This window comes from Grammomys surdaster, unplaced genomic scaffold (assembly GCF_004785775.1).
Source record: "Grammomys surdaster isolate TR1022 unplaced genomic scaffold, NIH_TR_1.0 61, whole genome shotgun sequence".
Taxonomy (NCBI): domain Eukaryota; kingdom Metazoa; phylum Chordata; class Mammalia; order Rodentia; family Muridae; genus Grammomys; species Grammomys surdaster.
Window position 1 is genome coordinate 16,837,789 of NW_021604563.1, and position 70,007 is coordinate 16,907,795.

At 38.9% G+C, this 70,007-nt stretch overlaps 4 pseudogenes; 1 reads left to right on the forward strand and 3 right to left on the reverse strand.

The window, feature by feature from the left end:
* Nucleotides 1-4,538, reverse strand: part of LOC114628398 — an 11,410-nt pseudogene extending 6,872 nt beyond the window's left edge.
* Nucleotides 4,539-20,502: 15,964 nt separating this feature from the next.
* LOC114628520 lies at nucleotides 20,503-21,913 on the forward strand (annotated as a pseudogene).
* An 18,143-nt stretch (nucleotides 21,914-40,056) lies between these two features.
* LOC114638400 lies at nucleotides 40,057-41,614 on the reverse strand (annotated as a pseudogene).
* A 1,520-nt stretch (nucleotides 41,615-43,134) lies between these two features.
* Nucleotides 43,135-44,396, reverse strand: LOC114637642 (annotated as a pseudogene).
* Between the last annotated feature and the right edge of the window lie 25,611 nt (nucleotides 44,397-70,007).

A 70,007-nucleotide genomic window follows, 5' to 3' on the forward strand; every position in this document is an offset into this window, starting at 1 on the left:
CTGGATCCTTCGCCTTACTTTGAGAGACAACCATTTTTCGAGTAGCCAGACCAGAGCTTATAAGCCACTTTAGTAAACTCACCCTTCAATATAGGTTTATTCTATCAGTTCTAATTCAGTGCAGTTGTTGTTGCTGTTTTTAAAATGAGTGTATAACCAAAGGGAATTATGTGTGAGCCATAGGAAGTGAATCAAGAAGCTTTGCTCAAAAAAAAGTAAAGTGTGGAATCAATTTGAATAGATCAAAGAGATCCAACTGGTTTCTAAAGCCAATCTGATTATAAATTGATGATATCAGTACAAGAAATTTGCTAAGCAGATAGCTTTAAAATAAGTGTGTTAAAGTTGGTTACAATTTTAACATTCAAAATGAAAACTGATATGTTTATCTGCACAGCAGCTATTTTTTTAAAAAAATTATTGGCTATTTTATTTATTTACATTTCAAATGTTATTCCCCTTCCTGGTTTCCCCTCCAAACCCCACTCCTCCCCCTGCGTCTATGAGGGTGCTCCCCGACCCACCCACTAGCTCCTACCTCCCCACTCTAGCATTCCTCTACACTGGTGCCTTAAGCCTTCACAAGACCAAGGACTTCTCCTAATGATGCCAGATAAGACCATCCTCTGCTTCATATGTAGCTGGACAAATGGGTCCCTCCATGTGTACTCTTTGGTTGGTGGTTTAGTCCCTGGGAGCTCTGGATGTCCAGTTGGTTGATATTGTTGTTGTTCCTATGGGGTTGCAAACTCCTTCAGCTCTTTCAGTCCTTCCCCTAACTCCTCCTTTGGGGTCCCTGTGCTCAGTCCTGTGGTTGGCTGCAAGCATCTGCATCTGTATTGGTAAGGCTCTGGCAGAGCCTCTCAGAAGACATCCATATCAGGCTCCTGTCAGCAAGCACTTCTTAGCATCAGCAATAGTGACTGTGTTTGGTGGCTGCATATAGGATGGATCCCCAGGTGAGGTAGTCTCTGGATGGCCTTTCCTTCAGTCTGTGTTCCACTCTTTGTCCCTGTATTTCCTTTAGATAAGAGCAATTCTAGGTTAATATTTTTGAGACAGATATGTGGCCCCCATCCCACAACCAGAAACCCGGTCTAACCTCTGGATATGGTCTCTATATGTTCTCTCTCCCCTTTGTTGGGTATTTCAGCTAATGTCATCCCCTTTGAGTCCTGGAAACCTTTTGCTTTCCTGGCCTCTGGGACATTCTGTTGACTACCCACGTTCCCCATCCCCTATTGCTACACACCTATGTTCAATTTCCTGACCCTCTGTACATCTCCCTGTCTCTTCCCACACGTGATACTGGCCCTCCTTTTTTTCCCTCTACCCTTCCTTTCCTCTTCCCAAGTCCCTCCCACCCTCTACTCCCCTCAATTATTTTCTTCCCTTTCTATGTAGAACTGAAGCATCTACTCCTTGGTCTTCTTTCTTCTTGAGCTTCATATGGTCTGTAAGTTATATCATGGGTATTCCAAGCTTTTTTCCTAATATCTACTTTTCAGAGAGTACATGCAATGTGTGTTCTTCTGTGACTGGGTTACCTCACTTAGGATGATATTTTCTAATTTCATCCATTTGTCTGAGAATTTTATGAAGTCATTGATTTAGTGGCTGAGTAATACTCTATAGTATAAATGTACCACATTTTCTGTATCCATTCCTCTGTTGAGGGACATCTGGGTTGTTTCCAGCTTCTGGCTATTATAAATAAGGCTGCTATGAACATAGTGGAGCATGTGTCCTTGTTACATGTTGGAGCATCTTTTGGGTATATTCCCAGGAGTGGTATAGCTGAGAGTTCCCAGGAGTGGTATAGCTGAGGCCTCAGGTAGAACTATTTCTAAGTTTCTGAAGAACCTCCCGACTGATTTCCACAATGGTTGTATCAGTTTACAATCCCACCAACAATGGAGGAGTGTTCCTCTTTTTCCATATCCTTGCCAGCATCTGCTGTCATCCGAGGTTTTGATCTTAGCCATTCTGACTGCTTTGAGGTGGAATCTCAGGGTTGTTTTGATTTGCACTTCCCTGATGACTAAGGATGTTAAACATTTCATTAGGTGCTTCTCCACTATTTGAGATTCCTCAGTTGAGAATTCTTTGTTTAGCTCTGTACCGCATTTTTAATAAGGTTATTTGGTTGTCTGGTGTGGTGAAAATTTAAAAAAGGCCGCCACAGCGGCGCAAGCCCGACGCCGTGGCGGGTCCCCACATCAGGGAGGGAGATCCTACGGTTCCAGCAGCCTGAGTGCCTTGGCGGCGGCAGGCCCCAGTAACACGAGGAAGTCCTTGGTTCCAAAAAGGTTTATTGACATGACGGATAATAGATGGATCTAGGTGTATCCCCCAAAAACTCAGGGCCGTCCCGAGTTATATAGGGAGGGAGAAAGGGGGAGGATTAGGGGAGGATCTGGGGGAGGAATGTTTAATTTGCTCTGCCCTCTGGCCTTCATTAGTATGTAAATCTCTAAGGCCTGAGGCCTATCGCCTGGGTGACTCTATGGAGATCTGTGACTGTTTTTCAGGATCTTAGGTGATGGGAGGGACCGAACTCCTGCCGGTTCTCATGAGGAATTCCACAGAGAATCTCGGGGTTCTAAGTACCTGCTCAACCATGACCCAGGATACCCTTATGCAGTCCCACAGTCTGGATTCTCACTTCTTGAATTCTATGTATCTATTGGATATTAGCCCTCTATCAGATGTAGGATTGGTAAAGATCTTTTCCCAATCCGTAGGTTGCTCTTTTGTCCTATTGACAGTGTCCTTTGCCTTATAGAAGCTTTTCAATTATATGAGGTCCCATTTGTCCATAGTTGATCTTAGAGCCTGAGCCATGGTGTTTTCTTCAGGAAGTTTTCCTCTGTGCTGATGTTTTTTTAAGGAGATCATATATTTGCTAAAGAAAGTAAAAGCTAAAAGAGAAATGTCAATGTTAAGCATTAAGAACAATATACTTAAGACCATACTTTTGTATGAATATTGGAAAGAAACACTTAACCCACTTGAGATATGGTAAAGGAGTAGTACCAAGGATCTGAACACATGAGATATGTGTACTAGATCTTAAAGAAGAGTTAGAGTCAGTCAGGTCACTCAACATAAAGGATAGGAAAGGAGTAGTTGGACAGATTCTTGGCAGAGTTCAAAAATAACAGAAATTGTATGGAATTATGCTTGGGTCAGTGTTACTGGAGTAAAAAGTGGAAGAATGAATAGACAGACAAGCAGAGTCTAGATAATGAAACCTTGAAGGCCCCACTATGAAGCTTAGTGTATTCACATTACAATTTTCTGAGACATAATGTGCCAAGATGCAAAACAAACATAGTGCATCTTTGACAATTTGAACTTCATGGTGTATATAATTTAAGACAATTTATATATTAAAATAAGCACATATTATTCAGGCTTCAAAACTCACAGTGGACAATTTTAAAGCATAAGGCTTCAAAGGAGTTTCAAACTTCTAGTCCTTATGACCATCCTGAATATTTTATTTTTAGAGGATTTTTGTGAAGAAGTTTTGCTTTCTTGTGTTAGAGGCCAAGAACAATGTTATAGAGACACAGCTTTAGAGTATGGGTAGCCACTGATGCAGTTAAAGTAGCATAATAAGGTAATGTTTGCATTTTGTATTTAAGCTATATAAAAAGTGGATTTTTGTAGGAGGACAAAGTGAGGCAAGACAATCAGTTAAGAAGCTATTATAGCAAAGGTAAGGGTTAATCCTGGGGTGAGATGTATGGAGGAAAGGGAATCGAGAGAATGGTTTGGTAGATAACATTGGCAAAATTAAATAATTAACTAGGAGAAATGAAAAAGGACAAATTTGGAAAATGCTTCCAAGTCTTTATTGGATACTTGGCAAGATAAAATATGTGGGCTGAGGTAGTGGATTTTTAAAAAAAGATATAATCACTTCAAGTTTGACATGTATGTGAGACAACTCATAAGATAATTAGGTCAACACTTTGTCTGACATAAATGTTTTATAGACAGAGGCTGGACCCCTTAACTTTTTCTGAGGCAGCTAGAATCTGCAGTTTATCAGGGTGACGCCTGCGTGTACATAGCTTAATCCCCCAACTTTAAAGTGCTGTATATCTACGTCTGGTTCACATATGTGTCACATCATGAAATTAGGGAAACATTAGTCTCGGTGATAGTGTCAACTAGGTCATTATCTACATACATAGTACATACATATAGGTCATTATAGTAGGCCATTATACATACATAGGTCAGTACAAGCTTTTTTTAAAAAAATGAAGTTAGTGAAGGAAATATGGTTTCATCTTTCTGTATATAGGACCTACTCAATACAGTGATTCTGCTCACTAGCTTCCACAGGAGGTAAAAAGAAACAAAGACTTTGATCCAGTAGATAAAACTAATTGTCTAACATATGGTGTTAACTGGAAATACTGAATTTACAGTCAACTTTGTGTGTTGACAAAGAAAAATACCAGTGTGTGCAGTTTGCATTTACTTCTTCACATGTGTCAATCACCCTTTTTCTTACCTGCCATTGTCCCCAATAGAGCAGAAAGCAAATAGCCAAGGTCAAAGAAAGATAAACCACAGAAAGATAGATACTTGCAATGTCTTCACTGGTGAGGTTTGAGGTAGTTTTCCTTTAACACTGCAAAAGAATCCTTTACCATCTCTATTACACATTCTTAAATAAAAATAACTTTCAGAAGTCAAATATCAAGCAAAGACAAAGATATCAAGAGTAGAGGTATAAGTTTATGAAGACAATTTTAAAATATGTTGAATATGATTTTGTATTTTACATAAATATTGACAGCTAGCAACCTTGCACTCCACCGTAATGCCCTCATCTCCACAACCTGGATAACAGTAGGTGTCTAATGAAAATTATTTATAAATATAAGTGTATAGGACAAAATACTTAAATCACGCTAGACAGTAAAAGCAAATATACGCAAAGAGTCTTTGCAAGTCTGTTTGCCCACATGTAACGGTATTCTTAGAGCTTGGCTTTGAAAATCTAAATCACCTTACTGGCAAGCATGCATTGTTGAGTTCTTGGAATAATTCAGAGCAAAAGGTTCAAGGTGTATTTAATCTTATTATTTCCTTTAGGTGCTATGTGGTCAGGCCTGGAAAAAGTTCTTATTGTTACCTATATGATATCATCATACCAGTGTGTATTATTTTTATACAGGTTTTAGTTAATGGCGTGATCCTGTATTAAAAGTATTATGTAATGAAGATTCCAATTTTCGTGTTTCCTTAAATTCAGGCCTGCCTTATACTGCCACCTCCTGGAAATGCTTGGTCTTGAAAAATGTCTGATTTATTTAGGCTACCTTATTGTCCTATAGCTGCCAGAAATGAATGTCTAAATGTGATTTCTACCTTTACAAATGCACCTTATTTTAGAATCATCATGAGTAATTATTATGCAATAAGCATGTAGATTTTCTAGTGTGTCTTGTGACTTCAGTCTTGGGCAATGCAGTTAAAGAGATGTTACAAAAGAACATAGCTAATACTTTGTGTATTAGCAATTTTGTCTTATAACAGGCTTGAGTAAAATAAGCACAATTTTATATATTATCAAACCTAACATACCAGACGAATTCCATGGATCACAGGAAAGAAACTTGTTTTTTATTACTGCACAAAATGTGTTTTATTATGCTTTGTATACATACAGATCATTGTATTTTGCTCATAGTCACCCATTGTCACCAGTTTTTGTCATACAAGTCTCTTATCTGCTTGGTTAGAGTTATTCAAATATATTTTCTATTATTTGAGACTTTTGTGAAAGGTGCTGTTTCCCTGATTTCTTTCTCAGTCAGTTTGTCATTTCTATATAGTAGGGCTACTGATTTTGGTGAGTTAATTTGACATCCAGGATCTGCTTAGTTCCCTGAGGATGGAGGCAGAAAGTGAGGAGAAACTGCACAAGTAGTCTGCTACAGAGCTGAGTATGAGACTAGGGAAAAGGGAGCAGAGGGAAAGTAAAGATCTGGCCAACTTGCTTGCTTCTCTGATGGGCTTGATTGATAGGTTCCCAGAGAAATCCTGCTTCAGTTAGGGTCTAGGATAACATTATGTGTGGGGAGGTGGGTTGGAGGAGATCTGCTTGCAGGGATTGGAGGAGGAGGCTGCAACATGTGGACTGCTACAGAGCTGGGCAAGAGACTAGGGAGTTGGATTGATTTTGGGAAGAGTAGGAATAAATGAAGATCAGCAATTGGGCTCCCTTCTTCCCCAGGCCTGAGTGGCCTGCAGGTTCACAGGGAGTACTTACAAGAGTTGGCGGCTGGGATAAAGTAATGAGTAAGGGGAAGAACATTTGGAAGGGAAGATCTGTGTTATCTACTGGAGATGGGGATGAGGGACAAAGGAAAACTCGGCAAGTGATATAGTGGTTTGAATAGATTTAGGCTCCAAAGTGTTTGAGTATCTTTGGGCCAGGGAGTGGCACTATTAGGAGGTGTGGCTTTGTTGGAGTAGGTGTGGGCTTGGTGGAGGAAGTATGTCACTGTGGGATAGTCTTTGAGACCCTCCTCCTAGCTGCCTGTGAGTCATTATTGTGCCTTGCTGACTTCAGATCAAGATAAGCTCCTTCTTCAGCACCATGTCTGCCTGGATGCTGCCGTGCTCCAATTAAATGCTGCCTTTTATAAGAATTGCCTTTTTCATGGAATCTCTTCATAGCAATGTAAACCTTAAATAAAGCAGGTGGTTTGCTATGGAGCTGAGGATAAGCTTCGGGGATTGGATTTGAAGGAACACAGAGAGAGGTGAAGATCTGCAGTTATCCTACCTGCTTCACTGGCCAATGCAAATTCTTATAAAACAAAGAATCACATTCCTGAGTATAATGCCACCCACAGTGGGCTAGACATCAATCATTAATAAAGAAAATGCCCATAAAAAAAAATCTGTTCCAGGCAACTCTTCAGCTGAGGTTTGGGATCCCAGGTTATGTCATGTTGTCGATAAAAATTAACAGGAGAATCACTGATATATTTGTGCAGAAATCTTTGAAATAGTTCCCTATTCGTGAATATATAGAATAGTTTTCTATTCGTGAATTATATCATGAATGAATAACCATAAGCAGCAGAAAAAAATTCCCCAACATAAAATCTTAACATGACAAGAACTGCTAGAAAGAATGACTCAATTATGCCACTGTTTTTTTCTCCTATATAGCCTTATCCTGTTCCAGGAAATGCTGTCATTAACCTTCAACCTCACAAGTCAGTATTTCCTACTTTTGTAGCAATGTGCTTAGGTTGACTATTTGTGATAGAAGGTTTTTTTTTTTAAATCTCATTTTCTCCAATTTTTCTGATTGAGAAATTTTAAAGTCACTGAGGCACATGGAAGACAAAAACTCTGCATGGAAACACCATTTGGGAAGAATTATTTAGTATTCTGTGAGAATGATATTTCAGCAAAAGGAACAGATAGGTCAAAGGTGTTGAAATGAGAGTCTAGATAGGTTGTTCAGACAGTGGAAAGGAAGTGGGGTAAGTAAGGGAGAATGTGGTTAAGAGAAGGTTTCAAAGATATGATAACATAATGCAGCAGGTCACTAGGAACTTCCTTGTACATAGAAAGTAAGGAAAAGGATAAGAAGAAAGACAGAAGGGAGTAATGGAGGGAGAGTGGATAGACATAACAAGAGTTGAGGATGGGAATGGAGGAAAATAAAGAGGGAAAGAAATGGAGGGAGGGAGAGTGAGAGAGAGAGAGAGAGAGAGAGAGAGCCAGAGAGAGAGAGTGCCAGAGAGAGAGAGAGTGCCAGAGAGAAAGAGAGAGAGAAAGAGAGAGAGAGAGAGAGAGAGAGAGAGAGAGAGCCAGAGAGAGAGAGGGAGAGAGAGAGAGAGAGAGAGAGAGAGAGAGAGAGAGAAAGAGATACAGAGAGAAGACAGAATGTGATTTGAAGAGTAAGAAAAAGTAGGTAAGAATAATACTGAAAGACTTCCGGTTTGGGCCCGAGCATAGAGTAGGTCACAGGCGGCAGCTCCGTACCCAACCCCAGAAAACCGAGAGAAACAGGGACTCCCAGGAGCTTGAACTCACGCAGCATCCCAGGTAAGGTAAAAGCAACACTCACCCCAAACAAGGAGCAACCAGGACACACTGGGACCCAGGAATTCGCTCCTGGCCCGGGGCGGGCTCCATCCGGTCTGGGCCCGAGCACTTGCGAATCCCGGGGGGCAACTCTGCACCCAATCTCGCAGAATCCAGAGGAAGCGGGACTCGCAGGACCTCTGTGCCAAGCAGGGTCTTGGGCTAGGAGGTGGCAGTGCTTGCCCCCAAACAGGGAGTGGCTAGGACCCACTGGGACCCAGGAGTTCACTTCAGGCCCTGAGCGTGGGTTCCTTCCGGTCTGTGCCGGAGCAGATCCCGAGAGTCAGCTCTGCACCCAATATCGCAGAATCCAGAGGAAGCGGGGCTCGCAGGACCTCTGTGCCAAGCAATTTCTTAGGCTAGGAGGTGGCAGTGCTCGCCCCCAATCAGGGAGCAACTGGGACCCACTGGAACTCACTGAGACCCAGGAATCCGCTCCTGACCCGGAGCCCCGGCCCCTTCCGGTTTCCACCTGAACACCTAGCACATCTTGGGCCTCAGCTCTAACTCAAGCAGCAAAACCCATCCCAAACAGTTCTGACACAACCTAGATAATAGGAAAGACAGGCCCCAGTCAGAGACAGCTCTGATAGCACAAAGGTGATCCAGATGGCGAAAGGCAAGCACAAGAACACAAGCACCAGCAACCCAAGGTACTTGCCATCATCAGAACCTAGTTCTCCCACATTAGAAAGTCCTGAACTCCCCATATCACCAGGAAAACAAGAACCAGATCTAAAATCACTTCTAATGATGATGCTAGAGGACTACAAGAAGGAAGTAAATAACACTATCAAAAAACTTGAGGAGAACACAGGAAAACAGGATGAAGTCCTTAAAGAAACACAAAAATCCTTTAAAGAATTACAAGAAAACACAAACAGATGAAGGAATTGAACAAAACCATTCAGGACATAAAAATGGAAGTAGAAACAATAAAGAAATCACAAAGGGAGACTACCCTGGAGATAGAAAACCTAAGAAAGAAATCAGGAGTCATAGACACAAGCATCACCAACAGAATACAAGAGATAGAAGAAAGAATCTCAGGTGCAGAAGATACCTTAGAAAATATTGACACAACTATCAAAGAAAATACAAAATGCAAAAAGTTCTTAACACAAAACATCCAGGAAATCCAGGACGCAATGAGAAGACCAAACCTAAGGATAATAGGTATAGATGAGAGTGAAGATTCCCAACTTAAAGGGCCAGTAAATATCTTCAACAAAATCATTGAGGAAAACTTCCCTAACCTAAGGAATGAGATGCCCATAATCACACAAGAAGCCTACAGAACGCCAAACAGACTAGATCAAAAAAGAAACACCTCCCGTCACATAATAATCAAGACGCAAAATGTACAAAACAAAGAAAGAATTTTAAAAGCAGTTAGGGAAAAAGGCCAAATAACATATAAAGGCAAACCTATCAGAATTACACCTGACTTCTCACCAGATACTATAAAAGCCAGAAGATCCTGGACAAATATCATACAAACCCTAAGAGAACATAAATGCCAGCCCAAGCTACTTTACCCAGCAAAACTCTCAATTACCATAGATGGAGAAACTAAGATATTCCATGACAAAACTGAATTTACACAGTATCTTCCCACAAATCCAGCTTTACAAAGGATAATAGCAGGAAAGCTCCAATACAAGGAGGGCAATCATACCCTAGAAAGAGCAAGAAAATAATCCTTTTCCATCAAACCCAAAAGAAGATAACCACACAAACGATGTCTCCACTATTAGCAAAAATGACAGGAAGCAACAACACCCTCTCCTTAATATCTCTTAACATCAATGGACTCAATTCCCCAATAAAAAGGCATAGGCTAACGGACTGGATACGCAAACAGGACCCAGCTTTTTGCTGCTTACAGGAAACCCACCTCAGTGACAAAGACAGACACTACCTTAGAGTAAAAGGTTGGAAAACAATTTTTCAAGCAAATGGTCCTAAGAAAGAAGCGGGAGTAGCCATTCTAATATCGAATAAAATCGACTTTCAACTTAAAACTATCAAAAAGGATAAGGAAGGGCATTTCATACTTGTCAAAGGAAAAGTCAACCAACATGAACTCTCAATTCTGAATATCTATGCGCCAAATACAAGAGTGTCGACTTTCATAAAAGAAACCTTACTAAAGCTCAAAATACACATTGCACCTCACATAATAATAGTGGGAGACTTCAACACCCCACTCTAAGCAATGGATAAACCATGGAAACAGAAACTAAATAGAGATACAGTAAAACTAACAGAAGTTATGAACCTAATGGACTTAACAGATATCTATAGAACATTCCACCCTAAAGCAAAAGAATATACCTTTTTCTCAGCACCTCATGGTACCTTCTCCAAAATAGACCATATAATTGGGCACAAGACAGGCCTCAACAGATATAAGAAAATTGAAATAATTCCCTGCATCCTATCAGATCACCATGGTCTAAGGCTGGTCTTCAAAAATGACAAAGAGAATGGAAAGCCCACATTCACATGGAAACTGAACAACACCCTACTCCTTGATAATCAGGTAAGGGAAGAAAGAAAGAAAGAAATTAAAAACTTTTTAGAATTTAATGAAAATGATGACACATCATACCAAAATCTATGGGATACAATGAAAGCAGTGCTAAGAGGAAAATTCATAGCTCTTAGTGCCTACAAAAAGAAACTGGAGGGAGCATACACTAGCAGCTTGACAGAGCACCTGAAAGACATAGAACAAAAAGAAGCTAATACACCCAAGAGGAGTAGACGGCAGGAAATAATCAAACTCAGGGCTGAAATCAACCAAATAGAAACAAAAAGAACTATCCAAAGAATCAATAAAACTAGGAGCTGGCTCTTTGAGAAAATCAACAAGATAGATAAACCCTTAGCTAGATTAATCAGAGGGCAGAGAGACAGTATCCAAATTAATAAAATCAGAACTGAAAAGGGTGACATAACAACAGAAACTGAGGAAATTAAAAAAATCATCAGATCCTACTACAAAAGCCTATATTCAACAAAATTGGAAAATTTGGATGAAATGGACAATTTCCTAGACAAATACCAGTTACCAATGTTAAATCAGGACCAGATAAACCATCTAAACAGTCCCATAACCCCCAAAGAAATAGAAGCAGCCATTAAAAGTCTCCCTACATAGAAAAGCCCGGGACCAGACGGTTTTAGTGCAGAATTCTATCAGACCTTCAAGGAAGACCTAATTCCAATTCTTTTCAAACTATTCCACAAAATAGAAACAGAAGGGACATTACCCAACTCATTCTTTGAAGTCACAATTACACTCATACCTAAACCACACAAAGACCCAACAAAGAAAGAGAACTTCAGGCCGATCTCTCTTATGAACACTGATGCAAAATTACTCAATAAAATTCTAGCGAACCGAATCCAAGAACACATCAAAACAATTATCCATCACGATCAAGTTGGCTTCATCCCAGGAATGCAGGGTTGGTTCAATATTCGGAAATCCATCAGTGTGATCCATTATATAAACAAACTCAAAGAAAAAAACCACATGATCATCTCACTAGATGCTGAGAAAGCATTTGACAAAATTCAACACCCCTTCATGATAAAAGTCTTGGAAAGGTCAGGAATTCAAGGTCCATACCTAAACATAGTAAAAGCAATTTACAGCAAACCAGTAGCCAGCATTAAACTAAATGGAGAGAAACTTGAAGCAATCCCACTAAGATCAGGGACTAGGCAAGGCTGCCCACTCTCCCCCTACTTATTTAATATAGTATTGGAAGTCCTACCCAGAGCAATGAGGCAACACAAGGAGGTCAAAGGGATACAAATTAGAAAGGAAGAAGTCAAAATCTCACTATTTGCAGATGATATGATAGTGTACTTAAGTGACCCCAAAACTTCCACCAGAGAACTCCTAAACCTGATAAACAACTTTAGCAAAGTGGCTGGATATAAAATTAACTCAAGCAAATCAGTAGCCTTCCTCTACTCAAAAGATAAACTGGCTGAGAAAGAAATTATGGAAATGACACCCTTCAGAATAGTCACAGATAATATAAAATACCTTGGTGTGAACCTAACCAAGCAAGTAAAAGACCTGTATGACAAGAACTTCATTCCCCTGAAGAAAGAAATCGAAGCAGATCTCAGAAGATGGAAAGATCTCCCATGCTCATGGATTGGAAGGATTAATATAGTAAAAATGGCTATTTTGCCAAAAGCCATCTACAGATTTAATGCAATCCCCATCAAAATTCCCACTCAATTCTTCTCAGAGATAGAAAGAGCAATCTTAAAATTTATTTGGAATAACAAAAAACCCAGGATTGCGAAAACTACTCTCAGCAATAAAAGAACTTCTGGAGGAATCACCATCCCTGACTTCAAGCTGTACTACAAAGCAATAGTGATAAAAACTGCATGGTATTGGAACAGAGACAGGCAGGAGGATCAGTGGAATAGAATAGAAGACCCAGAAATGAACCCCCATACCTATGGTCACTTGATCTTTGACAAAGGGGCTAAAACCATCGAATGGAAAAAAGATAGCATTTTCAACAAATGGTGCTGGTCCAACTGGTTGTCAGCATGTAGAAAAAAGCAAATTGATCCATACTTATCTCCTTGTACAAAGCTCAATTCCAAGTGGATTAAAGACCTCCACCTAAAACCAGCCACACTGAAACTAATAGAAGAGAAACTTGGAAAAAGCCTGGAATACATAGGCACAGGGAAAAAGTTCCTGAACAGAACACCAATGGCCTGTGCTCTAAGACCAAAAATTGACAAATGGGACCTCATAAAGCTGCAAAGCTTCTGTAAAGCAAAGGACACAGTCAATAGGACAGAGCGGCAACCAACAGATTGGGAAAAGATCTTCACCAACCCTACATCTGATAAAGGGCTAATATCCAAGGTATACAAAGAACTGAAGAAATTAGACTCTAGACAATCAAAGAACCCTATTAAAAAATGGAGCACAGAGCTGAACAAAGAATTCTCAACTGAGGAAGTTCGAATGGTTGAGAAGCACCTAAAGAAGTGTTCAGGATCACTAGTCATCAGGGAAATGCAAATGAAAACAACACTGAGATTCCACCTCACACCAGTCAGAATGGCTAAGATCAAAAACACAGGTGACAGCACATGTTGGCGAGGATGTGGAGAAAGAGGAACACTCCTCCACTGTTGGTGGGATTGTAAACTGGTACAACCACTATGGAAGGCAGTCTGGCGGTATCTCAGAAAATTGAACATAGTGTTACCTGGAGACCCAGCTATACCACTCCTGGGCATATACCCGAAAGAAGTTTCACCATACAACAGGGACACATGCTCCACCATGTTCATAGCAGCCTTATTTATAATAGCCAGAAGTTGGAAAGAACCCAGATGCCCTTCAACAGAAGAATGGATGCAGAAAATGTGGTACATTTATACAATGGAGTACTACTCAGCTATTAAGAACAATCAGTTCACAAAATTCCTAGGCAAATGGATGGAGTTGGAAAATATCATCTTGAGTGAGATGACCCAATCTCAAAAGAACATACTTGGTATGCACTCACTGATAAGTGGATATTAGACCAAAAGCTCACAATGTCTAAGAATCTACATATAGACCACATAAAACTCACATAGAAGAAGGAAGACCAAAGTATGAATGCGTTGGTCCTTTCTAGAAGGAGTATCAAAAGTTTCAACCAGAACTCCCAAAGTCTAAACCAGAGAGCACAAAGGGAGGGACTCATGCACCTGTATAGGGAATTGAGGGTGACCTTGTTAGACTTCAGTGAAAGTGGAGGGCCAAGGTCCCCGAAAATTTGGATCCCCTACTGTGTGGGAATTCTAGAGCAGGGAGATGGGACTGGGAGGATGTTTGGAGCACACCATCACAAAAATTAGGAGGAGTGGGTATGGGATAAGGGATCTTGGGAGAGAATGAGAAAGGAGATAACATTGAAAGGTAAACACGTATAATTTCCAATAAAAAACCCACACAGATAAAGGATTTTTTTTAAAAAGGGGGAGTTTACTTATCTTAAATTAATTTCAAAAGTTTCTAGGAGTTGCAAATTGGCTAAGATCCTATTTTAAGCTCTCCACAAAAAAACTTAAATCTCTGTTCAATATTCTCAAGAGAGAGGTAAACCCTAACTTCCTCAACAGTTAATTGACAGAAGAGAGGTAATCTCACAAAAAGTAGAAAAAGCTATTTCCAATCGATATATCATATAGTCTGATTAATTGTCAGTGGTGCTATAAAAGTCCTTTGACAAAAGATTATTAATATAGATTTATATATCCTTAAATAAGGTCTTCATTGACTCTCTGAGTGTAGAAGGAGCAACTGTTGGCGCTTCTGCCCTGATTTTACAAGAACTCTGAAAAATTGGCTTTAAAAACAAAAGAGGGGGAACGGTACCCCCTCAGAAGGAGCCCCCCTGAAATACTCTCCATCATGACTTGTTCACTTTTCTCTCTCTAAAGCTGAAAGCTCATGGCAAATCTCTTGCTGACCATGTTGTTGACCTCGGGCACCACCAAGACCAACAAAACTTTGCCACAGATATGGGGAAGGACCCTCATACCCGTAAAGGGAATGCCCCAGACCCAGTTCCCTTATGGAGCCGAGGACTGATATGCCTGTCCAATACCACAGAAGGCACAGCTAACCGGCTACCACAAATATTAATGAAAAAAATAGATACTCTCACAAAGTCAGGCCCAACCATAAATACGATGAATAACAATTTACATCCAGGGAAGAGAAATCTCCCTGAGAATCCCCTTCTTTTTTCTTTCCAGGTAAAAATGAATCACCCGTGATGCCTGCTATTAGAAGTTCTAATCCAGATGGGCCAGAAGCCAGGATCCTCGCCCTTACCCTCACCCCCTACCTTTTCCCACCTGCACAAGGTTCCCTGAAGCTTGGCAACTGCAAGATCCTGCTTGGCAACTGCAGATAGACTCAAAGCAGTATACCATAGCATCTGAAGAATAGCAAGGAGACCATAACTCAAGCAGTGTACCATATCTTCTGAAGAATAGCAGGTTGCAGTCCTCCTCGCCCCCACGAATAACTAGGGCCTGCCGGTTGGGTCAAGTGGCACCCAGACGTGGGGCTCGAGACACGGACCCCTCTGGACGGACCCTCATTGAGAGGATGTGCGCAGGGCATCAAGATTGAGCGAGACAGAGATCGTCGCCAGCAAACCTGTCATCCACGGAACCAGGTTGATGCTGCCATCAAGAAGATGGTTGAAGTTCATTACCATCAGCCGAAAATTGAAGAGGATCCAGAAGTGACTCCACAGGAGACTGACACAGCTACCAGCTCCCCTGCCTCCCCCTAGGGTCGACCACTAGACTTCCACGCCCTCCAGAAGGGTTCCTGGTATGCCTGGCTTTGCCCCCGTTTCTCTCACTAGAGAGCTTGGCCTCTTGATCACCACAACAAAAATTGGCCTTTTCCTAAACCAAGGCCGCCCTTGATATGGCCGCTAACATTGGGGAGCCTTCCTTTATGACAATATTACACCCCAAACTGACAAATGGTTGGTAAATTGAACATTTACAAGGGACTAGGAGGGCTGTGAGTTAGCCCAATGACGGGATTATTGTAGGTCCACTTCCCAGGGGCCCACCCAATGCAGCCGAAAAGGAGTGCGTGGTGCTGTGAGTGGGTGCAGCCTACATGGCCTAAGACAGGGCTCTCACCCTCCTTTCACCCACATCGGAGTCCCTTGACGTTGCCCATCGTCGACAGCCTAAAACATTCGACCATCGATGTGACTTGTCTCACATCAGTGTTTTGGGGTTGTGAACTTGTCTAAGACCCCCCATAATTAGACATCCAAATTCAAAACTCACATAGTTGGGATTGAACATAAGACGCCTTCTCTAACTAAACAGAGAAGGGCGAGATGCCAGAAGCCAGGACCCTCGCCCTTACCCTCACCCCCTACCTTTCCCCACCTGCACAATGTCCTCTGAAGCTTGGCAACTGCAAGATCCTGCTTAGCAACTGCAGATAGACTCAAAGCAGTGTACCATATCATCTTAAGAATAGCAGGGAGACCACAACTCAAGCAGTGTACCATATCTTCTGAAGAACAGCAGGTAGATCATAATTCAAGGCAGTGTACCGTATAGACCATGACATGTTTCAAGGCACAGGCCAAGAAGATTTTGTACTTTTCCACCACCTGGCCCCTCTTACCCCCTCCCCTTGTAAAACATGCTATAAAAAAGCATTTCATGTTCAAAAAATAAATAAATAAATAAATTAAAAAAAAAGAATAATACTGAAATTTTTAGTCTGCAATAAAAGTAAGAGAATCACCAGGCTGGTGAGAGGGCTCAGAGGGTAAAACACCTGCTATGAGGTCTGAGGACCAGAGCCTTATTCCAGAACTTGTATGATGGGAAGAGAATCAACCTCTGTAAATTACTCCCTTGCTTCCTGTAGTAGAACAATTTAATCTTATCCCTGACTAGCTGACAAATAAATGAGACTCAGACTATGGCTATTTTATTTAGCTTTGACAATTACTGGAGGCTAACTTATCTACTAATCTACTTTTCTAACTGCCGGCCTGGCTACCTCCCCAGTGGTGTACCCCAGATACTTGCTGTTTCTCCTGGACACATACTCATGGTCCATCTCCCCTCATAGCAGCTTCTTCCTCTACTCTCATTCTTCCTCCTTTTCCTCATACTCTCTCCTCACTCCTCTCCCTTATCCACACACAACTAGGCAACTCAAAACCTACCTACCTCTAATCCCTTCAGTAATCAGCTTTAATCAATTTTATTTAACCAATAGTTTTAAATCAATGAACAATGTTTGCACAACACAAGCTTGCATATTTTGGTACAGAATTTAGCATTACAATACATAGCAACAGACCAAACCTCAAAACCTCCACATATATGCAATCTCACCTTGTCTCTACACACACAAATAAATGTGTTTAAAAAGAGAACATAATTGTCATGATCAAGTTACATTGTATGAAAATTTTAAATAAAAAATAATAGAGGCTGGAGTGATGCCTCAGAGTTTAAGAGCACTGACAGCTCTTCCAAAGGTCCTGAGTTCAATTTCCAGCCACATGGTGGATCACAACCATCTGTAATGAGATCTGATGCCCTCTTCTGACTTGCAGGCATGCATACATGAAGGCAGAACACTGTATAATAAATAAATAAATAAATAAATAAATAAATAAATAAATCTTAAAAACTATTGTGGAAGAAGCAGGAACTTAAGGCTTTATAAAACAAGCAGAGGTTTTAGAGTTACTTAAGACGTTATTTTAAAGATATAAATTATAGATATCAAAATGAAGATATTAAAATTTAAACAACATTTAAAATTTAGAAATCAGAGAAGAGTATGCATGAGGTATTAATTTGAGGCTCACAAGAGGACATTATTTTTAATGCCCCCAAACTAGTTGAAATTTACAATACAACAAATATAGACAGAAAAGAAGTGTCCAGGGACCATTTCTTAGTATTTTGCAAAATTCAGGAATCATGTTACAAACAGATGCTAGAAAAACAAGGAAAAACACAGTGGTAGGGACTACCTAGAAATCACAGGAAGGAAGGCTTCTTTTTCCCAAGGAGGGATTTAACTCATACATTAAAGGCTGCCAATTTGTCAGGAGATTTGAGAACTGAAAATTCATAATTAGGCCTAGCAATATGGTAGTTTTTGATAAGAGCTGTTTTGTGGATGGATAAGGGCAAAAGCTTCATTAAAGAAGGTTTTGAGAAATATTTGCATAAAATAAAGGGAAACAGTAAGGATAGATGATCTATTCAAAGAGATATACTATAAAAGGAAGCAGAGAAACGGAAGTAATTCCCTTATAATTTGACATGCACTCCAGAACTAAAACACTGGAAGAATTCAGCTGTTTAAACTCTGTTCTTTGATCTGGTCTGTAAGACCTCACTGGAGAAACCCATCCTTGTTTATTGATATTATCATATATCTGTATCCTTTAATTTTAGCTGGGCTTCAAAGGCCTCAAGGGATTATATTTTTATCTTAACAGCTCATTCTCCTATCATGAAATTTTGATTTCTCTCTCTCAAAATTTTCTAATCCATATTAATCATTCTCACTGAATCTTCATAGTAAACAGATACCAAATATCAAATGAAACACTATAGTTCATTTTTACCTCCTTAATATTTGAGTTCACTCCAATTTTTCTTCTGCATTCTAACAATAGCCTACCTATTTTCAGCCTGTTTCTTCTGTATCTGCCCCACTGCTGCTAGAGTGACTTTTCAAAACATACATGTCATCATGTCACTAAGTTTGCAGTAACTCAGTGGCCTTTCATTATCAATACCATTTCAAACTCTAGTTCAACATGCCTTTATGTTTTGATACAGACTGCTCATTAACTTGTTCATTTAAAAATATTTCCTAGGGGCCTATTTTGTTTGAGGATGTTTTAACTTTGGAGATCTCTGCATCACTCAGTAATAGTCACTCTTCATTCTGTCCAGTGGGAATGCACTGCTTTGGGATCTTGAAATATCATACATTTTCAAAGCCCTTAGCTTCTTTCATCAAGATACCGTTTTTTTTCTGTTTTTTTTAAGATCTTAGTTTTCCCTTTTAAAATTGAACTTACGTTTTCAATAATACCCCAAGTTGATTGCCTTTTCTCTTTCTATGATTCTATTTTGTTAAGTGTCCATTATACTGTTCTGAAAAAAATCTTTTATCTGCTTTAAATCTGTAAGCTGTGAGAAAGAAATCAAGGAAACAACATATTTTACAATAGCTTCATATAATATAAAAGTACTTTGGCATAACTCTAACCGAGTAAGTGAAATACTCGTATAATACAAATTTGAAGACATTGAAGAAATATATTGATTAAGACATCAGAAAATGAAAAGATCTTCTATCATATTGGTTTTGTAGAATTAATATACTAAAAATGGTAACTCTACCAAAAGCAATCTGAAGATTCCATGCAACTTGAATCAAAATATCAACACAATTATTCATAGAATTCAAAGGATAGTTTTCAGATTTTTATGGAAACACACACACATGCATACACACACACACACACACACACACAGAGAGAGAGAGAGAGAGAGAGAGAGAGAGAGAGAGAGAGAGAGAGAGAGAGAGAGAATAGAAAAAAACACTCCTGAATGATACAAGAATTGCTGGAAGTATTATTATTCCCCATTTAAATTGTACTACAGAGCTATAGTATTAAAAACAGCATGGTACTGGCACAATAACAGACACACTGATTAATTGAACAGAAGTGAAGACTCAGAAATAAATCTGCACTCCTATGAACACCTTATTTTTAACAAAGAAGCCAGAAATGTACACTGGAAGAAAGACAACATCTTCAACAAATGGTGCTAGTCAAACTGGACCCAGCTATACCAGTCTTGGGTACATCATACTACAGACAGACACATTCACCTACGTTCTCTATAGTAGTCAGAGATTGAAAACAACTGTGATACTCATCAATGAATGAATGGATTTAATAAGAAAAGAGTGGATCTTTTACCCAATGGCGAGATAGTGTTACCTAGAACGTGGAAATATAATAGTTATGGATGGAATGGGGTGGAGACTAGGAGGGAGGATCAAACAGGGAAGAACAGCTAAAACTAAGGGCCATTTGAAGGATCATATGGAAACATAGTAAAAGCTTTCTATAATATATACAAATATAAAGAAAATATAAATGAAATTGCCTACTAGCAAGGGAGACAGACCCCCAAGTTGAAATCTCTCATTACCAAATGAAGCTTCCAATACTTGAAATGGGTTATATGTAGTTGAGTTCTTGGCCAAAGTGGTTCCATGGAAACTCCAAAATAATCCAGAAAATGGTCAATGCTCTTGGTAGTGCTCCACAAAGTGATGGTAAAGCCCTATGATTGAAGATAACACCCACGTAACTCACTGAACACAGAAAAGTCATGTTGCTGGCTATCCAGAACCTTTAGCCTAACAGACTATTAATGGTAATGGAAGGTACTCTACATATTACCAAAAGAGAAGGGTAAATATTAGCCCAGTTACAAATCTTTAAGTTTATTAGAGTAACCTGCTCGTTAGATACCCTGGCAGAATAGAGGCACAAAGTTTGTGGGAGTAACCAACCAATATCTCATTTGATTTAAGGCCTACTTCAGGAGATAGATCCCATACTCAGTGTTGCTTGGGTGGTAAAGAACTTGAGACAAGGTTTTGGAGCCTAGAGCCACTTGGAGTCACCGCTTATCCCTGCTAGGATCTAGAGATTTTTAATGTGTTCAGATCAGGCTCATTTTCCCTGAAAACCAGTCACAATGAGAGGCACCCCACCCACATTCTTTCAGTGAGCAAGACACAGTCTACTGAAGGAGGAAGCTTTAGTCATTTCTGCTCTGGAGGAACTGCCTATTCACCTATTTTCAAAAATGTTCAAGGGAGCCTTCACAGACAGGCATACAAAGGTCCTGACTGCCGTGGTGTCTGTCTGGCCATTCCTATGCCTTTCTATAGGAGCCCTGATAGAGGACCCTGACCTGTAGACTTTGAAATCGCTGCTTGATGGGTTGAATGTCCTGTTAACACAGAAGGTTCATTCCAGTAGGTGCAAACTCAGAATGCTTGATTTGAGGAGGAATGTGAACCATAACTTCAGGAGCATACAGGTTGGATACCAGGAAGATAACTGCTCACTACAAACGTGTCCTGACCCTGGGAGGAAGATATATTTTAAGGTGGTAACTGATTTTGAACTCACAGAGGTCAGTTTAGATGAATGGACTATATATTTGTTGCAATGGGTTGAGCAGAGAAAATCTTCCATTCATCTATGCTGTAGGAAACTGCACAGTTGTGCCTTACCAGTCTCTACTGTCAGAAAGGTCTTTAAATTGGTCGATTTGAACTGTATCCTGGAGCTATGGCTGAGTCAATGGTTGCTTGAATTCCTGGTAGATCTTGTTCCTTATCTGGAGCAGATGAGCAATCTTCACACCCTCATGCTAGAGGGAATTAAGGAGCCCTTCAGTGCTACTACTTGTGAAAACCAGGAAGATGAGTGGCATAGCACGTTGCTTTCTATGCTCCCCAACTTTGTCTGTCTCCAGAATCTGTTTGAATGATATCTACCTTCTAGAAGACTCCCTTGACAAGTGGCTCAGCTGCCTGACGACCCCTTTGGAGACATTGTCAATTATTGACTGCCATCGGCTCTTACAGTCGGACTTCGAGTACTTGCCCTATTGTCTGAATATTCGTAAGCTCAAGCATCTGAACCTGAAGGGTGTCTTTCTATGTAATATACTCCCTAAGCTTCCGGGGCTCATCCTTGAGAAAGTCTCAAGTACCCTACAAATTCTGGAACTGGAGCAGTGTGGAATGACGGACTCTTATTTCAAAGCCCTCTTGCCTGCCCTGAGTAAATGCTCCCAGCTCCTCAAAGTCAACTTCTATAAGAATGATATCTCTCTGCTTGTCCTGAAGGACCTTCTTTGTCACACAGCCAAGCTGAGCCAGCTGACCCAGGAGCTGTACCCTGCCTCTCTGGAATGCTATGAGGGTAACAAGATACTTAAAGACAGATTTAAGCAATTTTGTCCAGAGCTGCTGGACCTACTTAGGGCCCAAAGGAAGCCCAAGAAAGTCTCCTTTGCTACAAGAGCCTGCTGGGAGTGTTCACATTCCTGTTATTATTCTAACCTGGGGGCCACAGATTGCCTTTGTCAGTAAGTAGAATAAGGTTGCTTCTGGTCCCAAGAATGGAACACTGTGTATTGTATGTCCTTGTTTGCATATAATAAAGCTTTATTTAGGGATGCTAGTGCATCTCCATCAGAGCACACAGAAAAAAAAAAAAAGAACTTGAGACAAGATAGACCAGAGACCTAGAGAAAAATCAAATGCTATTTCTCTGCTAAAGGAACATAACAATTAACAGATTCCTAATGACATCCTGCTATACTCATAGACTAGTGCCTTGCTTAGCAATCATGAAAGAAGCTTCCTCTTGCAGCTGATGAGAACAAATAAAGACCAACAGCTAGACAATATGCAATGACTGAGAGACACTGGAATACTCAGCCTTAAATGGGATGCATCCCTCAGATCTCTCCCATTATGGCTCAGGGAAGTCTATATATATATAAAAAAAAGGCAGAGTGTGAGGATCAAAATGGATGAGGAACACCAAGGAATCAAGGCCTTCTGAACAAAACAAGACTGGCACACATATGAACTCACAGACTGAGGCAACATGTACAGGTCAAATATGAATCAAGAATCTATCTCCAATTGATAACCACTTGCAAATGAAAACTTAGTTTTCTCCAAGGGAGTCTCACGGGGGAAACAAATCACTCTTAAGTGTAGGCCACATGCACAGTAGTAGATAGGTGGGCAGGACAAAATGATCTCAACAGCATCTTCGGAAGTTCTTTGTCTCATAATGTTAAATCAGGGCTCTTTTTTTCTTAGCTGTCCTATGTATATATGGCTTCTGGTTTGGGGGTTTTATGGGATTCCTATGTGTGCAGATGTGTGTGTCTGTGCATATATATGTGTTTTTTTGTGGTTTTTCCTTGTCTCTTTTTCTTGTTTAGATTGTCTTGTCATATTATAATTTGTTTCTTTTTCTCTTATTATTATTCCTTAGATCCCTATTCATTTTCTAAGGAGAGACAGACAAGCTGTTGATCTGGATGAGAGGGGAAATGGGAAGAAACCAGGAGGAGTAGGAGGAAACAAAATTCTAATCAGAATGTATTGTATGAAAACAAATCATTTTACAAGGAAAAAAAAGTCTGTGAGCAGTAACATTTTCCATTTTTTTTCTTTACCACCAACCTTACCATCTAACATAGAATAGATATTTCACAAATATTAGAAAGCATTCATAAATAAGAAATTTTAAAATATTTTGCTTAATCCCATGAAAGAAATATTAGTCCTCTCACTTGACAGTCTTTTGAATCTTTATATTTTTATTCTAAATTTTAACTTTTTATTTGATTAAAATAAAGTAAGGACAGCAACCCACACACAAAACCTTCACCACATAATGTGTTCTGCCTACAAGATGTGCACCGACAAAAATGGAGCAGAGAATGGCCAACCAATGATTGCCCAAAACTAAGACCCACCCCATGGGCAAGAATCAATCCCTGACACTATTAATGACACTGTCATGCTTGCAGATAGGAGCCTAATATAACTGTCCTCTGAGCGGCTCCATCCAGCAGCTGACTGAAACAGATGCAGCAACCCATACTCAAACATTAGAAGGAGCTCTGGATAGTCTTGTGGAAGAGTTGGGGGAAGGATTGAGGGAACTAAGGGAGATAGAGACTTCACAAAATGACCAACATAGTCAACTAACTTGAAACCATGGGGGCTCCCAGAGAGTGAATCACCAACTAAAGAAAGAGCATGGATTGGACCTAACCCCCCCCCTGCACATATGTAACAGATGTATATCTTGGTCTTAATGCTGCTCCCACAACAGCTGGGGCAGGAGTTGTCTCTGAATCTGTTACCCTGCCTGTCGATCCCATTCCTCTAACTGGAGGGTCTTTTCTAGCCTCACTGAGAAAGGATATGCCTAGTCCTGCAGTGACTTGGTGTGCCAGGGCCTCTCCCTTCTAAAAGAAGAGGAGGGGGAATGGGGTAAGGGGCTGTGTGTTGGGGGGGACTAGGAGGAAATGGAGGCTGCTATCTGTATGTAAAGTGAATGAATAATGAAAACAAAACAAAATAAATAAAATTACATTATCCCTGCCTCCTCCTCTCTGTTTTCGTTTTAAACCCTGTGTAAGTCTGATTTGAGATTTTTGTTACATTAGCTTATAAGGATATGGCCTTAATTAAATATGATATTGTCTTTCTAAGAAATTGAAATGGTAGCAGGTGTGGGCTTTATCAAGTAAAGCGTACTGTATAATACAATGGGGATGCTATTTGGAGGCCAGGGAGATAGGAGAAAGTACTCAGGAAAATCCACTCTGCTAGCACCTCGACTTTGGCCACTCAGCCTCCACAACTGTCAGAAATAAATTTCTGTCCTTTAAGCTTTCAAGTGTGTGGACTATATAACTGAATTGCTTTCTGTAGTAAAATTAGTGAAGATGATGCTTGTGGGGAGTGGTGTTGGCTGGAGGGATCTGGCAAACTTAGAAGTTGAAATAGAAAAGGAAAGGCTTGAACCTGAGAATTCCAGGACCATGCTGGATCCTATGGGAAAAGGTTATCAGTGAGAAATTCCTCATAACATGAGTCAAAAAACTTGTTAGAAAAATGTGTGTTAACTATTTACTTCTAAAGTGCTTCCTTTATATCGATTTACAATCTCTCTGTTTCCAAATTGCAAGCAAAGTGTTTGAATTTCTTATACAAGGACTTTGGAATTAAATAGAGGGAAAGGAAGAGAGTAATTTGGCTGAATACATGTCAAACACAAATACAGAGCAACAGTGAGATTAGTGAAACAGAGGCTTACAGCCAGCTGTGTTGATGGGACCATATTATCCTGAAGATTCACAAATTACAAAGAGAACATTGAATTTCTCCATAACAAATGCTAGAGAACATGTAACAGACCTATGTAATTCTCAAAGTGTAGTGTAGTATCAGCTGACTGCTGGGTACCATATACATATTGCCCAGAATGTCCAATATATGTTCAGAAACTAATGTTTATATTTACTGGTCATGTACTGGCAAAAATGGATACATTTCAAAATAAAATGCATATTTTAGCATGGTTTTTTTAATCTTCAGCTTAACCTTTGTTGAGACTCAAATACTCTATTGTGTAGAAAGAAAACAGAATATTAAACATAAAACAATAAGGTGCAGAAAAAGGCCTGGAAAGAGCAGAGTGTAACCTGAATAGAAAACCTTCTGCAGAGCTTAAGGCACAAGGCAGGTGAGTAATGCCCTTCTTCCTGGCTTGACAATTTAGGAGTATCTTAAAGACTGAAATAAATATTTGCCCCTGGAAATGTCTCCAGACTATCTTTATTTTCAATAGCACAATTCCACACCACAGGAGAACCAACAGGAATGTGCCTTTTCTTGATTTGTCAAAACTTGAAGTACATCCAAATATTAATTTAAATTAGTCATTACCAGCAGACTCTTTGAAGTTTAGCAGACCAGGAAAGCATCACAATTTTACAGACTGAATGTTTATAACAGATTTCAGAATTTTTCTAACTATCTGTAGAATTCTTTCTACCAAGAAGGCATTTGTATTGTCTCCCATAAAGAATGACAGTCTAGGATTTCGGGCATGGTTTTGCTAACATAAACTTGGAGAATCATAGGCAGCATGCCCAGACCCTAAGTACATGCCAGTACAGGTAATGAACTCCTCTACATGAGCCTAAGTTTTTTTGGACAGTCACATGGATGGCACTCAACACCTTTACAATTTCTAAGGCTCTGTCTTCTCCCCACCCCCATTGCAACAGAGGTGGAAATCCTTCTAGCTATTCCAAACTCAAGTTTTATTACACAGTAGAAAATTATGATGAGCACCTCCAACATAACCACTGATGAGAGAGATGCTTCTTAACTGAGTCTTTCCCCCTGAAGGGGTGAAGCAAATTCTATTTCTTTATGCTTACTTTTGAAAATTACTTCAGGACTGCTGAAGGCAGCAGAAAGACCACTTGCACTTGGGGAGCTCATACTTCCCCAATACTTAGATTTTTCATTTGACCAAAATCAACTCTCTAGTGGACCTCTAGTTAAGTAGCATAATTGGCTGATTGCAGATATTGTAGCTGACACAAGTTTCCATAGGCATTAGGGACAGACTTTCACATTAAAACATTGTATGAGAAAAGTCCATTCAAAATAAATCTTTATAACAGTAAGTTTTAAAGATGTTTAGAATTTTACAATGAAAATATGTTCAAGATATAAATGAAAAAAGAACATAGAAAAATATATTCTATTCTGTAAAAATAAATGTCTATTTATATTTAAGTGTATAACAAAGCATACAAGTATACAAAAGGGCTCTTGATTGATGGCTTTCTTTTTACTTATTCATTGCTTGTATGTTCTCTATTTTCACTAATGAACATGGACTATAATGGACTATAAATGAAAGAAAATAATATTAATGCTATCAAGAAAAACAGAGACACTCATCCATTCAAATTAATTGCAAACATGAAATATTTCTCCATACATTACAAGACTGCCTTTAAAATGAATGCTTCTGCTCAGTAGGAGAGGATTGTACACCAAATAACTTGATTTCTATTGGCCCCATCTCTAGATTAAAGTTTTGAATAATGTTTTGAAGTAAAAATAAATCATTGACTATGCAGGATGAAACCATCTCTCTGAATGATAATAGTAACGTGGTAGGAATTTGGTATGCTTTATTTTATGTAATCCATATAGTTATGCTTTTCCTTGATACCATTTAGTCTTGTTCTCCAGGTTAGGCATTGTTAAGTGAGATCTAAGCAACAATTTTAAAGTTATAAAACTAACAATTGGTCAAAACTATAACTCCAAATCAGGACTACCTTGGTCTCATTTCTATGTTACATTATTTAACAAAAGTGTGCCTAGAGAAGGTTATATACTTTGAGAGTACAAAAATAAAATAAACTGATTATAGTGGTTTGAGTAAGAAAGGTCCTCCTAAGCTTATGTTTGAATACATGGTCCCCAGTTGATAGAACTTTTGGGGAAGTGTTGCGAGTTATGGCCTTGTTGGAAGAGTTGTGTCACTAGGGTCAGGCTTTGTGGTTTCAAACCTCTATACCACTCCCAGTTAGCTCTCTCTGCCTTGTGCTTGTGTCTCAAAGTCTATGCTGTTGCTGTAAATTCATGCTTGCTTCCCTATTCCCATACTTCCTGCCATGATAGTTATGGACTATAACCTTCTGAAACTGTAAGCCCCAAACAAACTCTTTGTTCTATAACTTGCCTTTATCATGATATACTATAGTATGAAACTAGTCATTATATACATTACATATATCATTAAATTTATCCTTTCCATAAACCTATAAGAATATGGTGGCTCATGCTTACCACCTAAGCAGTCAGAATATTGATAGAGAAATATTGCTATGAGTTTGAGGCCAATATATGCTACATAGTGAGTTAGACAAGAAAAAAAAGTTGAAAAGAGAGACTCTACAGTATTATCTCATCAGTCCTTCCCCCCCCCTCTCTCTCTCTCTCAAACACACACATACATCAGCTGATTTCACACATCAGCTGATTACATGATGATAAAATGGCTTTATTAGTCTGTTTCTTCTACAAAACATATGCACCTGAATTGTTGCATGTGTATATACTGCTATGGCCTTCCAAAGTTCATACATCTTTAGTCTTTCCCCCAGAATATTACAAGCAATCAAGAAACCGTTTAAAGTATATCAGAATGTATGTATAGGTTTTCACAAATACTCATGTTTACATAAGGACTTTGAGCACCAGCAGAATTCAGTATCCATGGAGAAGGTGTCTCGGAATCCAATACATCATGAGTATCAAGGGATAGCTGAATAAATAAAGTACTGTGATAAATTACTTACACGTTTTATTGAACCCTTACAATAACAATCAAATGAGGCACTTTTATTATTTCCATTTTACAGTTGGGGAAATTGGGGTTTAAGAATATCAAGTAGCATGTCAGAAGTTATATTCTGGTTTGCTTTCTGTTGCTAGGTTAAACATCATGATCAAAAACAACTTGGGAAGATGTGACAGATTAAATAAAAATGTCATTTATAGGCTCATATATTTGAATGCTTACTCACCAGAGAGTGGCACTATTTGAAAGGATTACAAGGATTAAGGGTGTGGCCTCAAGGGAGGAAGGGAAGCCACTGGAGAGTGGGCTTTGAGGTTGCAAACACCTGTGCTAGAAATAATCTCTCTCTTTCTCTGCTTACAGATCAGGATGTAGCTCTCAGCTACTGCTCCAGTGCCTACCTACATGCCACCATGTTCTCTGTCTTTAAAAACTATAAGCAAGCCTGCAATGCTTTCTTTCATAAAGACTGCCTTGGTCATGGTGTCTCTTCGCAGCAATTAAACATTGACAAAGGCAGGAAGACAAGATTCATTTGGGCTTACAGGTTGTAGTCCACCATTGAGTGAAATTAGGGCTGGAACTCAGACAGGAACGTAAAGCAGAAACCACAGTGAACCACTGCTTACTGGCTTGCTTTTTATGTTTGTTCATTTGACCAGCTGGCTTTTGTATAAAACCCAGGCCAGCCTTCATAGAATTGTACTGTCTATAGTGATCTGGGCCATCCTACATCAATTAACAATCAAGAAAACACTCCATGGACATTTCCATAAGTCAATCTGATGGAACCATTTCTTCACATGAAATTACTTCTTCTGAGATGTGTCAAACTGAAACCAAAGATTAGCAATCACAAATTATAACACCAGTTAAGTGGTACAGTCAGAAATAAATCTCTATAATTTTTATTGCAAAATCATGAATAAAATTATAAGCAGTATGAATCATAACCAATTAAATAAAGTCAGAATGAGCTAAATTTTTTTCTCTGTACTTAATGGCTGTGTGATGCTTGGAAATTTGTTTACTATCTCTGGGCATAGATTATTTTCTATGAAATTAAGATGATGGTGGATTTTAACAAGTTGTCATAAGTAAAGGTCTGAGAACAATGGCTGACAATAGTAAGAGCCACATGATAGTACACTGTGATGATATGTGGTAAGCTGGGCACAAAGAGACATCCCACGTATTCTCACTCATATATGGAAGCCAAAAAAATGTTGATTTCATAGAAAAAGTATGATAGCTGTCACTAGCTAGTTAGAAAAGAGTAAGAGGGGTGAGAGTAAGTACTAAAGTTGTATATAAGGATAAATTAGAATATTCTACAATTCAATAGGTTTATTTCAGTTTACACCAGTTACTATATATCACCAATGTGACTGCCCAAACATAAGCTGAACAAGGGATATAGACATGTCAAAGTAAATGAGAAAAGCCTATGATCTTAATCCCACAAAGAATTACAGGTAATTAAGGAATGCTGAGATCAGGAGAAACAGTCTTCCCCAGGAAAAAGCACACCAATTGGTTATCTAATACCAAATGGTAAGCCCTGAAAACATACATACAAGTAATTCTGAATGCACTGAACAAGATATTGTTATATTTAGGAATATATATATGTGTATACATATCTCCATGCAATAAAAACGAAAGGTGAGGCCATGAGTTTTAAGGAGAAGAGGAAGTAGCATATGGAAGACTTTGGAGTGAGGAAATAAAGAGTACATGTGGCTCCTAGGGTATCAAACTGGTAAACTTCAGGTTCAGAAACAGACTGACCCCCAAGTCTCAAAAACAAGGTGAATTATGACAGAAGAATATACTGGCCATCAACCTCCAGCTTGTGCATGCTCATTCACACACACATGTATTCATATATACACTACACACAAAATTTAAAAACTAAACAATAAAATGAAAGAAATTTACATATGAAATGGAAACAGAACAAAACATGTTCAAATAAAAATTAAAAACATCAAAAGCAATAACAAATACAGAGTTTTATAATTTCAGATGACAACATATTCTTCTGCCAAAAATAATCCAATTCAAAGTGAAATGTTTAACAGATAAACACCTCTCCCCAGATGTGTCAAATTGAATCCAAAGATTACCCATCACAAATTATATCACCAGTTAAATGGTACACTGAGAAATCAATTTCAATAGTTTTATTACAAAATCATGAATAAAATCATAGGTAGTATGAACAATAGTGAAATAAAATTAGGTAGTGAATGTAATTATGCTTTATTCTTACAAAACACTTCTGAGTGTTTGATAATCTTTAATTCCTTCACTTCTTCCTCATACTATAATCTGAGCAGCAAGTAAGTATAAATTTTTAAGAAACAGTAAAGACACTGAACAATTTAAAAAAGTTAATCCAAAGTATTGATCCATTTCAAAATCAAGAAGCTCATTTGAACTTTTGCCATAAAGTTTACCAAAGAAAACTTGTTGTCCACCCTTAATTTTACCCATAATCATAACTTGTCACTTGTGAGACTTATAAGGTAATAGCTTTTGACTGTCACTATTAACCTATATAGGACAAGCAAGTAAAGTCAGAAGTTGTTATATCCAGTAGTATTGAATAGTGATGAAAGGATATTATAAATTATGAATGTAAAGAACTTCTGAAATTTCAATTTATTCATTTGGTTAAATCTAAAGGTAACCACATTCATTATAGATTATTCATATTAGGTATAGTCTAATTTTGTTCAATATTCCCCTCTAAACAAAATACACTTAATTAATCTTTGGGCCCCTTAGCAACTCTCTAGTGTTTTAGATGGATTTAATATATTGTTTTCTTCTCTGCTAAAACACATTTTTTCCTGCCCTCAGCCCCTGATTTTTAATACTAGCTAACCCAACACAAAAGCCATGTAAACACATTTCTTTTAGTTTAAAAAGTAGTGTTTGGATTTTGTCACAGATAGCCTTTGTTTCAGGATAATTTTTATTTTACAAATCACTGGGCAATGTTAAAGATTGGGGAAGCACTCTGCTCGGAGATCCAAGTATATTACAATTGGTATAAAACTAGGGCTGCACATAGTATAATTTCTGCAGGGTTAATCTAGATCATTCACTGCATCTAAGCAGCATGGTCAGAGCTTGCAGCAGAGTTGAGATATATTTATAATTTATGTAGATCCATGCAAATGAGTATGTGATCGTTGTGCCAAGCATATAAAATGAAATGCTTCAAAGGTTAGAATGTGCTTGGAGAGAGCATCCAGCTCACCTTCTAGGTCTTGCTGGGGTTATAGCAAAATTATCTCATAAAGCTAAAGAGAAATATTTTTTAAAAATCTATTAAGAGAAGCCCCAGACACTTGGTGATATGTTCTAACCTTATTTCTTATGCAAATGGATTAGACCTAATGGAGACAAGGTTACCATAGTAAATAATTCCCATTTCCATCACTTTGTGAAGTGAATACAACCAATCCACCAATAAGAGTTGTCCAGCTGTTAACTATTACATGCATATTTAATGTGTAAAACATTCTAAAACATAGAATGATCTACAGCAATCATGAGGGTTGTGTTGGAGTTGTCTATATTTATAATGTCTAACAATATAACCTTTGTCTCATGAAATGGCCTCAGTTTTCTAACTGGAATTGAGTTCCCATTTTTTCTTGCAACACAATACAGACCTCCCTAGAAGGATACAGTTCATATCAATCCACATCTTGATTCATTGTAAAAGAGAGTTTGAAAACATTTCTCTTAATGCATCTATAAACATTAACATCTACTCTAACAGCTCTGAAGAAAGGGGCTTGCTCCTGAATCAATATAGCCACTGCCAAAGCATGATTTAGGGTCACAATCAACTCAGTGTATGTAAGTGGGACTAACATTCCCTATGGTTCTGGGGCAATAGTCAACTTCTTCACTGATCATGCTTCCTCTAACCAATGCAGTTTATGAGCCTCAATAACTCCATAACAGCTTTTAATGCATTTGGTCCTAGGTACTACTGAACCAGATTTTCTTCAGCTTGAATTTGATCTTTATTAGGTAGAGCATTCAATTTTACTCTTAAACTAGAAGGCAGAGGTTTTTGTCTCTCAGATTTCCTTTTGTTAATCCAAGACACATTAGGTCCTCTTCTGGCAGGAGAGCCTCATAACAATCTGTTGCATCAAGCTAGTTTGTTTTTTCTATCAAGATCATACATGTCACATGTTTTGCACATGCTGTGGCAGACATTTGTGAAAGGCCAGATTATAAATACTGTCAATTTCATAATGTCCTTAGATTGAGCCTGGTAGTCATAAATCCTCATAAGGACTATAGATGTCATTTGATCTTGGACTGATACTATATTATTCTACTGGGTGTCTGTTCTCTGTGACACAAGTTGTAATTTGGTTACATATAAGAAAATGGTAAGAAATAATGAAAATATTTATTTCTAGTTCATAACTAAGGCCAGTCATCATAATATACATGAATAGCTATTGACAACTGATGGCTGCTAGGGAAGAGAGAGGCAGTTTTCTTCAGAGATGATGCCCTTGTGAGGCTTCATATTCTCCAATGGATGGCTTTACATCAATGCATATACAGGTATACTAAGTAAACTCAGTGTGTTTTTCAAAAGTCTACATGAATTTGAGGTATATGGAAAGGGTAGAAGAGAAAGTGTCTGTAGGTATATTTTATCAAAACATAGCATAAGTATGTTTGACATTCTCAAACACCAAATAATTTTTAAACGCTTATCTGTGTGTCTGTGTGTCTAATGTGTCCATGTGCACACATACAAGCATTAAAGAACCAGGAACATGGAGATCAGAGAACAACTTGAGAGTGTTAGTTCTCTCCTTCCAACATGTGAGTCCCAGGGACCAAATTCAGGTTGTTGGACTTGCAGGCAGGAGCCATTACCTAATCAGCTATCTGTGGCCCAGAGTATCTATTTTAAAATATAACTGGGCTAGATTTCTCTAGTTCTCCATACCTTTAGAAAGTGTGGTCATTTTTGTAATTCATAGGAAGTAATTTGCTATATACATTAGATCCACTGTATATAGCAAGATCTATGAGTGCTTGAGTCACATAAAATGACAATTTTCTGACTCAAAAACCCTTCCTCACATACTTTGAATCATATCTAAATTGATTCTAACACAAAGAAGTGTAAATATTACGAAATAATGATTATATACTCTACTTTCAATTGAATTGTATAAGCTATTTCTGTTTCTATGTGAATTTTAAGATTTTCTCCCTATTTCTTTGAAGAATGGCCTTGAAATTTTTATGGGGATTTCATTTAATCTTCAAATTACTCCTGGTAAAATCCATTCTCACAGTATTGATTCTTCCAATCCATGATCTTTGTATGTCTTTCTATCTTCTATTGCTGTCTTCAATTTCTCTCTTTCATGTTTTTAAGTTTTCATTATAGAGCTTGCTCACTTCTTTGGTTAGTTGTATTCCAAGGTAATTTTTGAGGCAATTTCAAATGTGATTATGCCCAGGATTCATTCCTTAGGTGAATTGTTACTGGCATATAAAAAGGTTACTAATTTGGGTATGTTAATTTTATATCCTGTGACTTTGCTGAAATTATTTATGAATTTTAAGATTTTCTGATGAAGTTTTTGTATGTTCTTATCTCAAATTTATACAATCTGCAAATAGAGATGTTTTGACTTCTTTCTTTCCTATGTATATCTCTTTTATTTGCTTTTCTTGTCTTACCCCTCTGGCAAAGTCTTCCAGAACTATATTTAGAACAAAATGTAGAAAGACTTTTTTGACTCCCTAATTTCAGTTGCAGCATTTTGAGTCTTTTCCCCATTTAATATATCGCCGGCTATAGGTTTGTCATAGATAGCCTTTATCGTGTTGAAATGTGTTCATTTAAATCTGAGTTTCTTCAGAAATTTTTATTATGAAGGGATGTTGTATTTTGTCAGAAGTCTTTTCTGTAGCTGTGGAAATGATTATGTGATTTCTGTTCTTGAGTCCATATATATGATATATTTCTTTATTTTCATAAGTTGAATAATGACTGTATTGCTATAATAAAGCCAACTTAATTCTTTTGAGTGATTTGTTTGATCTTTTTAAATTAAGTTTTCAAGTATTTTTGCAGGTGTATCATGGAGACTGGCCTAGCTAGGGGAAAGGATCGATTGATTTTAGAATAATGTCTAGGAAAATTTGATGCTGTATGACACTTTTTTTCTGGGCAGTAACAAGATTCCATCCTGCACTTTTTTCCAACCCCCAGAGCAACTAGAACACCAAAGTACAGTGGTAGCTCTGTGGAATTGTAACTAAGATTAACATTCTTTTGTAGATTGAAGAAGGTAAGAATAAGAGTAGTCTACTTTTGAGGTTCTTCATATTGCTTCTGTGTTCCCTCCCTTAGCTACTAGTGATTTTAGGTGGTGCTGGACTTTATAAGAAGTGGAAAGTTAATTGAAGATTATCATCAGCTTCCAGGAAACTGTCATCCATATAGTGGGAGAGGGAGTACTTTATAGTGATAGCACTCTTTGGGGGTCACCAAAGTTCTGTAAACAACCCCTTACCAGTGTTCTTTAGGAAAGAACAATAAATTAATTTGTCTCATCTTGGACATGATGAGATTGTGTTTTGGTCTGACATGGTGCCTATCAATGTTTAGTAGACATTTGTGTTTGTGCACGTTTTCCTGGGAAACTTTAATGTAACATGTGAGCATCTAAAAAGGATGGGTATTGTGCATTGTGAAAGGAATATTCTGCTGATGTCTTATAAGTTCAATTAATCTGGGATGTCATTTAATTCATATATTTGTTTATTTTCTGACTTGATGTCCTATTAGTTAGTGAAAGTGAACACTGAAGCCACCAACTGTTAATTTGTTAGGGTTAATCTTATCTTAGTATCTAGTAATATTTTTTTTTGAAATCTGGTGCATGTAGGTTTGGTGTGTATATGTGCAGAGTTGTAGTCTTTTGGATGCATTATTACTTTATTCAAATATGAAGTGTCCTTTTTTGTCTCTTCTGACTCACTTTGAGCCAAAGTTTATGTGGTTAGTTTTCATTATCAATTTAAAAATCTATAATCTCTGTGAGGGATTGGTCTGTGGGACATTATTTTAATTATGTTAATTATGTGAAAGGAGCCTCTCACTGTGGGCAGTCAAGCTCTCCTAGACTATATAAGAATGAAGAAGGTAAACTGAGCATAGGCTTGAAGGCATTAATTCTCTCTTTTGTTCTTGACTTGTGGTTGTGACATGACCAGTTCTCTCAAGCTCCTGCTGCTCATCCTTTCCTGCTATTTTCAGACTGTAACCTCAAACTGAGAGCTAAAATAAAAGCTTTCTTCCCTAAATTGCTTTTGTCAAGCAGGGTATTTAACCACAGCAACAAAATAGAAGTCTATTTTGTCAGATACTGGGACATCAGCTTCTGCTTGTTTCCTATCTGCATTTGTTTAAAAAGGATTGTCCTCCCTTTCACCTTAAGGTAGCAATAACATCTACCTTTTTATAGTAAGATGAATTTGTTGGAGACAACAAAGAGATGGTTCTTGCCTTTTAATCTAGTATGCTATCTAATATCCATTAATTGGGAAATTGATAAAATTTATTTTCAGACTTATTACTGAAAAGTGTCATTTTGTTGACTATATGGTATATGATGTTTACCTGTTACTCTTAATCGAGGATATTGTTCCTTTGACCTCATAAATATATTTATCTTTCTTTTCAGTTCAAAGAATTCCTTGAAGTATCTTCTTTGGTACTTGCTTAGTGGTCCTAAACCTGCTTTTGTCATGGAAGGTTTTCCTTTTTCTTTCAATTGTGACAGATCTGCTAGTTATAGCAGTTATTGTCTTTCCAAATTTGAAATATGTCACTTTTAGATCTCCTAGATTTTTAAATTTCTTTTTCTAATGCTGTGATTTACTTTTAAAATTAATTTATTTATTCACTTTACATCCCAATATCAGTCCTCCTTCTCATCCCAATCTCCCCTTGCAGCTTTTCCCCATCATTCCCCCCTCCCATTCTCCTCTGAGAAGGTGGAAACCACTGAGCATCCTTCTGCCCCCTAGAACATCAGTCACTACAGGACTAGGCAGATCCTCTCTCACTGAGGCTGGACAAGGTGGCACAATTAGGGGAACAGGATACAAGGGAGCCAAAATAATCAGGGACAGCTTGGCTCCAGTTGTTGGGTGACCTGCATGAAGACCAAGCAAAACATCTGCTACATATGTGGAGGGGATGCTAGACCCAGTCCATCCACGCTTACTCTTTGGTTGGTGGTTCAGTCTCTGGAAGCCCCCAAGGGTCCAAGGGTTAGTTGATTCCGTTGGTCTTCCTTTGGAGTCCCTATAATCTTTGGACCCCTCAGTGTTTCCCCCAATTCTTCCACAAGACTTCCTGAACTCCATTAATGTTTGTCTGTGTGTCTCTGTGCCTGTTTTAATCAGCTGTTGGATGGGGCCTCTCAGAGGACAGTTATGCTAGATTCTTGTCTGGAAGCATAACAGATTATCATTAATAGTATCAAGCACTGGTTCTTACCCATGGAGTGAGTCTCTATATGGATCAGTCATTAGTTTGTCATTCCCTCCATCTCTGTTCTATCTTTGTCCCTTCACATCTTGTAAGCAGGACACATTTTGAGTAGAAGGTCTTGTGGATAGGTTTCTGTCCTGATCCTTCCGCTGGAGTCTTCTCTGGCTACAGTAAGTGTCCACTTCAGGATTCATATCTCTCACTGCTAGGAGTTTCAGCTAGTCACCCACTGCTAGGAGTTTCAGCTAGTCACCTTCATAGCCACCTCGGGGCCACAACATGTTCTGGTCTCTGGGAAGTCTTAGAGATGCCTCCTTTGTCCACAATTGAATTCCATTGTCTTTACCCTGTTCTCCTTGGACCTAATCTGCCCCCTGCCTCTCCCCATCCTTTCTTCTACCCAGTTTCCTCCTTCCATCCACCTCTGATACTTATTTTTATTTCCCTTTCTGAGAAAGATTCAACCAGTGTCCCTTGGGCCCTCTCTTTTATTTGGGTTCTTTGGGTGTGTGAATTATAGCATGGTTATCCTTTATTTATGGCTAATATCCACTTATGAGTGAGTACATAGCATACATGTCTTTTTGGGTCTGGGTTAACTCACTCAGGATAATATTTTCTAGTTCCATTAATTTGCCTGCAAAATTTATTGTGTCCTTATTTTTATTTTTTTATTTTTTTGCAGATACAAGCAGCTTTGTGGTTTTTTTTTTTTTACATTATTTTGGGCTTTTTTACAAGAGCAAAAACATTCAATGCAATCAAACTTATATTGCCTTACAGCCAATGGTTTCCTTAGGAAAGGAACACACAGTTGAATAACTTGTAATTCAAACAAATCAAGTCCCCACTCATTTCCTTCTTTTCTTTTAAGTTGGCCACAGTAGAATCATTTTGGTTAAATGTTTGTATTCTCTCTCACCTTTATTCATACTGAAATAATACAATATTTATAAACCAAACTATTTGCTGTTCAGAAAGCTAGAAATATTCTACATAATAATTTTGATATGCTAAGAAACCACACAAAACTGGCATTTGCAAATGGATAAAATAGGATAGACTGCTTGAAAGGAAACATAAATAATAATTTTTACCTAAATAATTTTAATTGAGTGAACATATTCGTCTGATAATATAGCCTTTATCTTTGAATATAAAAGTGCTTAGATTACCTGTAATAAAAGTAACAAAAGTCTCAGAGAACTGAAAATAATTTAAATAAAGATGGTACACCGAGAATCAAAATGACTCCTATGCTGTCAGGCATGGAGGGAAGTGTGACTCTACTTGAATTCAGAAGGAGACTAAAGAAGGAGATGGAACACACAGACCTTCCTGCCTGAAGAAGACAGACTCTGTCCCTCAAAGGCTTCCATGTACCTTTATTTAGATGAAAGTCACTGACAGAATTAGGTACCTCAGTTAGACTTTGCAAAAATGCCAAGTTGAGATACTTTTCTTGACTGTCCTATCCTAGCTGTGACACTCACTAGAGAGCTGAAGACATTAGCAGGCTCCTTTTTGTAACCCATGTATAGAGGACAACATCTATTGTCCTCATGAATGCTGTCTGCCTCCTTTTAGACAGGGTCTCTCAGTGGCTCCATGCTCACTCAGTAGGCTAGGCCACTAGTCAGTGGGCCCCAGATGTACTACTCCTCTACTGAATCCCCAGTGCCTGCATTTCAGACACATGCTACCAAACCCAACATTTTACATGGGCTCTAAAGAACTGAATTCAGGCACTGTACTAAGTGGGTTATCTCCTCAGCCCCACCCAAGGGCACATCTTTAACAACATCTAGACCCCTAAGATTTCATACTAGTTAAAAAAATATATCGGAGTGGGGAGGGAGGGAGAGTAGAGGGAGAGAATGAGAACATAGCAACTGAGCTGAAGAGTTTTCATGTCCAGTTGCTCTGAAGCCTCACACTAGGGCAGGCTTATTAGTACAGTAACAGGGAGAGTGAGTCATTTTCCTCTACATTCTGCACGAGGAACTCTCAGAGCGAGGGTAAGATATTGGGCTGAACCCCACCCCCAAATTCTGGTAGTATGGATATACCACCTACAAGGAAAAGGGTATGCAGTATGCCTGGCTACCCAATGCCAAGGGCATATATGCTGACCCCACTCTACTTAATACTACTGAGATTACCTATCACATTTTCAACAATCTTCCATCTTAGATACACTCACACGTTACCACTGAGGACAACTACATAGCAAAGAATGCACGATTTTATTTGAGGTAGACTAGTAATGTGTGGGTTTCTATAATGTTCCTTTCTCTAGGCCTAGGAGGATTTCAAATGACTTAATTTCTTAGTGTTTTAGTTGATTACTCTTGGAGTAATCTTTATAAAAAGAAAAAAAGTAACACTATCCTCACTGTAGGATAGGGTGCTCTCTGCAGGTCCAAGGCCAGACAGCTAGCACAGAAGGGTCTAGCTGAGAACAAGTAGAAAAAAGAAAGCTAACCTGTACATCCAGCTTCCAGCCCACTTGAGGAGAGCCTCTTTAACCAGCTGGCTGCCTGCCTCCTTGACAGCAGGCATTTGGTGAGCAAGCAGAAGGCCCAACATCACAAGAATGAAAGTGAGTAGCTGGTCTCTATTCTGAAGTACCAATGGCAATGCTTACTCTCCAACCCACAATCAGAAGAGAAATGCAGAGGCTATAGGCCCCACCAACTCCACTACGGCTTGTGCACAGCTACAGGACTAGTTAATAACCACTTCTATCTCTAATCACAAAAGAACGTCTGAGTTCCAGAGAATGGAAAGTAGGAATCTATTTTCTTTGGATAAGCCTTAGATCAAGCAGGAGTTACTATGTTTCTTTAAAAAGTTGTTTCTTAGGTTTGTAGAAATAGAGCAAACACCACTAAGATCACTGAATATTTTATCATCCAAACGGAATAACTCTGGGGCACAAGGGAACACTAGTGACAGGGAAAACAATTATGCCAAGACAACAGACATAAGCAGGACCATCCTGAACAGACACCCAAAGTGAACAACTGATGTTTGCAATGTTTACATTTCCTTTAGAGGTTGTCTACTAATAATACACTATAACACTGGACGAATTTAATATCAAACAGAGTAACAGAGTTTTGATTTGTGGGAAAGGCACATTTCCTGGTGATGGAATGTGCCGTTCACCTTTGACCCCACCTGAATTTCCCAGCATAAGCTAATGTGGTTCTCCGCCTTCCCAATACTGCTATCCTTTAATACAGTTCCTCACGTTGTGGTGAACCCTCCCCCAACCATAAAATTATTTTGTTGCTACTTCATAACTATAATTTTGCTACAGCCCTTATCTAACATTCAGCCCCTATGGGTGTCATGAACCCACAGGTTAAGAACCACTGGTCTAAAAGAATAGTCTCTGTGTCAGAATTTCTCCAGCACAAAACAGTAACTGTGAGGAAATTACTTAGATTTACTTCTTCATTTTCCTTCCTCATATATTTACTGGAGACATTTAGCATACTCTGTTCCATTTAGCAACTTCAAAAGGACAAGTCCCAATTAAAGGACTAGATCATAGAGTATTTTAAAATCTTTATATTAACCACAAGATTCTCATAAATACAATTCCACAAAATACTTTTAAAAAGCTCTACGAATGTACTTGGTGAGTGGCTGCAGGAACCGAGACGCAGGCAGCACTGTGGCAGGAGAGCCCAGGCTGGTGCTGGGCTGTGGCACAGACCTTCAGTGTCTGAACAGCAGCATCCTCTCCGAGCACTTCTGTCCTACGAGGTTTGCATACTCCAGCACAGTGGCCTCCTCACTTGGGTCTTCCTGGTGGTTCTTATAAACACCGTAAGGCATGGCAGATAGTCTGTGAAACACCCGTAGTTGGTCAAGTTCCTTACTGTGCCCTTCATCCTCTGCTTGTGGGTCCTGGTTGAAACGGCAATACTTAGAGTTGTCCAGAGAAGGCAGGCACTGCTCAATGGGTACCCAGACATATATCTCAGGACACAGCAAATCGGAAGGTCTATACTGACCCTTGTATCTCATCTTGGGATAGGAATGAATGTAGAAACCCATGTCATAATAGCTTAGTTGTGATGTTTTCTCATACAGTTGTCTAGTAAAAGCAATTTATCTTAATGCTGAATAGACACCCAAAGACAAAAATGAATAATCAGAATCATAGTATACACAGAAGACACACAGTGTGGTAGGATGTCTATCACCCCACAGCAATGATCTTCCCATCAAGACAGTACTGCTGGTGAAAAGAGCCATAACCAACCACATTCTGGTCCATTAGCAGGGTGCTCTGCCTCCAATGGTGAGTTGCAAAGGAATCCTGTAAACAGGCTCCACAGTTGGCTTATCAGGTGGATCCTTGTGAATAATCATCTGGTAACGTTCATAGACCTGGTAAGACTCCTGAAATGTGGCTTTGAACTGAGGCTTGGTGGAGAAGATCTTACCACCCTCACCTCTAACTTGTGCATTCTCCAGTAAAGATTCAAAAATCAAATCTTCAAGTGACTTGGGCCCGTTGGATTTAGCCTTTGGTAACAAAGATACTGGCTGATCTTGAGCCTGGAAACCCTCAAAGGCTCCAGCTGAGTTCTGGTGCATCAGGTTTAACCTTTTCCTTTCTTTCCTCATTTCCTTTGCTTTTCGACATGGAGACTTACTCAAACCAGCCCCTTTACCTGGATTAGGACCAATATGAACTTTGATTGAATGTGATGGTTTACCAGAGCCCAACTTCTCCTCTATAGCTTGTGGATGAATTAACTCTTTAGATCCTTTTCTTTAAACTGTTTCTTTCTCCATCTTTTCACTCTCTATGCTTCCTTTGAGGTCATTGTTGAGTGTTTTAAGGTCACACTTCATATCCAACTTGTTCATTAATGTAAAGTCATCATCAACAGTATCCTCCATTGTAGAATCCATGGGCTCATCCTCACAACTGCCTTTCGAGATCTCTCCTTTAGCCAGAAATTTCAGCATTTTTTTCAAAACTTTCTTGTGAGATTTTGATGGCTGAAACTGTAAAGGATGACACCTTATTGTATACTGAGGACAGCATGTTTGATTCATGACAGGTTTGTACACATATTTTCCACTTCTTCTCCATCCTCTGTCTATAAGATCCTGATAATCCTGCACTGTCATGGAATGTGCCCACATGCCATGGGAGCGACTGCCAAAGTTGTTCTTGCAATAGCCACACTGGAAGGAGGTCTGGTCCTCAAAATACTCTACAAGACTGGGCGAAGGCACGCTCCAGGATGCCATCTCTTCGGCCATGCCGCCGCTGCGCCACTCGGTCCTACGCAACAGCCGCTGCCTCCACCTTCGCCTCCACCACCCCAGTCCTTATTTTTAATAGCTGAGTTGTAGTCCATTGTGTAAATGAACCACATTTCTTTACCCGTTCTTCAGTTGAGGGGCATCTAGGTTGTTTCCAGTTACAGGCTATTATGAGTAAAGCTGGTATGAATATAGTTGAGGAAGTATCCTTATGGTATGGGGGGGTTATCTTTTGGGTATTTGCTCTGAAGTGGTATAGCTGTGTCTTGTGGTAGAAATTTACCCAATTTTCCTAGAAATTTGATTTCCAGAGTGGTTATGTAAGTTTGTACTCCTGGAAGCAATGTAGGAGTGTTCCCTTTGCTCCACATCCTGTCCAACATGAGCTATCACTTGAGGTTTTTTTTTTTAATCTTGGCCATTCTAATGGATGTGAGGTAGAATCTCAGAGTTGTCTTGATTTGCATTTCTCTGATGACTAAGACATTAACATTTCTTTAAGTGTTTCTGAGCCATTAGAGATTCCTTTGTTGAGAATTCTTTGTTTTCCTCTGTACCCTGTTTTTAATTGAATTATTTGGGTTGTTGGTGTCTAACTTCTTGAGTTCTTTATATATTTTGCATATTAGCCCTCTGCCAAATGAAGGGTTGGTGAAGATCTTTTCCCAATCTGTAGGCTATCATTTTGTCCTATTGACAGTGTCCTTTGACTTACAGAATCTTTTCAGTTTCATTGGGTCCCATTTATCAATTGTTAATCTTGAGACTGAGTCATTGGTGTTTTGTTCAGGAAGTTGTCCAATGAGTTCAAAGTTATTCCCCATTTTCTATTCTACTAGATTTAGCGTATCTGATTTTATGTTGTATTTGATCCACTTGGACTTGAGTTTTGTGCAGGGTGATAAATATGGATATATTTATATTCTTCTACATGCAGAGATCCAGTTAGTCCACCACTATTTGTCGAAGATGCTTTCTTTTTTCCATTGTATGATTTTTGGCTCCTTTATCAAAAATCAAGTGTCCATAGGTGTATGGGTTTATTTCAGGAGCTTCAAATAGAATGCATTAATCATCCTGTCGGTTCCTATACCAATACCATGTAGTTTTTTTTATTACTATTGCTCTGTAGTATAGCTTGAGGTCAGGGATGATGATACCTCCAGAAGGTCTCATTTCTTTCTTTCTTTCTTTCTTTCTTTCTTTCTTTCTTTCTTTCTTTCTTTCTTCCTTTCTTTCTTTTCTTCACACTTGGGATTTTTCTTTAATTTTTTAGCACACAATGTACACACTTCCCTTCCCCTCTAAGTTAGTGTGACAATCTTCCATAATAAACTACTTAAAGAGAAGCTTTGGTCAAAAATGGAATGAGATAGCAAAATCAAAACACAACAAAATGAAAGAAAAAGCAAAACAAACCACTACTGTCTGTAAATCCCACACTTCATCCACGACATCCACACGAACACACGCTAGTTGCTTCAGTGTGACAGTGTTTTCTCGGGCCAGTGATCCTCCCCGCCAGTGAGCAGCAGAGTGTGCTCAGTCCCGTTCTTCATGCTGGATGGCAGAGGCTCACTCGGCTTCACATTATCCGGAGACCCTGGATGGAAGACTCTAGGGTCTTGAAATCCCAAATTGTCATGGCTCCATCAATGCCAGTAGTGCAAAATTTGCGACAATCTTGCTTGTCCACTTCATAAATAGACACTTGAGTGATGCTGTTCTGGTGCAGTGTTTCCAAGGCTGTGTTTTGGTCCTCGGTAGTGGCCCTCTTGTCCATGTTACGGAAGCGTTCCATAGCAGACATGTTGTGCTGGATGCTCCGCTTTGGGACGTCTAGTTTGGACACAAAGGTCAAACAGCCACGGTAGTTGTAGTTAAAGAGCATCGGGCAGCAGTCATGGCCGGCAGCCACAACGCTGTTCTCTGAGACAAATGACACACTGAGCAGCGGCAGGAACTCCGTTCTCAGAGTTGAAACCTGCATGCTTTTTGAGGCATCAGCAACAGACACGGTGCTGTCATGGCTGACCCAGGCCAGGCGGCTCCCACTGGCAGAGAAGCTGACCCCATGCACCCAGCCGCCTGAGCCACTGCCACCAAACTCAGACATCAGCTGACCAAAAGGCATCTTGCTGCCCCAGGGTGTGCTGGCTAGCTTCTCATCCACCTCTTTTATGTAGGCAGAAAACACTCTGCATTTGAAGTCACAGGCGCCTGCAGCCAGCAAAACATTGTTGGGATGCCAGTCCAAGCTGAGGACCATGGAGCGAATCGGCTTCTTAATGTGCTTGCTCACCCAACAGTCATTCTCAGACTCAAAGTAACAAACAGAGATGAGCCGGGCTCCACTCCCCACAGCAAACTTGTTCTCAAGTGGGGACCACTTCACGAAAGTGGCTGCACGGTTAATCCTCAGGATCACCAGGGTGGGCTTCCAGATGCCATCTTTCTGACTCCAGACATAGGCGTTGCGGTCCGTCCCACAAGTGACAATGCGGTCGCTCTTAGGAGCCCAGTCAATACCTGTGATGTGTCTGTTATGTTCCTTCAGCTCATAAGCTTTCGTCCACTGACTCCCATTCTTCTTGTAGATGTGCACCTCATGATTATTGGGGCTCAAGGCAATCTGGGTACAATCCCTGTTCCAGGCATGGCAGGTGATTGGCTCTAGCAGAAACTGATGCAGAGACATGATTCTTAAGTGTTTCCACAAGTCAGAAAGCTGGGGTCGGGGAGGTCGGGAGGTCCGGAGCGGGCGATTCGAGGACTCTGGTCAGTCGATGTGGACAGGCTCCGGCCCTTTCTTTCTTTCTTTAATTGTTCAGGACGGGCTTTGTTCCTGGTTTTTCATATGAAGTTGAGAATTGTTCTTTCAAGATCAATAAAGAATTGTGTTGGAAGTTTGATGGCAATTTCATTTAATCTGTAAATTGTTTTTGGTAAGATGGCCATTTTCACAATGTTAATCCCACCTACCCATAAGCATGGAAGATCTTTCCATCTCCTGATATCTTCTTCAATCTCTTTCTTCAGAGACTTATCATACAGGTATTTCTCTTGCTTGGTTAGAGTTATACAAAGATGTTTTATATTATTTGTGGCTATTATAAAGTGTGTTGTTTCCCTAATTTTTTCTTAGTCTGTTTATCATTTAGATGAAGGAGGGCTACTGATTTCTTTGAGTTAATTTTTCATCCAGCCACTTTGCTGAAGGTGTTTATCAGCTGTAAGAGTTCTCTGGTAGAATTTTTGGGGTCACTTAGGTATACTATCTTCTCATATGCAAATAGTGATAATTTGACTTCTTTCTTTCCAATTTGTATCCTCTTGGCCTCCTTTTATTGTCTAATTGTTCTAGCTAGAACAAGTACAAAATTGAAGAGATAAGGAAAGAGTGGGCAGCCTAGTCTAGTGCCTGATTTTAGTGTAGTTGCTTTAAGTTTCTCTCCATTTAATTTGATATTGGCTATTGGCTTGCTGTACATTGCCTTTATTGTGTTATGAATATGACTTGTATCCCTGCTCTCTCCAAGCCTTTTAACATGAATGGGTATTGGATATTGTCAAAGTTCTTTTCATCATCTAATGAGATGATCCTGTGTGTTTTTGTTGTTGTTTTAACTTTCAGTTTGCTTATATGGTATATTGATCGATTTTTGTTAAGTGCACCACTACCCTTGCATTAGTGGGATGAAGTCCACTTGATAATGGTGGATGTCTTTGATGTATTCTTAGCTTCAGTTTGTGAGTATTTTATTTTGCATCAGTGTTTATAAGGGAAATTGGTTTGAAATACTCTTTCTGAAATACTTTTTAAAATTTCCATTTAGTGTTTGCATAGTTTAGGTATCATGATGACTGTGGCTTCATGGAAAGTTTGACAATGCTCTTTCTGTTTCTTTTCTTTTTAAAAAATTATCTGAGGAGTATTATAATTATTAGTCTGGTAGAATTCTGTGCTAAACCTTTCTGGCCCTGGGTTGGTTTTCCTTATTTTGTTTCAGTGGGAGACTTTTAATCACTGCTTCTATTATCTTAGCAGTTATAGACTATTTAGTTTATCTGATATTGATTTAACTTTGGTAAGTGGTATCTGTCTAGATAATCATCCATTAATTTAGATTTCCCAATTTTGTTGAGTAAGGGCCTTTGAAGTAAGACCTAATGATTCTTTGAATTCCCTCAGTGTCTGTTATTGTCTCTCATTCAATTTCTGATTTTATTAACTTGAGTATTATCTCTCTGCCTTATAGTTTGTTTGATTAAGGCTTTGTCTGTCTTGTTGATTGTCTCAAAGAATCAGTTCTTGGTTTCCTTGATTCTTTGTATTGTTCTTTTAGTTTCTACCTGACTGATTTCAGCCCTGAGTTTGACTATTTCTTGCCATCAACTCCTCTTGGATATGTTTGCTTCTTTTTTTTTCTAGAGCTTTCAGGTGTTATTTTAAATTGTCAATATGAGAACTCTTCAATTTCTTCTATTCCTATTATTCTTAGTTTTGGTATTTTCATAGTGGTCAAAATAACCTGGATTGTTTTGTGTTAGAAACTTTTTGGCTTTAGCATTTTCTTTGACCAATGTGTCAATTTCTTCTATGGTATACTCTACAAGTAAGATTCTCTTTTCTGATACTTGTATTCTGTTGGTGGTGTTTATGTCTATAGTTTCTGTTTTCTTTCTTAGGTTCTCCGTTTCCAGGATTGCCTGAGATTGTGTTTTCTTTATTGTTTCGAATTCCATTTTTAGGTCTTATAAGACAGTTTTATTAATTTCTTTCACCTGTTTAATTGTATTTTCCTGCATTTCTTTATATTTATTCATTTCCTCTTTAAGAGCATCCACCTTTTGATTGTATTTTCCTGTATTTTTATAGGTATTTATTTGTTTCCTCTTTGAAGGTGTCTATCTCTTCATAAGATTAGATTTAAGGTCATTTTCTTGCAATTCAGGTGTGTTAGGATATTCAAGGATTGCTATAATAGGGCAGCTGGGTTCTGGTGGTGACATATTGCCCTAGATTTTGTTGATTGTGCTCTTATGCTGGACTTTAGTCATCTGGTTGTCCCTAGTATTGGCAGGCCTGCTGATTTCTGCTGGGAGTAGGCCTCTAGGGCTGCAGTTAGAGCAGGGAATTGTGTGTAGGGTTCTCACCTGGTGATCACTGATGGATGTTCATGTCTGGGGTTGTGGTTAGAGGTGTAGAACAGGAAAATGGAGCACAAAGGTGTCATAGTAGATCTCAAGGCTGCTGGGCTTGCTGGAGACTCAGCAGGCAGACATTTGGAGCTTGGTGAACTTACCTGGTTGGCCCTGGCAGCAGCAGGTCTCCAAGGATGCTGGCCAGGGAAATGTGATTTTTAAATTTCTGTTGAGAAATCCACCATTATTTTTATGAGCCTGCCTTTATATGTGACTTTGTGCTACTGTAAACATGCTTTCTTTGTTCTGTGTATTTTTGTTCATTACATGATGAGTTAGAGTTCATTTCTGATCACATCTGTTAGGTTTTCTAAAAGCTGACTGTATTAGGATTCTTTAAAGAACTGATATAACTCTCTTTTATTCTTATAGTACAAGTGTTTCCCCTTGTCAGCCGGGGTTAGATGTTTGTAGGGTCTGCTAGGTTGGAAGTATAGTCACAAGACTGTGACACAATACTCTCTAAGTTTACTTTTTCATCATCCCTGTTTTTCCCTATGAAATTTTCAATGCCATTCCTGCATGCTTGTCCTGGTTATGTTTTTGTTAATTGGACATGAACTAGAACCATTTGAGAAGAAGAGGTCACAATTGAAAACATGGACCAATCAGATTATTTTGTAGACTACCTGATGATTGGTTTGGAATGGTCCACTCCACTTTGTATATATTGCCTTCTCTGAGCAGGTAGGTCTGTAGTATACTAAGAAATCAGGCTGGGTAAGCCAGAAGGAGCAAGCCACTAAACACTGTTCCTCTATGGCCTCTGCCCCAGGTTCTACCTTCAGGCTTTCACTTGAGTTCTGGCCCTGAAATTCCTTTTTGATAAACTGGTGACTTGAAATATGTCATTTCTAGTCTCCTGGATTTTTAAGTTCCTATTGACAAATCCATCATTATTTGGATGCGTCTTACATTACGTGTAAGTCAAATAAACTCTTTCCTCCACAAGTTGCTTTTAATCATGGTGTATTATAACAGCAATAGAAAGCCAAATAAGACAATGCTTGTTCACCCCAGACCTGCATATTTGTAGGGTATCTTGTGTAGCCATTCACTTAACAGTGGCAGGCTCTGTGGCCAGTTTCAGTCCCTGTAGAACTAGGTGTGGTGAAAACTTTGGCAAGTATGTTCTTGTAACCAGAGGACAGAATGGCTGGGGACAGAAGATAGAATGGCGACATGAATGAATTAAAGTTATCAGGTAGGGCTAGAGACCCTCAGTTGTGCTTCCACACCTGGAGAATGCTCAGATCCAAAATTCTGTGGTTGTACAGTGTTCATCGAACTTGTTAATCAGGCTGGAGCCCTGCGGTGCCTTAACCCACCCAGAGTGATGGCTGAGACTGAAGCCTCATGGGTATATTGCATAGTGCTTACAGAAGGGACTGAAGTCTTACAGGGCTGAAGTCTTGAAGAATTCAGTCTTTACTGGGGCATCAGCAGGGCTAAAGGTCAGGGAAATGGGCATTCCTCACAGCACAGGTAGGAAGACTCATTTCCTCACCTGGGTGAAGGATCAGTCAGGCATGCCTTTCTTTAAGGGGTTATGGGTGGAGTTGAGCCCTGCTGTGCTGATTTTACTAGAGGACAGGACAGGTTGAAGCCTTAACAGTACTGTACTTTTTTTGAGATAATGGGAGGGAACTAAGCAAAGGTTTTATAACAGCTGTCCTAAGTAAACTGAAAAATCAAAAGAAAAACATGTGCAGAGAACAAAAATAAGACAGGACAATAATCCATGAATGAAGTAAAATAAATTCAATCCATAAAGAAAAAATACATCATTATTATTATTTTCAGAATGAGAATCAACATGATACTTGAAACTGACGAAACTGCAGTAATAGTGTTCAATTCACTAGAGGTGTTCTGAAGAGCAAAATGATAAAGAAAAGAAAGCACACAAAACCTAAGGATCTCCATCACACAGAGAAGTAAGCTAAGAATGTTACAGGGGTCTCAATGGGGAAAGATAAAAAGGGAGAGAACTTGTTTGAAGAAAAAGAAAAAGAAAACCAAAATTAAAGACTTGACTATATAAATGCAAGTACCTTCATAAACTCTAGATAGGATAGAATCAAAGTGATACACAGTGAGATGCATTGTAAGTAAGTTGTAAATTCAAAACAAGTGAATTTGAAAGCATCAACAGAAAAGCAACATATCAACTTAAAGACAACTGAAGTAAGATTATCAGGATGGCATATATCAGTAAAACCTTTCAGACAACAGAAAAATATATTTAAAGTACTGAAAGAAAGTAACTAACAAAAGAGAATCTCATATCTGACAACTTTACATTTCAAAAATGACAAATTAAGGCATGGTTAGAGTTAATAGACATTTTGTGCAATGATGAAATTTTTCTTTCTCCTTGAAATTTAAAAAAGCCAGACAGTAACTAAAATGTAGTAAAATACACTTCTTTAATAAAAGGTAAATATATGAGAAAATATAAACAAAAATATTGTAATTTTTGTATAATGCACCACTTTAAAAAGCATTAAAACTATAAATTGAAATAATTATAAATATATATCAATAAGGAACAATGTATGAAATGTGATGTGTAACTTTACTAACATGAAGTGAGACTGACAGAACTGTAAAGGTCCCTATTTACATGTGCTTGAAGTTGGTACCATATTAAAATAGATTAAACTTTAGGTTTTTAGAAGTATTCTCCATGGTAACTCAAAATACAATGTCTATAAAATATTCAAGAAAAGCATATGAGAAATGAATAAAAATGGCATGGTAAAAATAGGCCAAACATTAAAGAATAGACTAACGGGCAGAAATTGGAGACAAAACAATTTCACACGCATGCAAGCACACATTCAACAAGGTGACAGCAGTAAGTCATTTCCTGTAAGTAATTGCTTTAAAGTGTAAATGGATTAATCTTTTAAATCAAAGGTGTAGATGAGCAAAATGAATTTTCTAAGTTCAGCTTAAACTCCCAAACATGAAGAGATTAAAAATGAAAGGATGAGAAAATATATTTCACAGAAGTAGTGGCAGAACAGATCAAGAGTTGATGTCCTGATGGGAAATATGATATATTTTTTAGCAATAATTCATTATAGAAGACAAGTGATAGTATTAAAGTGATAGTGTTAAATTCATAAGGAAAAACTCTAAGCATATGTATATACCATTCATTAGAAGTCCTCAATATACAAGGCAAACAGTGAACAATTGAAGGAAGCCCTACAATCATAGTTGCTAACTTTGACACCTTTAAGTAGCATCGCCTTCGATGATTCACAGAAAAATAGAAAACCAAAAATCCATTGAGAACTTAAGAGCAATTGGACCTAAAGTACTTATGCAAAGTGATCTGATCTTTGCAACTATAGTGGAAAACAATGCCTATAAAATATTTTTCAAGGAATACCATATATTAGGCCATGAAACAATTTTTTTGGATACTTTATTTATTTACATTTCAAATGTTTTCCCCTTTCCTAATTTCCCCCTGAAAACCCCCTACCCCATGCCTGCTCCTCCTGCTTCTATGAGGGTGCTCCCTGAACCCACCCACCCACTCCTGCCTCCCTGCCCTGGCATTCCCCTATACTGGGGCATCTAGCTTTCACAGGACCAAAGGCCTTTCCTCCCATTGATGCCCAACAAGGCCATCCTCTGCTACATATGAAGCTTTTAATAAGTAAAAAAAGATTAAAATATTACAAATAATCTCTTCTGTTTACAATGGAATGAAACTATAAATCAAGAATAGAAGGAACATTTGGAAATGCACAGATGAGAAATTACACTGGGACTAATGAAAATAAAAGCACAGCATGCCAAAATTTATGAGATGTAGCATAGTGCTGAAAGGTATTTATGGTAATAAATGTTTTATTTTTAATTAGAAGTGAAGAAAAATCTTAAACAACTTAATCTTAAACATTTTAGTTAGGAAACTCCATATAATGAAGACTTACTGCCAAGCTAGAAGAAAAGACTAACAAAGGTAGGGTTAAGGTAAGTGATAGTGATTATAGAAAGATAACAGAGAAATTCAATGAATCCAGAAGTAATGCTTTAAAACAATAAACAAAAGAACATACCTTTATTCAGATTGTCAGAAAAGCTGGGTAGTGATGTTGCATACCTTTAAACACAGCACTGAGGAGACAGGCAGGCAGATCTCTAAGTTTGAAGCCAGCATGGTCTACAGAGGGAGTTTCATGAAAGCCAGGGCTACACTGAGAAGCCCAATCCTGAAAAACAAAAACAAAAAAACAAACAACACAAAAAGCCAGAGGTGGTGCACAAGCCTTTAATCCCAACACTGGGGACATAAAACCAGGAAGATCTCTGTGAGCTCTAGACCAGCTTGGTCTACAGAGAGAGTTCCAGGATAGCTGAGGCTACATAAACTGTCTCCAAAAATTAAAAAAAAAGGTAAGTAGATAGGTGATAGATAGATAGATAGATAGATAGATAGATAGATAGATAGATAGATAGATAGATAAAAGAAACCAAGGACTAGATTGTGAACAAAAGGTCAGGTGCAATGGTATACATCTGCAATCCCAGCACTCCTGAGGCAGAGGCAGGCAGATCTCTGTGAGTTCTAAACTTACTGTTTGTGAGGATTTATTTTCAGTGCTTATTCTTATTTTTGTCATGAAGCTTATCAGTAGATACATAGTGACTATCTATTGCATGTAGATTACACTTAAGATTTGACTCCATCATTAAAGAAGTGGCTCATAATCTAACTGATCATAATAAAATATCTTATATAATTACCAAAAATTTTAATGCAAGAGGTAAAATGTAGTACAAAGGCAGTGGGAAGGTTCATAAAAGACTTCTGGTATAAAAAGGCGAAGAGACCTCCAAAGATTCCAGAAGCACTAATGACTGCTCAGTCAGAATGTGAGGGTAATATGGATGCTTTCTTAGGGACTTTTTTTTTTGCTTAACCCACTCTCCACACAAATACATTTAAAGATATAAAAATAGGGATTAATAAAAAATGGCTCAAGAGTTAGGAAAACTTGCTGCTCTTGTTAGAATCCAGGTTTGATTCCTAGCACCTACATGGTAGCTCACAACCATCCATAACTCCAAGGGACCAGATATCCTCTTCTCATCTCTAAGAGTGCCAGGCATATAGAATATATATAGATTATATATAGAATATATATATATATATATATATATGCAAAGTAATCAAACAATAAAATAAAAATAATTTCATTCAGTATAGAATGAATATAAATGGATTGGGAATTGTATTCAGACCATATGCTATGCAATTTATTTATCTTTTTAATTGATTGTTTTATTTATTTACATTTCAAATGTTGCCCCCTTCCTGGTTTCCCCTCCGCAAATCCCCTATCCCATTCCCCTTCCCCCTGCTCTGTCACCCACCTACCCTCTCCTGCGTCACTACCCTAGCATTCCCCTATGCTGGGGCATTTATCTTTACAATTAGACAAAATAGGTTTTATAAAGACAGGGTCTACAGAGTCATGAATTCAGTCAACAACATCTGGTTTCATGAGAATTTTGTATCAATGTATATTTCTTCTATAAAACCAATCTTCCTATACCATGATTGTTGTTTTAAATTCTGTGTTCTGGAGTTCATCTAGGTAATTTTCATTGACAGGCACATCTATAGGACTGGTACGTTTTGGAGAAAAGACACTAGCTCCATCTTTCATAAGGCTTGTATTCTGGAGATGAGTTTATCATAGATAGACCAGGTTGGGGACAAAGACAAGGTGTGGGGTGGGGTGGGTCTAGAGGTTGGAAATGGTTTGATTGGGATCAAGTCAGGAGGACAGACAGTATTGAGCTGGTATACAGGATATATAGGATGTTAAGTGAAGGTTATAAAAGTGTGGAACAAAAGAATAGAGGATGTAAATAAACTTCCAAATGAATTCAAAGACAATACAAATAAACAGCTGAATGAAATAAGTCAACAGGATATAAATGAGAAATTAACCAAACAAATTCAATAAAATTGGGAAAAATAAAATTTACATTTTATAAATAAAACACACTTTAAACCAAATATAAAGCTCAAGTAAGAAAGCCTTACCTAGAAAACAGAATATCAGATACTGAAAACAAGTTAGCTAAACTTGAATATTCAGACATTGGCAGATGTAAATAGCAGGAAGTATGGATGTAACAAACAAGATCTATGGGAAATATTACAAGATCAACTTTATGAGGCTGTGGCACAAACAGCAAATCAAATCAGTGCAAAATGAAAAAAATCCCAAATATAAAGGAACGCAGAATCACGCAGAATCAGAAGGCATTTAGAACATCAAAAATAGAAGGTCATAGAAATGAACAGTAAGGCTAAGCTGTTAAAATGCTGTGCCATTCTTGCAGAGGACCCAAAATCCCTTCCTAGCACCAATGTTGGGCATCTCAAAACTAATGGTAATTCCAGCTCTAGATGATATGGCCACTTTATGCAATGGTGTACACACACCACCACCACCACCACCACTACCACCACCACCACCACCACCACTACCACCACCACTTAAAAAAATAATGAAATATAAGACCATAAAAAGACTTGTCCATTGATATGGCTGTCTCCTGAGGGGTTCTGCCAGAGCCTGACAAATACAGAGGTAGTTGCACGCAGCCAGTCATTGGACTGAGCACAGGATCCCCAATGGAGGAGTTACAGAAGGACTGAAGGAGCTGAAGGGGTTTGCAACCTCATCGGAGGAACAATAATATCAACCAACCAGAACTCTCAGAGATCCCAGGGACTAAACTACCAACCAAGGAGTACACATGGAGAAACCCATGGCTCCAGTCACATATGTAGCAGAGGATGGCCTTGTCAAGCATCAATGGGAAAAGAGGCACTTGGTCCTGTGAAGGCTTGATGCTCCAGTGTAGAAGAATGCTTGATGCCCCAGTATAGGAGAATGCCAGGACGGAGGGGAGGGAGTGGGTGGGTGGGTGGAGGGAACACCCTTATAGAAGCTGTGGGAGGCAGGATAGCATAGGAGGTTTGTGGAGGGGAAAACAGGAAAGAGGATAACACTTGAAATGTAAATAAATATCAATTAAAAAATGAAAAAAAGGACTTGTTCATACAAAATTATAGTTAAAACACAAGACATAGAGGACAAAGAAAAAGTACTGACAGTTACATTTAAAAAGCAGTTAAGTGTTCATACTGGCCTTATTTGTGATAGCCAGAAGCTGGAAACAACTCAAATGTTCCACAATGGAAAAAATAGATATAGAAAATGTGATTCCTTTATACAATGGAATTCAGCTATTAAGAATGAGAATGTCATGAGTTTTGCAGGCAAAAGGATGGAACTAGAAAATATCATCCTGAGTGAGATAATTCAGACACAAAAGGATATGCATGGTATGTACTCACTAATAAGTGGATATTAGCCAAAAAAATTACAGAATACCGAGGATACAATCCACAGAACTCAAGGTTAAGAAGCAGAAGGGCCCAAGTGAGGATGCTTCAATCCCACTTGAAAGGGAGAGGAAAACAGAGAGCAGAGGGAGGGAGGAACATGGGTGGGAGAATGGAGGCAGAAGGGCAGGGAAGGGGGGGAACATGATCAGGTATTGGAGGAAACAGGAGTGAAACCCTGAGGGCCAGCAGAAAGAGTGGAAACAGGCAACCTCAGGAGGTAGGAGGTGGGGGCACCCTCTAGAATGTACCAGAGACCTGGGAGGTGAGAGATTCTCAGGACTCAAAGGGAGGGACCTTAGATGAAATGCCCAACAGTGGGGAGAGGGAACTTGTAGAGTCCACTTCTAGTAGAAAGACAAGGCATCAAGTGGAGGAATGAGGTTGCCATCCCACAGTCAAAAACTCTGACCCAGAATTGTTCCTGTCTGAAAGAACTGTAGGGACAAAAAATGAAGAGTCTGAGGGAAATGAGGTCCAGTGACAGGCCCAAAGTGGAATCCAGCTCAAGGGGAGGTTCCAAGGCCTGACACTATTACTGATGTGCTTACAGACAGGAGCCTAGCATGGCTGCCCTCTGAGAGGCTCAACAAGCAGCTGAAAGAGTCAGATGCAGATATTTACACCCAAACAATAGACAGAAGATGGGGACCCCTGTGGATGAATTAGGGAAAGGATGGGAGAAGCTAAGGAAGAGGGTTACAGAATAGGAAGACTAGCAGTCTCAACTAACCTGGATTCCCAGGATCTCTCAGACACTGAGCAACCAACCAGGCAGCATATACCAGCTGATATGAGACCCTTGCCATACATACAGCAGAGGACTTCCGTGGCCTCAGTGAGAGAAGATGCACCTAACCCCAGAGAGACTAGAGGCCCCAGTGTGTGGGGAGGCCTGGTGGGGTGTGGTTACATCTTCTTGGAGACAGGGGAGGGAGAGTTGGATGAAGAACTGTAGGAGGGCATAACGGAGGAGGGGGCTAATGACTGGACTTTAAAGAAAGATTAAAGACAAAAAACTGAAGCTATTAAGTCATGTGCAAACACAAGTACATTCAAATGACAGCAGAATTTTTTTTGGATTTTTTATTGGATGTTTTATTTACATTTCAGGTGTTATCCCCTTACCCCATCACCCCCACCCAGGAACCCCCCATCCCCTCACCTCTCCTTCTGCTTCTCTGCTGATGTACCCCTACCTACCCCCCCCACTCCCACCTCCCCACCCTCAAATTCCCACCCACTGGGGCGTCTGGCCTTCATGAGACCAAGGATCTCTTCTCCCACCTATGCTCGACAGGGCCTCCACCCTTACATATACAGCTGAAGCCATGGATCCCTCCCTAAGTGCTCCCAGGCTGGTGGTTTAGACCCTGGAAGGTCTGGTTGGTTGGTATGACAGGAGAATTTTTTAAAGAGATCATTAAGAGCCAGGAGAACATGGCATGCTGCTCTGAAAGACAATAGAAGCAAACCTAAGTTACTATATCTAGCAAAGCTATCCACCATAATTGAATGAGAAAAATTAACTTCTCATGATAAATACAAACTAAAGGAATAGAAAATATACTTGAAGGAGTCCTATCCACTGAAGAGAACTGTAGATTCATGTATGAAGCCACATGAAAGATTAAACCATGGTAGAACAACAGTTAAGCTGATGAAGAACAGTAACACATGGCCAAATATAAAACTGAAAAGTGATGGGAAATAATGTACAATAGTCAATAATAATTTGGATAGCAATGGTCCATACTACCCTGCCAAATATGTGGGCTACCAGATTAGACTAAAAAGAATATGGTTCAGATAATTGTTGTCTCCAGGAAATACATTTCACTAGGACATATCTTTTTTAAAACTTATATCCTAATAAAATGGAAACTATAAAATAAATGCATAGATTTACAGACACATATGACTCACAAAGATAAACTGAAAAGAAATAAACAATTTAAACAGATTGAAATGAATGATAAGATCGAATCCGTAAAGAAATCTCCTAACTTAAAAAATACCACCACCAACAACGCAGGCTCAGAAGGATTCACTGCTAAATCCAAGCAGAGCTTTAGAACAGAATTAGAACGCTAGTGTGCTCAAATTGTTTCATAACCTAGACGGTGAAGGGATACTTTGCTTTATACCAATCTGTTTATAAAATAGCTTATCCTGATACACACACAAGATAAAGAACCAAAAAGAAGAAAAACTTAAGTCAATCTCTCTGACTCACAGTTTCTTAAAAAAAATACCTTAGAGTAAACTTGGCGAAAGAAATGAAAGATCTCTATACTGAGAACTTTAAAACACTGAAAAAAGAAATTGAAAAAGAAAATAGAAGATGGAACAACCTTCCATGCTCATAGATTGGAAAAATTAATATTGTAAGAATTACCATTGCATACCAAGCAATCTCCAGTACCCATGTAATTCCAAAACAAAATTTTAATGTAATTCATCACAGAATAGGAAAAAAACACAAAAAACAAAAATGTAAAGTAAGGAAGCAAAAAATATCCAGAGTGAAAAGAACAATGTTGGAGACACTGCCATACATGATTTCAAGTTACTCCACAGAGCCATTGTTAGGGCTTATGCTGGTTTAGTAAGTGGTAGTGTAAGAGTAAAAATTAAAAACAACTTGGCAAAGACCACAGGACGGCTTGCTGAGCTTGCTGAGAATAGCCATAATAAAAATATCAACCCCCTCTAGGGACGAGGTGACCGGAAATGTAGAAACAACCAAAGACATATCTTGACCAGTCTAAACATGCCCAAGTGAGTAATGGGCCACCTGGTGTTTATCCTAGAAGGTCTGAGGCTTCATGGTCAAAAATAGTGGGCCATCCAGCCTGTCAAAATGATTGCTTACGCAAAGTGCTGATGTTTGAAATATCCAATCATATGTAACCGCACCAGAATTTCCTGCTTTTCCCTTCCCCCTTGTTCCTCCCCCTATAAAAGTTCTAAACTTCCTGGGGTCTTCATCGAAATCCTCTCCCCTGCGTGGGATGAGTTTTGATCCAAGGGCCCTTGTTAGTAAACTGCCTTTTGCCATTTGCATCGAGTCAGTCTCTCATGTCTCCTTGGGTGCGCACTGATTGGGACTTGAGATGGGGTCCTCTTTCTGGGTCCTTACAGTAGTTATAAATTCTCCTCCAAGATCCATGACTTCACTAGTCTTGGCTAATTGGCTAGGTTTTCAGAACCAGGCATGGTCTCCTCTTGTTGAGCGGATCTTAAGTCCATTTAGAAAATAGTTGGTTACCACCAAGGTATGCATCGACCCTTAGGGTTTTCATATCAAGCTGGTTGTTTTGGTTCAAAGTTTTCCTGCCTGAGTAAGACTGTTGGTTATCTCCCTCCTTTGGGACTTGCACTGCACCCCCTGGAACCATGAAAGCTAGTCTTCAGGGAGGAGGTGAAAGTCCATTTCAGCTCAGGGACCTCTGAACACTTATGAAGCAAATGGTGTCTTAATCCATAACTCCATTCTAAATGTTTGTCCTCATACCCACAGATAACTCTAGTCCTCACTCCTTATCAAGGAACTTTTGTTTGCAGCAGTTGGAGACCATTATAGAAAACCACAACCAATTAAAGTGAAGAATTGTAGAATCCAGTCTGAATGAATACATCTACAATACAGCTCCCGTACCACAGGGATCATTGCAGAAGAGTGGGTGGAAAGATTGTAAAATGCAGAGAATGAGGGGGTTTGCTGTGAGACCGTGTCTCCTAGAAACACCAGAAGCCACACCTGTAAAGACTCACCAACATGACTGCCCAAACAAAGGCTGAACAAGGGCAACAACAATAGACATACTGTAACGTGGATGGGAGTAGAGAATCCAGGAGGCCTCAACCAAAAGAACTATCGGCAATTAGGGGATGCTGAGAAGAAGGGGAGAAATAATCCTCCCCAGTGAAAAGCACACCAATTGGTTTTCCAATACCAAATGGTCAGCCCTGAAAGTGTATATACTAGTAACATTATACACACTGAGCAAATTGTACTTACACATTATGTTTATAACATATGTATTTATTTTTTTTATTCTCTTGAATTAAGCCATAAAACCTAGAGCTGCTATTCCAAACTTCCCCTACTTCTCTGTCATAAAGAAATTCCCTGAGCTATTTTCTCTGACTCAGACATCATGAGGCCATCATTCCAGAAAGGATCCTGTGTACCTAGAGGAATGGACAATGCGCAGGTCACAAGGAAGCTAACAACACGCTCTCTAAGCTCTGTCCTTTCAGTCTATTACATCAGCTGCAACAACGATTAATGAGAAAAGAGGCCATGAATACGAAAAGAGAACAAGGAGATTTTATGAGACGGTTTAGAGGGAAGAACGAGGAGGTAAATGACATAATTGTAATCTCAAAAAGTTAAATAAATAATTATAAACAACATTTCTGTATGACACTGTAGTGTTGAAACTGCATTTCCAATTGGAAGCAAATTATATTTTTCAAATTTTGGTGTACGAATGTGTATCAGTGTGTAGCTATGTGCTTGAAATTTTAAAATATTCTTTTAAAATAATTTTATTCTATTTATTCTTTGACAATTTTAAACAGGCATGTAGGTGTCATTCTGATTAAACTACACTTTCCCAAATGAACTGTGGTCAAGTATTTGGCTGTAGTTCCAAATATAGACACTAGATGGTGGAAGTGGATTTCTTTTAAAAAAAATGTTTTTCACCCTTCCAGGCACTGCAAAATAAGAAAACAAGTGGGTGCAACACAGCTTTAACAAATGTCCAAAGGCTTAGGATTTTCTTATGGAGTTAATGGCAAAATATTAAACTAATCGCTTGAAATGCAACAAAAGCTCACATTATGATAGTTTTGTCTGAAGACAGTGCCATTTTTTTAGACCTAGAAATGTCACTTTTGAAATTAAAACATGAATTTAAATAAAAATTACTGGCTCTTTCACAGAGAAAAGAGGATTTAGCCATTGTCAAGATAACTCCTCGACAGGACTCTGTGGCCAGCTGGAAGTCACATGTTGATCGCCTTTTTGAATAGAAGTGCTATCATGAGTGACGTTTGTTTGCCCTCAAGCCCGGCTCCTGAGCAATAAGCAAGGTGCTTTTTCTCTTTGAATCAGTGACAAAGAGGAAGCCTTCATATATTATCAGCCTTAGGACTGACTGCTTAAAATATGTGAGATTTCCATAGAAAATTACCATTTAAAAAAGAAATTCTTTTGGATTTTGAATTCATTTGATTTAATAATGTGAAAATAGAGATTATGTTACTCCTCAGTGACTGTGTTTCTGAAGATATTTTTGGCTGAGATGTATTGTCTTGTAGCCTCATAACATTTAATTTAACTCAACTAACTCTTGTCATTTCATTTTCTCATTCAGGGAAACAAGATTCCCCAAAGCATTTGCAACCATTTACACTCTTGTTTTTAGAAGAGTGAGAGGAGCTAGGAGAAGGGTCCTTACTGCCTTGTTATTTTGATCCACTGGATTGTTGAGCTGTTGTGTCTCTCCTTCAGAAACTAGTATATTGTGTAAAAAGAATAATAGAAGTGATCTAATGGAGCCTTTAAAGAGCAAAGCCTTTGACACATAGCTTTAAAAAATAATCCAACTCCAATGTGTGTGTGTGTGTAAAATATTTAAATAAAATTTGAAAATTGAATATATGAATAAAGCATGCTCAGTGAACATTTTATACATTCATTTCTGCCAAATAGTAACTATATACTCATTTTTGAAAGAAAATTGTTTTATTATTTATTTATTCATTTATTATTATTTAATCTTTTTTACAGTCCAGTCGTTATCCCCCTCCTAGACAACCCTGTGACTGTTCCTCATTCCATACCTTCTCCCCCGACCCCAGTCACCAAGAGGATGTCCCAACGCCCCAATCCCCACTCCATCAGACCTCCCCATTCCCTGGGGCCTCAAGTCTCTCCAGGGTTAGGTGCATCTTCTCTCACTGAGGCCAGACTAGGCAGTCCTCTGCTGTATATGTGTTTGGAGTCTCATATCAGCTCATGTATGCTGCCTGGTTGGTGGCTCACTGTCTGAGACATCTCAGGGGTCCAGGTTAATTGAGACTACTGGTCTTCTTATGGGGTCGCCCTCCTCCTCTGCTTCTTCCAGCTTTTCCCGAATTAAACCATAAAGTTCCCCAGCTTCTATTCATTGGTTGGGTATAAGTATCTGTGTCTTTCTCAGTCAGCTGCTTGTTGGGCCTCTAGGAGGGCAGCCACACTAGGCTCCTGTCTGTAAGCACACCATAGCATCAGTTATAGTGTCAGGCCCTGGAACCTCCCCCTGAGCTGGATCCCAAGTTGGGCCTGTCACTGGACCTCCTTTCCCTCAGTCTTTTCTCCATTTTTGTCCCTTCAGTTTTTTGACACAGGAACAATTCTGGGTCAAAGTTTTTGACTGTGGAATCGCAACCCCATTTCTCCACTCGATATCCTGTCTTTCTACTGGAAGTGGGCTCTACAAGTTCCCTCTGCATTTCATCTAAGGTCCCTCCTTTGAGTCCTGAGAGTCTCTCACCTTCCAAGTCTCTGGTACATTCTAGAGGCTTCCCTCACCTTCTACCTCCTGAGGTTGCTTATTTCCATTCTTTCTGCTGGCCCTCAGAGCTTCACTCCTGTTTCCTACCCCCAATACCTGATCATATTCCCTTTTTCCTTCCCTGCTACCCTCTCCCACTCAGGTCCCTCCCTCCCTCTGCCCCCTGTGACTACTTTCTTCTACATCCCAAGTGGGATTAAGGCATCCTCACTTGGGCCCTTCAGCTTGTTAACCTTCTTCAGTCCTGTGGATTGTATCCTGGGTGTTTTGTAGGTTTTTTTTCTAATATCCACTTATTAGTGAGTACATACCATGCATACCCTTTTGAGTCTGAATTACTTCACTCAGGATGATATTTTCTAGTTCCCACCTGAGAGCTGTAGAACAAAAAGAAGCAAACACATCCAAGAGGAGTAGAAGACAGGAAATAGTCAAACTCAGGGATGAAATCAACCAAATAGAAACAAAGAGAACAATACAAAGAATCAACAAAACAAAAAGCTGGTTCTTTGGGAAAATCAGTAAGATAAGAGGAACCTCAATGCCATAATTTGTTAGTGTACATATAATCATGAGTGTCTATTTATTCTGACAATGAAACAAATAAAATAACTACATAGAAATAAAACTAGTGGGAAGGGGGTCTTCATTTTTTTCTTCCTACGCATTTTTGACTATTGGCAAGATACTGGGAGTTAATTCACTGAGCCCATAAGAAAAGTGTTGTGTGTCTTTAGAGGTATTACATATTCATCTATTTAGCTCACCATCACAAAAACACCATCACTTCCTTAAAATACAGTTTTGTTTTATTATTTTGTGTTCCTACAACTGCTTACGAGAAATCCATAATGTTTTATGTGAAACGTCTATAGAAGATGGAACTTTAACTTATTGAAATTTGGAAAACTTTTGATTGTGTTAAAAGTAATAAGGCCCTGTTGAGTTTATATTGTTATCAGTCTGTTTATTCTTTAAAACTTCACACTATAAAAGTAACCAAGAGGGAATAAGATTTAATCCAATTGCTGCTGTGTGGATCTGCACACAGATGCTGTGCTTTTTGCTCTTAAGTAGTTAGAGCCATGAAGATTTCCAGACCTTGGGATTAGTTAAAATGTTAAACATAATAATGGTGCTAATTTATATTCAAGATCCTGTGTATTTTAAAGCAGGAAACACTAGCAAAATTGCATGTCATTATTTTTAATGAATGTCACCAAAGAAGCGGAGTTTTATTCAATATTGTAATTACCTTATTAATGTGAAAAAATTGAAAGAAATAAGGCAGAATGAAGAAGAAAAAAAGCATATTTTTACTTTGACTCAGTGTGATAAGCTATTTTACTTAATATAGAACATTCAACTTCCTTCCCGTTGTTTCATTTATGCATATATACAATAATAGGATCTTATTTAAAGGGAAAAGGAAAGCATGTGACTATTTTGGGGGAACCTAGTGTATTTTAGACTCTTGGTTAGATTATTTGCGTCTGATGTCTAATGTGTGTCTGTGTGTGTTTGTGTGTATACACATGTGTACATGTGTGTATGTGTAGTAGCAGTAGTAGTAGTACTACTACTGGTAGTAGTAGTAGTAATTAAAAGAAAATTATCCCTTAGGAAAGTTTGATATTGTTGTTTTTTATATTCTTCTTTTAATCATCCATCAAATTCTAACATTACATAAGAGAAATGTGATGTACATAAAGGAAGTATCAAAGGTACCATGTGCTGTTTAACATAGTTATCATTTAATTGGAAAATCACCTCCATAGTTACTTATGTATAATACACGTGTCTGCCCTGTAAGTGTACCTTCCACTTGCTTAGGTCTTTGAAGACTTATGCTAGTAAACCTGAAACATCTTCATAGATATTAATACTTCACATGAGTAACTGTCTTTCAAGGAAAGAAATTTTTACACTCACCAATGGTATAATGGCAACAATATAGTATACAGTTCTTTTCCTGAAATAAAAAGTTGCACGTATACATAGTTTATATAGTACAGTTCTTTTCTTGCAACTGCCATTGAGGTGGATACAGTAACTGAAGATGAAAATTTATTAGTAATCATATTGTACTGTTCTCCTTTTGTTCTAAGGAGAAATTTTACAGAAGGGTTATTTTGATGCTTTTATCAGTTAAAGGCAATATTCAGTGGGACCAGGTAAAACATGGCAGAAAAATTTCAAAACATTTTGCTCTTTTTTTTTTTATTTTAGGAATACTAGGACATCGAGTATAACAAGATAGGTCACATTCATCTTATGAAATCATTAGATAAAGTTTAGTAATGAAATTAAGTCTCTTTCTTAACCATGAATCAAGTCTTAAAGATATTGCTCATTAGACTAAAGCTAACATCATCATTGTCTCTACCTTGATATTTGAGTAACCAATGGAGAATAAAAGGATTGAATGATAAGGGGTTTTTTTTGGTGTTTTGTTTTGTTTTAGAAAATCCACTGCTAACCTAGAGTATGCCAGCCATACAACGGACAAAGGCATGTGTAATACAGGATACCTTTGACAGAAAATAGTATTGCAAAAGAAACATTTGCAACACACGCTTATCAGGTACAAATTCTTGGCTCTGGCTTCTAGTAGGAAGGGTGACACAATGATATTCTAGAGTAATGGCAGGTCAAAACAACTGGCTGAGACAGGATTCATTTCAGGATCCTGTGGACTGTGAGTTCCTCAAGGGAAGACCATTCTAACTTTCTGTCTGAAGGCCCATTTTTTCTCAACAATATGATCTGCATTAAGTGCACATGCAATAGACATATGTTGATGATACTAATACTGTCTATGAAGGAGGTAAAAATGACCCTAGATTATGACAAACTTAGGAAGAATGGATGATACCTCTTTCTTTGAGTCAAGTGATTTAATACATATTTAAGTGTTAGGTACTGTTCAGGGCTGCTGACTTATAGGAGTCAGCTTGTTCAAATAATAACACATAATTATAAAAATAAACAGGAAATTTACTTTAGCCCTTTATATAAGCACATTGTCTGTGATTAGGCAGCACCTTAGGTTTAACACATTTCAAGTGAATTCTCAGAGTAAAAGAGAATTCATAGAAAAACTTCAAGGAAGTAAAAGTATATACCTTACTCCACTCAATTATAGAAATATACTGTAATTTTTTTATTAAGTGGTGTACATCCAAGCAAAAGAATGCGTTCTAGAAACTAATCTTCATGCTTCATATACATAGATAAATGCAGCAAATGACAAGGCAATGGATTGCATTTGCTCTCTTCCCATGATTTAACCAGCAGTGCTATAAAGTCTAGCTCATCTCTGGCCCTTGGGCCGAACTGTTGCTCAGAGAAGGTTCTTCAGAAAGCAAAACAAAGTGCAACCTTGCTTTCCAAAATATAACTCCTTTCAAAGTTGGCCAATTCCCATTATAAAAATGAATTGCTCTGTGGTATGAAAACTGATATAGGATTGATCAAAAAAGACTATCTTAATGTCTTAATATTTAATTTTGATTTCTCACCAACATAAGTGAGCTTTATCATGTTCTTCTATTATAGTATACAATATGCCACAATAGCATTAGCAGTATATGTCACTCTCATCAAAAGAAATCATGTGTTTTATATAATACCACATAACTATCCTTATCTATGTATTAAAATCCCATTTACAGTAATCATTGATTCAGAACTATAATAGTTATTAGATGTTATATGATTTTAGACTTCCCATCTAGACTATCACGACCTAGACACAGATGGCCAGCTATTGGGTAGCTGTGCATTTACGTGTAGTTTATCCACAAACAGTAAACTAATATATTCTCACAGTGATGATCTAGGAATATTCCTTGTTTCCTGGTATTTCCAAGTGGGTAAATACTAATTGATCAATTGATAGTAAAAGATGAATCAAAATTACTACCGAATTTAGTGTCCTGATTCAATTTGTTCCTTTAAGCAACAATAACAGTAATACTAATGTCTTAAAAAATTAAGCCTAGTGCCTACCCCCAGTTCCCCTCACCCACTGCAACACACCTCCTTTCAATTTTCTGACCCTCTGTCCTTCTCCCCTGTCTCCTCCCATACCTGATTCTGTCCCTCTTTTTCTTCCCCCATTCTCTCTCCCTCCTGGTTCCCTGCCTCCCTCTACCTCCCATGATTATTTTGTTCCCCCTTCTAAGTAGGACTGAAGCTTCCATACTTTGGTCTTCCTTCTTCTTGAGCTTCATATGGTTTGTGAGTTGTATTGTGGGTATTCAGAGCTTTTGGGCTAATATCCACTTATAGGATCCAACAGGGATGACATTAGCCTAAATATCCAACAAAGAGGAGATAGAACCTGTATATTCAGTAGATAGGCATGGTGCCCATTTGAAGGATGAGGTCACCCATCTCAAAAGTTTTAACCCAGAATTGCTCCCGTCTAAAGGAAATACAGGGACAAAGAGTGGAGCAGAAACTGAAGGAAAGGCCATGAGAGACTGCTCCACTTACAGATTCATCCCATCTGCAGATACCAAACCCAGACACTATTGCTGATGCATAGAAGCACTTGCTGACAGGAGCCCAGTATAGCTGTCTCCTGAGAGGCTTTTCCAGAGCCTGACCAATACAGATGTGCATGCACACACCCAACAACTGAGCAAAGGGACCCCAATTGAAGAGGTAGGGGAAGAACTGAAGAAGCTGAAGTATGATTGCAACCCCATAGGAAGAACAACAATATCAACTAATCAGACCAGACACCCTAGAGTTCCCAGGGACTAAACAACCAACCAAAGAGTATACACAGAGGGACCCATGGCTCCAGCTGCATATGTAGCAGAGGACTGCCTTATCTGGCATCAATGGGAGGAAAGACCCTTGGTCCTGCAGAGGCTTGATGCCCCAGTATAGGGGGATGCTATGGAGGTGAGGTGGGAGTGGGTGGGTGGGTGAGTGAGTGAGCAATCTTGTAGAAGCAGGAGGGAGGGAGGATTGATGGTAGGTTTGCAGAAGGGAAACTGAAAAGGGGAACAACATTTGAAATGTAAATAAATAAAGGAAATTTATAAATAAAATAGATAAATAACCAATAAAAATTCTTAAAAAAAGCCTAATTTTAAATTTACTATGTAGTTTTTTCAAAACTTTATTTTCATATGACAGTTGAAGTTGTGATTATCACATAAAACATATTGTGGGATGAATAAATGTAGAAAATTAAAATATGAAGTACCTCATATAGTTTTTATTTTATAATAAAAATATTGAGGATCAGGAAAAATCAGTGAAAAAGGGACAGAAAGATTTTAAGAGTCAGAGAACCAGGAAGTTTGCCATGAAAATGTGACATCCTAGGAATGTCTAAGATACACTTATAATACCTCAATAGTATGGCTGACTAAATAAGCCCTTAACAATGACAATATCAATAGACATAATAATATGGAAGGAGGAAATTTTGTAAGTTTGCTTTTTTAATACAGTTATGTTGCAATTTGTATATTTTACTAGCTAACTTTCTATCAACTTGACATAAGCTAGAGTAATCTGGTAAAAGAGAACCTCAATTGGGAAAAAGGCCTTCATAAGTCCTGTAGACAAAGCTTGTGGGCATTTTCTTAATTGTATATTGATGTGGGAATGTATAGTACATTGTGGATGGTGCCACTCTTGGGAAAGTGGTCTTATGGTACATAAGAAAGCAGGCTGAGCAAGCCAAGGGGAACAAGACAATAAACAGCACTCCTCCAGGGTCCATGCTTCAGTTCCTGCATCCAGATTCCTGACCCAATTTCCCTTTCTGTTGAAGTGTAGCTTGTGAGTTTTAAGATGAAACAAACCATTCCACCACCCCAGATGTTTTGGTCATGGTGTGTTTTACCACAGTAATAACCTAACTGTGATACACACACACATACACACACACACACACACACACACACACGCTTATGTGTGGTGTGTGTATGTGTGTATATGTACATACATAACTTTTTAGCCATCCATGTATTGATGGATACTGTCTCAGCTTGAATTTTATTGCTGTAAAGAGACACCATGATCAAGGAAACTCTTATAAAGGACAATATTTAATTGGGGATGACTTACAGTTTCAGAGGTTACAGTCCATTATCATCACAGCAGGAAGCATGACAGCATCCAGGCAGGCATGGTGCTGGAGGAACTGAGAGTTGATCCTATGGCAGTACCAGGAGACTGTCTTCAGCAGGCAGCCAGGAGGAGGGGCTCTTCTGCCTTGGGTTGAGCTTAAGCAAAGGACTTCAAAGCCCACCCCCACACTTCCTCCAAAGGCCACACCTACTCCAACACAGCCACACTCCTAATAGTGCCACTTCCCATGAGCCAAGCATAATCAAACCAAGACAGACACCAAGATTGATACCATTGCTTAGCTTTTGTGAACAAGGATATAGTAAGCAAAAAAACATAGATATCACGTCCCTTTGACCATATACCCCATAATCAGTTGGTGAATCATACTTTAGTTTTTTATTTAATGTTTCAAGATCCTCTATACTGTTTCCATAATAAGTACATTAACTACATTCTCACTAAACTGGACTAGGGTTTTCTTTTTTCCACAGTCTAACAAACACTAGTTACTTCCTTTATGTGTGATAATAGCTATTCTAACAAGTGTGAAGTGACACCTCACTATAGTTTAATTTTATGTTTTCTTTCAATGATTGTTGATGCTGAACTTTTTTTTTCCATTTAGTTTTGGCTGTATTAGTTCTTTTACCCTCTTTATTGAATAGATTGTTTTCTTACATAGTAAAACCTGATTATGGTTTTTCCTCCTTCTACTCTTCCCAGACTCTCCCCACCTCCCCTCCCATTTGGAGCCACTCTTTTTCCATCTACTGCTAGAAAACAAAGAGACTTCTAGGGTATAATAATAAAATATGATAAGACAAAACAGAAACTAACACATTGGGATTGGACAAAATCGACAGAAGAAAAAAGAGCCCAAGAGACAGCCAAGAAACAAAAACTTGCTCATTCACACACTCAGAAACCCCATAAAAAGTCTAAACTGGAAGCCATAATATATACACAAAGAACTGGTAGGGTTAAACCAAGAAGAAAAAAATATAAATAAAATTAAATTATAATTTAAACAATAGATAAAAATTTAAAAACCCAGATGTAACATTATGAAACTGTGAAATTCCTCCTCTGATGCTTTGAGTTCCTTTTCCTGTTGGTCATGTGCTGCTGGGCATGTCTCTTACCCTCAAAAGGAGTTTGTTGCCCCAGGGAGAAAACTAAATTTATATTTGCAAGTGGCTAACAATTGGAAATTTCTTTTGGAAAATTAAAGTATAAGTAATTTGTTCATTTTTACAACTGTCATGTTTAATTACAAATTTTCTTTCTTTGTTTTTAATAATTACTTTTTTTACCATTTCATCCTCTGCTCCATCCCTCCTCACAGAATCCCTTCCTCACCCCACCCCCTCCTTCTCCTCTGAGAGGGTGGTGCCTCTGTGAATATTCCCCCTGATCCTGGTGTACCAAGTCTCTGCAGGGCTCAGCACATCCTCTACCACTGAGGTCACACAGGGCAGCTCTGTTGGGAAACGGATTCCGCAGACAACGGTTTCAGGGGGAGCCCCCAATCCAGTTGTTGGGGAATCCACATGGAGACTGAACTGTATATCTGCTACATATGTGCACCCTCTGTGGGGACAGGGGCAGGGGTCTCTGTCCAGTTCGTGTATGCTCTGTAGTTGGTGGTTCAGTCTCTTGAAAGCTTCCAGAGGCCCAGGTTAGTTGACACTACTGGTCTTTCTTTGGAGTTCCTATCACCTTCAGGGCCTTCAGTCCTTCCTCCAACTCTTCCATAAAAGTCTCTGCCCTCTGTCCAATGTTTGGCTGTGAGTATCTGCATCTGTTTCAGCCATCTGCTGTGTAGAGTCTCTCAGAGGACAGTTATGTTAGGCTACCATCTGCAAACATAACAGTATTATTAATAGTGTCCTGGATTGGTGCTTGCCCATGGGATGGTTCTCAAGTTGGGCTGATTTTTGGTTGGCCTTAGTCTCTGTTCCATCTTTGTCCATCTTTGTCCCTACATTTCTTGGGACATAAGTTTTGTGGGTGGGATGTTGTCCTTATCCCTCCACTGGGGGTCCTCCTGGGCTACAGAAGGTGCTCTCTTTAAGTTCCATATCCTCACTGATATGCACCTCAGGTAAAGTCACCTATATTGACTCCTGGGACCCTCCCCCAACCCAGGTCTCTGGCACTTCCTAGTGATTCCTGCACGCTCCACTCCTGGCAACTTCAGATTTCCATCTATTTTCCTGGACCTCTGGCCTCTCCTGTCTTTCCCCACACTTGATCCTGACACCACCCCATACCCTCATCCACCCAGTTACCTCCCTCCGTCTGCCTCCTATAAGTATTTTATTAAGTTATATTCCAGCATACTAGCTTAGATCTTTCTTCTTATTTAACTTCTTTGGGCCTGTGGGGTGTATCGTGGGTATCCTGTACTTTATGGCTAATATCCACTCATTGGTAAGTATATACCATGCATGTCCTTTTGGGATTGGGTTACTTCACTCAGGATGTTACTCTCAAGTTCCATCATTTACTTGCAGAATTCATGATATTCATATTTTTAGTAATAGTATTCCATTGTGCAGATGAACCACATTTTTTATACCCATCCTTCAGTTGAGGAATATCTGATTTTTTTCCAGTGACTGGCTATTATGAATAAAGCTGTTGTGAACATAGTGGAGCCCACATTCTTGTGGCATGATGGAGCATCTTTTGGATATATCCCAAGAGTGGTATAGTTGAGTCTTAAGGTAGAAATATTACAAATTTCCTGTGCCTAGGGGTGGGGCCTAGTACTACCTTTTTCAACATTAACATGTGTATTGAGGTCTTGTTTAGGCAGCCATATTGTTGGAATCTTGGAATCATGGTAAAAGTTTCCCCGTCCCTAGGACAAAAAAAGTCATAGCAGTTTTCTTTTATTTTTTCCTTTCCTTTCCTTTCTTCTCCTCTCTTCTCCTCTCCTTTCCTCCCCTCCCCTCCCTCCCCCTTCCTCCCCCTCCCGCCCCTCCCATACTTTGGTGGGGGAGAGAGGGAACGAAGCGGGGCGGGGGGGGGGGGGGGGGGGGGGG